Source organism: Triticum urartu, chromosome 6A (genome assembly GCF_056163025.1).
Source record: "Triticum urartu cultivar PI428250 chromosome 6A, HENAU_Tu73, whole genome shotgun sequence".
Lineage (NCBI taxonomy): Eukaryota > Viridiplantae > Streptophyta > Magnoliopsida > Poales > Poaceae > Triticum > Triticum urartu.
In genome coordinates, this window is record NC_141878.1 from 540,498,458 (window position 1) to 540,570,546 (window position 72,089).

At 43.4% G+C, this 72,089-nt stretch overlaps 1 protein-coding gene across 1 annotated transcript; it reads right to left on the reverse strand.

Moving 5' to 3' along the window:
• Nucleotides 1–44,093: 44,093 nt before the first annotated feature.
• LOC125512599 (uncharacterized) lies at nt 44,094–47,043 on the reverse strand. Its single transcript, XM_048677694.1, has 5 exons — nt 46,517–47,043; nt 46,271–46,417; nt 45,624–46,010; nt 45,430–45,543; nt 44,094–44,908 (listed from the first exon to the last, which is right to left on the reverse strand). Exons 1-5 carry the CDS (start codon nt 46,925–46,927, stop codon nt 44,288–44,290), a joined length of 1,680 nt encoding a protein of 559 aa, XP_048533651.1. The 5' UTR covers nt 46,928–47,043; the 3' UTR covers nt 44,094–44,287.
• Nucleotides 47,044–72,089: the final 25,046 nt, after the last annotated feature.

Here is a 72,089-nt window from a genome sequence, read left to right on the forward strand (position 1 = left end):
AAGGCTTTCCGTACAGGCTTTTATTGGCCGGCGGCCCGGGCAGACGCTCAGGACCTAGTCCAACGATGCGCTGGTTGCCAACTTTTTGCCAACCAAAGCCATATGCCACCCACAGCACTCCAAACTATACCCATCACCTGGCCTTTTGCGGTCTAGGGGCTTGACATGGTCGGACCCCTTAAAGGTGGGACCGATAGGAAAAAATACTTACCGGTCATGGTGGATAAATTCACCAAATGGATAGAAGCCAAGCCTGTTAAAACGGCCGAATCCGGACCTGTGATAGACTTCATATCCGGGGTTGTACACCGTTATGGCGTCCCCCACAGCATCATAACCGATAACAGTACAAACTTTACCGCCGACGAGGTAAAACTCTGGTGCAAAAACATGGGCATCAAGCTCGATTATGCTTCCGTCTATCACCCACAAACCAACGGCCAGGTCGAACGTGCAAATGGTCTTATCATGAGCAGCATTAAACCCAGACTGGTGCGGTCCCTCAAGGAATCTAACACGCACTGGGTAGAGGAGCTCGACTCCGTGCTATGGGGGCTGCGGACCATGCCAAATCGCACCACCGGATACACACCATTTTTTATGGTGTACGGCGCAGAGGCAGTTCTGCCCTGCGACATAATTCATGACTCACCTAGAGTGCGCATGTATGAAGAAAGAGAAGCCGAGCTCGATCGGCAGGACAACTTGGACGCCCTGGAGGAGGAGCGTGACGTGGCAAAAGCCCGTTCCGCATTTTATCAACAGCAGGCCCGAAGATATCAAAGCAGAGAAGTACGGGCCAAAAATTATAATGTTGGCGAACTAGTTCTACGCCTGCCGGATAAGAAAAAGGACAAACTCAAGCCCAAGTGGGAAGGTCCATTCATAATCGACCAAGTCCTGACTGGCGGGGCGTACCGCCTGCGAGATGCGTCGGATAACCGACTCGAGCCGAACCCGTGGAACGCCACCCGTCTCTGAAGATTCTATGCCTAGCGCCGGACTCTGTGTTCGTCTCCTTCCTATGTCCATTTTTTGCATTTTTCTGTCTTACATTTCTCTCCTTCCCCTCTTTTCTTTTATAGCCCTTAAAGGCTCATCTAGTGACGCGCCACTCGCGCTCATTAAACCTAGGGGCTTCTTTAACAGAAGCTTATTTATACGGGCTTCATGCCCAACACATGCGTCAAACTTCCGCATGTACCCTTTTTTTCACCATTATATGCATCGATATGACTTAAGTTTTGGCCAAGCTGGGTTGCCTGGCTCCTGTGCTTACCCCTACGTTCCCGATTGTTCGGCTAGGCGGTAAAGGGAGCACCTCTGCGATTGTTACTGCCGGGTCAGCCAGATGTGTACCTCAGACTGGGTGAAGCCGAAAGCTAGCGTTCTTAAGGGAATATTCGGTCGGTGAGATAAAAGATGATCTTTTTACTCATTCTATGCGCCCCCAGATGCTTTTTTCTGCGTCTTTTTACGCAGTCCGGACATGCACTTTAGGGCATGCCTCCCAGCGAAAGGAACCCCTAACGGAACTATTCTCTGGAAGATGTTTCTTACTAACCATCTAATATAACATAACTAGTTGGGCACTTGTCTGATAAAGCACTAATGACCCCTACGCCTGGTCTCCACGCATACCACGGTTCTTATATAACCGCTATGGTATTCGGACACACTCCGGACCGTCAGGTCCCGAGGTTGAAGCGAAAAGGTCGGCAACGACAAATGATATACAATCCGGCTAGAAGGCATTACACATGTCAATTCAAAATTACATAGTCATTCTAACTGATTGTATTCCTCTTCTATACCATCTAACAGGCTGTCTAATTTACAGTCCTGCTGGGAATACTTCACGGCCAACTCTACTTGGTCGTATACTAAGCTCACAGGGATCTCCTTCCCGTCAGGCCCCACTGGCCCGACCTCGGCCATGTGGTTTGGGTCAGACTTCGTAAAACGGGTTTTCACCATGGCCCAGGCTTCCCTTGCGCCTTGTCGGCAGGCCAATATCTTCCACAACCGGAAGCGCCGCCGAGCTCCCTTCAGCTTCTCCGTAAGCTCTCCAAGGCCCTCGAGCATGGAGTGGGCAGGCCATAAGGCTTGGGCAACACCTCGCATCGCCTGCCGAATTCGCTCGTGCAGTTGCATGAGTTCGGGAAGAAGGTCACCCGTAGAACCGGGCATCTCCTCTGCAGGACGACCTATGAGCATACCTACAGACATTACTCTGTTAGTCGACTTCCTCGCCGAACTCTTTTTTCAAAGTTCGTTCAAGCACTTACTAAGTATGCCGCGTCGAAGCCGCTGATTCTCCTTCGTGGAGTCCGACAGCTGGCCACGAACATCTTTAAGTTCGACGTCCAGCCTGGTGTTGGCATCCTGAAGATCATTCTTCCCTCGCCTCACCTTTGTCAACGTACTCTCACCGGCCTTTAGCCGGCGTAAGAGTTGTTGCTTTTCCAGATCGAGTCCGGCGCCATCTGCAACATGATTTGTCAGATTTGCACCCACACCGCACAATACTAATCTTTCGAAGTGTATCTTACCTGAGGGGGTCTCTTTGGACTCCCCTGCTGCGGCTAGTGCGGCCTCTAGTTGGGCCTTGCACTTTTCCAGCTCCTGGGATAGTACAATATTCTTCTCTGTAAGAACCTGAATATTAAATGATCCTTAAATCAGTTGCTCTAACTGTTTCAAGTCTCGGGGGCTACGGGTATATATATATATTGACCAAAATTTTCTTACCCGTATGTCTTTTACATACTGCTCCATGGCTCTGGCTAAACCATTTTGAGCGGCACGGAGGTACGCATCTCCCGAATTAAAGGCATCTAAAGCCTCTTGGGAGAAACAAGCGTCGCGTAGAACTGTCCGGCGACGCCTGTGGTTCATGGCACTCTCCACTTCAGAATTTGTGGCAGACAGCCTGTCCGCATCCTCTGTCGGAGGAGCATCCGGTGCGCGCCTTGTGCTCGCCTCCGCTTCCTGGCCAGACATTGGAGCCTGGCTGGTGGAGGCGCGATTGGCAACCTCTCCGGATATAGTCCGGCGAGGTCTCTTCGTTCTGAAGATAGCACGAACGTTAACATGCCCGGAGAGAATAACACCAGGGAAGCAGAGGGTGCGCTATACCTTTGCGCCGGCATCTCAGTCCGGACTACATTCCTTTTTGCCCCCCAGGGCCCTGCGGCCCCTCGTTGGCTAGCCGCCGCAGGTTCGGCCTCCTGCCTCGGAAATCTCCCCTGCAAAACACGGTTGTCGTCAGAAACACCGGAATACGTGAGAGTGGAATCTCTCTCAAGGGAATGAGACTCTGGTTTCTGTCACCTGGGAGGCCATGATTAACCCTGGGTAATCAGCCGTGATGGCTACCAAGGTATTGTCCTTGCTTAGCTGATAGAACACCCCGTCGATAAGCTCCACCGATATGTCCGGATCCTCTTCGGAGTCCGGATCGAGGGACTATTCTGGGTCCACGGGTTGTGGAGGGCGACTGTTTATATCCTTTACCACCTATCGCAGTTCCTGCATTCAAGTCGTTAGACTACATATCTAACTGTGGGAGTACAAAACAAACGGGCAAGCGCAGTTGTTCACTTACCCAACTTGGAGGATCGTACATAGTAAATCCGGCCTGCGGGTTGACGCAGAGGAATTCCTCCTTTTCTCCCTTGTACAAAGAGGATAAGATCTTTACTAGGGTGGTAGCTGAAGCCGGCCCCTTACGACCGTAACGGGTGGCGTCATCCTCCCCGTTGAAATCCCACATGGGGTGGCCTCTATATTGAAGTGGCTGCACCCCCCGCATAATGCATGCGGCCATGACTCCAATCATGGTTAGTCCGGAATGAGCCAACAGTCTTATCCGGCCCATCAGGTAAAGGACATCTCTGTCGCTTTCTCTCTGAGAGCTCCGCGGACGCCAGCTCAAGCGTTTCTTCAATGGAGCACCGTTGAACTCAGGGAGACCGACCCGGATAGGGTCCGGTAGCGGGACATCATCTATATAAAACCATTCCGAAGGCCAGTCCTCGGACGCCTTCTTCGGGGTTCCGGATAGGTATCCGGTCCCGGCGATGCGCCATACTTCGGCTCCGCCCACTTGGTATATAGACCCCTCTTTAGAACGGGGCACCAGGAAGAATAACCTCTTCCACAGCGCGAAATGAGCCTCAACGCCTAAAAATAGCTCACAAAGGGCGACGAAACCCACAATATGCAATACGGAGGCAGGCGTGAGGTTGTGCAGCTGGAGGCCGTAGAACTCCAGAAGCCCGCGGAGAAATGGGTGAATTGGAAATCCCAGTCCCCTTATTAGATAGGGGACGAGGCACACCCGCTCTCCTTTAGAAGGATTGGGGGTGCTCTCCGCTTGTTTTCCGCCATTATAGGTGGCGGGACCGGCTCGGACCGGGACCATGTATGCCTGAGGGAGAAATCCCTTGGCCTGAAGTGACGCTAACTCGCTATGCGGGATGGTGCAACTCTCCTAGTCCCCGGGTTTGGGACCGGAGGGGCGAGGGGAGGAGCTGCGACGGCTGGTCATGTTGGAATGGACCTTTGCTGGAAGCGCTCTGATGATAACTCGCGGAAAGGAGAAGATGTGGTTTTGACCTAAATCCCCATCCCGTTAAATAGGCGGCTCGTTTATACGGCTAGGGGTGTGGATGTAAAAACACCCCGGCTTTTCGCATTCATTTGAACACGTGGAAGACGGCCATTATTGGGCGTGGAAGCCGAGGAGCACTACATTACAAAAATCGGACATTATTCCTACAGGTACACAAGATTTGGAGAGGAACCCGCCTTGCAATGCCGAACAATCTGCACGCCGGACTCATCGTCATTGAAGCCTGGTTCAGGGGCTACTGAGGGAGTCCTGGATTAGGGGGTGTTCGGGTAGCCGGACTATACCTTCACCCGGACTCCTGGACTATGAAGATACAAGATTGAAGACTTCGTCCCGTGTCCGGATGGGACTTTCCTTGGCGTGGAAGGCAAGCTTGGCGATGCGGATATTCAAGATCTCCTACCATTGTAACCGACTCTATGTAACCCTAACCCTATCCGGTGTCTATATAAACCGGAGGGTTGTAGTCCGTAGGGAATCAACTCCATACACAACAATCATACCATAGGCTAGCTTCTAGGGTTTAGCCTCCTTGATCTCGTGGTAGATCTACTCCTGTACTACCCATATCATCAATATTAATCAAGCAGGAGTAGGGTATTACCTCCATCGAGAGGGCCCGAACCTGGGTAAAAAACATCGTGTCCCCTGTCTTCTGTTACCATCCGGCCTTGACGCACAGTTTGGGACCCCCTACCCGAGATCCGCCAGTTTTGACACCGACACTTGGGGATGCCCAAGTCATCCCAAGATAATATTTCAAGAAGTCTCAAGCGTCTAAGCTTGGGGATGCCCAAGTCATCCCAAGATAATATTTCAAGAAGTCTCAAGCGTCTAAGCTTGGGGATGCCCCGGTTGGCATCCCACCTTTCTTCTTCAACAACTATCGGTTAGTATCGGTTGATCCTAAGTTTTTGCTTCTTCACATGATGTTTGCTATTCTTAGATGTAATTTTATTTTGTTCTGCTTGCAGTTTGAATAAATTATCAAGATCTTAAATTATTAAATGGGAGAGTCTTCACATAGCTAAATAGTTATTTAACTACTCATTGATCTTCACTTATATCTTTCGGAGTAGTTTGTTATTCATTCACGTGCTTCACATATATCCTATGAGTAAATGGTTGAATGAATTGAATATAATAAATCTGAAATTATATATGTTTCATATGCTTATCCCATGGGGAGTAATGAATTCACATATAAGAAGTAGAGGTGGTAAATTTATTGAAGGTTAGAAAACATTGTATTGGTCACTTGAACAATTCATGAAACAATATTGAAGGAAGAGAGATTTCACATGTAAATATACTATCTTGGACATCTTTTGTAATTGTGAGCACTCATTAAAATATGACATGTTAAAAGGTTGACGTTGGACAAGCAAGACAACATAATGGGTTATGTTTTCTTATATCTGAAATAAAGTATATTGTCATGGATCATCCAACATGTTGAGCTTGCCTTTCCCCCTCATGCTAGCCAAATTCTTTGAACCAAGTAGAGATACTACTTGTGCTTCCAAACATCCCTTAAACCAGTATTGCCATGAGAGTCCACCATACCTACCTATGTATTGAGTAAGATCCTTCAAATAAGTTGTCATCGGTGCATGCAATAAAAAATGCTCTCTTAATATGTATGATCTATTAGTGTGGAGAAAATAAGCTTTATAGGATCTTGTGATGTGGAAGTAATAAAAGCGACAGACTGCATAATAAAGGTCCCTATCACAAGTGGCAATATAAATTGACATTCTTTCACATTAGGATTTTGTGCATCCAACTATAAAAGCGCATGACAACCTCTGCTTCCCTCTGCGAAGGGCCTATCTTTTATTCTCGTCTTATACCTTATGCAAGAGTCATGGTCATCTTCACCTTTCCTTTTTTACATTTTATCATTTGGAAAGCACATTGTGTTGGAAAAGATCCTGATTTATATATCCAATTGGATGTAAGGCATCATGAACTATTATTGTTGACATTACCCTTGAGGTAAAAGGTTGGGAGGCGAATCTATAAGCCCCTATATTTCTCTGTGTCTGATTAAAACTTTGAACCCATAAATATCATGTGAGTGTTAGCAATTGTGAAAGGCTAAATGATAGTTCAGTATGTGAAGTTTGCTGAATCAAAGCTCTGACATAGACCCTTCCTGAAAATAAGATGAATTGTAATTGTTTGATGACTAATAACACGGTTTGTTAGTTTTCAAGAAAGTTTATGATCTATACTTTAACATGTGAAAAGCTTGTTACTTGATCATGAGAAGTCCTATGAGTTGAGCTACTGTTATGATATATAATTATGCTAGAAAAGGTGATTGAAATTACCATTGATCAAACTTGTGCACCTGCTAGCATTCACACTTCATAAATTCTTTCTTTTATCATTTACCTACTCGAGGACGAGCAGGAATTAAGCTTGGGGATGCTGATACGTCTCCAACGTATCTATAATTTATGAAGTATTCATGCTATTATATTATCTGTTTTGTATGTTTATGGGCTTTACTAAACACTTTTATATTATTTTTGGGACTAACCTATTAACTGGAGGCCCAGCCCAAATTGTTGTTTTCTTGCCTATTTCAGTGTTTTGAAGAAAAGGAATATCAAACGGAGTCCAAATGGAATGAAACTTTCAGGAGAGTTATTTTTGGAATGGAAGCAATCCAGGAGATTTGGAGTAGACGTCAGGGAAGCTTCGAGGAAGCCATGAGGCAGGGAGGTGCGCCCTACCCCTGGGCACGCCCCCACCCTCGTGGGCCCTCGTGGCTCCCCTGACCGACTTCTTTCGCCTATATATATCAATATACCCTAAAAACATCGGGGATCACAATAGATCGGGAGTTCCGCCGCCGCAAGCCTCTGTAGCCACCAAAAACCCATCGGGACCCTGTTCCGGCACCCTGCCAGAGGGGGAATCCCCCACCAGTGGCCATCTTCATCATCCCGACGCTCTCCATGATGAGGAGGGAGTAGTTCACCCTCAGGGCTGAGGGTATGTACTAGTAGCTATGTGTTTGATCTCTCTCTCTCTCTCTCGTGTTCTTGAGTTGGCACGATCTTGATGTATCGTGAGCTTTGCTATTATAGTTGGATCTTATGATGTTTCTCCCCCTCTACTCTGTTGTGATGAATTGAGTTTTCCATTTGAAGTTATCTTATCGTATTGAGTCTTTAAGGATTTGAGAACACTTGATGTATGTCTTTCATGTGATTATATGTGGTGACAATGGGATATCACGTGATCCACTTGATGTATGTTTTGGTGATCAACTTGCGAGTTCCGTGACCTCATGAACTTATGCACAGGGGTTGGCACACGTTTTCGTCTTGACTCTCTGGTAGAAACTTCGGGGCACTCTTTGAAGTTCTTTGTGTTGGTTGAATAGATGAATCTGAGATTGTGTGATGCATATCGTATAATCATACCCACGGATACTTGAGGTGACATTGGAGTATCTAGGTGACATTAGGGTTTTGGTTTATTTGTATCTTAAGGTGTTATTCTAGTATGAACTCTATGATAGATCGAACGGAAAGAATAGCTTCATGTTATTTTACTACAGACTCTTGAATAGATCGATCAGAAAGGATAACTTTGAGGTGGTTTCGTACCCTACCATAATATCTTTGTTTGTTCTCCGCTATTATTGACTTTGGAGTGACTCTTTGTTGCATGTTGAGGGATAGTTATATGATCCAGTTATGTTATTATTATTGAGAGAACTTGCACTAGTGAAAGTGTGAACCCTAGGCCTTGTTTCCTAGCATTGCAATACCGTTTACGCTCACTTTTACCACTTGCTACCTTGCTGTTTTTATATTTTCAGATTACAAAAACCTATATCTATCATCCATATTGCACTTGTATCACCATCTCTTCGCTGAACTAGTGCACCTATACAATTTACCATTGTATTGGGTGTGTTGGGGACACAAGAGACTCTTTGTTATTTGGTTATAGGGTTGTTTGAGAGAGACCATCTTCAACCTACGCCTCCCACAGATTGATAAACCTTAGGTCATCCACTTGAGGGAAATTTGCTACTGTCCTACAAACCTCTGCACTTGGAGGCCCAACAACGCCTACAAGAAGAAGGTTGCGTAGTAGACATCACTGGATAGCGGTCGATGTGTGGATTAGTAGTAGTAGATGCAGGCAGGAGTCGGTCTACTAATCTTGGATGTGATGCCTATATAATGATCATTGCCTGGATATCGTCATGATTATTTGAAGTTCTATCAATTGCCCAACAGTAATTTGTTTACCCACCGTTTGCTATTTTTCTCGAGAGAAGCCACTAGTGAAACCTACGGCCCCCGGGTCTCTTTCTCATATTATTTGCCTTTGCTTTTATTTTCAGATCTGTTAAACCAAAAATACAAAAATACCTTGCTGCAATTTATTTTATTTGGAGTTCGATCTATCATTATTTACAACTCTCTCACGTCCGTTTGCCAATTTTTGGTGTCGTTACCCTAAAGGGATTGTCAACCCCTTTTACATGTCGAGTTGCGTGTATTTGTTACTTGTGTGCATGTGATACGTCTCCAACGTATCTATAATTTTTGATTGTTCCATGCTATTATATTATCTGTTTTGGATGTTTAATGGGCTTTAATATGCTCTTTTATATTATTTTTGGGACTAACCTATTAACCGGAGGCCCAATGTCGGTTTCTGCTTTCTGCCTATTTTAGTGTTTTGCGGAAAAGGAATATCAAACAGAATCCAAACGGAACAAAACCTTCGCGAGGATCTTTCTTGGAACAAACGCAATCCAGGAGACTTGGAGTGGAAATGTGGAAGTCCGTGAGGCGGCCACGAGGCAGGAGGGCGCGCCCAAGGAGGTAGGCGCACCCCCACCCTCATGGGCCCCACGGAGCTCCATCGACGTACTTCTTTCTCCTATATATATATATATACTTTTATACCCTAAAAACATCAGGGGGAGCCACGAAACCACTTTTCCACCGCCCCAACCTTCTGTACCTGTGAGATCCTATTCGGGGCCTTATCTGACGATCTGCCGGAGGGGGAATCGATCACGGAGGGCTTCTACATCAACACCATAGCCTCTCCAATGATGTGTGAGTAGTTTACCACAGACCTTTGGGTCCATAGTTATTAGCTAGATGGCTTCTTCTCTCTCTTTGGTTCTCAATACAAAGTTCTCCTCAATGTTCTTGGAGATCTATTCGATGTAATACTTTTTTCGGTGTGTTTGCTGAGATCCGATGAATTGTGGATTTATGATCAAGTTTATCTATGAATAATATTTGGTTCTTCTCTGAATTCTTATATGCATGATTTGATATCTTTGCAAGTGTCTTCGAATTATCGGTTTAATTTGGCCTACTAGATTGATCTTTCTTGCAATGGGAGAAGTGCTTAGCTTTGGGTTCAATCTTGCGGTGTCCTTTCCCAGTGACAGTAGGGGCAGCAAGGCACATATTGTATTGTTGCCATCGAGGATAAAAATATGGGGTTTATATCATATTGCTTGAGTTTATCCCTCTACATCATGTCATCTTGCTTAATGCATTACTCTGTTCTTATGAACTTAATACTCTAGATGCATGCTGGATAGCGGTCGATGTGTGGAGTAATAGTAGTAGATGCAGAATCGTTTCGGTCTACTTAACACGGACGTGATGCCTATATTCATGATCATTGCCTAGATATTCTCATAACTATGCGCTCTTCTATCAATTGCTCGGTAGTAATTTGTTCACCCACCGTAATACATGCTATCATGAGAGAAGCCACTAGTGAAACCTATGGCCCCCAGATCTCTTTCTTATTATATTGCATCTCTTTTTATTTACATCGCATCTCGTTTACTATTTTGCAATCTTTATTTTCCAATCTATACAACAAAAATACCAAAAATATTTATCTTACCATCTTTATCATATCTCACTTTTGCGAGTGACCGTGAAGGGATTTACAACCCCTTTATCGCGTTGGTTGCAAGGTTCTTGATTGTTTGTGCAGGTACTAGGTGACTTGCATGTTATATCCTACTAGATTGATACATTGGTTCTCAAAAACTAAGGGAAATACTTACACTACTTTGCTGCATCACCCTTTCCTCTTCAAGGGAAAACCAGCACATGCTCAAGAGGTAGCAAGATGGATTTCTGGCGCCGTTGCCAGGGAGATCTACGGTCAAGTCAAGACATACCAAGTACCCATCATAAACTCTTCTCCCTCGCATTACATTATTTGTCATTTGCCTCTCGTTTTCCTCTCCCCCACTTCACCTTTTCCTTTTCTTCGCCCTTGTTCCGTTCGTCCTTCTGTTTGCTCGTATTACCATGTGCCTTCTATTTGCTTGCATCCTCGCTTGCTAAAAATTTATTGATATGGATCCTCATCCTCTTGCTAATCTTTTTAAAAGATCCAATTATGATGAACCAATTGCTAGTGAGTTGAGTGCGCTAGATTATCTTTATGAGGTTTTGCTTGAAATTTGTGAATCTGAAAATTGTGATGAAGTGTTGAAAGAAGAAAATTATAAAGTGATTCACGATAGCTCCTTCAATGAAAAGCATGATTGCAATGATGTTATTATAAATTCTATTAATATAAATTGTGTTAATGATATGCAAAACCTCAAGCTTGGGGATGCTAGTTTTGCTATGACTACTATTTGTTGTAATGATCATGATTGGGGTGATTCTTCTTATGATCTTGAAAATTTATTTAAGCCCCATGATGAATATGAAATTGATAATAATGTTTGCAATAATATTGAAAGTGGGTTTGGAAGAGTTTCAACTTCAGATCCCGCATATTTGGAGAATGTTCAATCTTATGAAGTTTTTGATAAAAGTGGGTCCGGAGAGGTCATGACTTTAGTTAATGTTAATCCCACTATTTTGGAACAGTGTCAACTTTGCATACATGTGGATCGTGTTAAGAATATGTTTTGTGATAGCTATATTGTTGAATTTGCTTATGATCCTACATGTAATTATTATGAGAGAGGAAAATATGGTTGTAGAAATTTTCATGTTACTAAATTACCTCTCGTTATGTTGAGATTGCTTTTGTTTCTTTCCGCTTCCTTGCATATGCTAGTTTTTGCTTGGCTTGGTAATTTTTTTGCCTATAAGATGCCTATGCATAGGAAGTATGTTAGACTTAGATGTGTTTGTCACGTGTTTTATGATGCTCTCTTTGTGCTTCAATTCTTGTCTTTCATGTGAGCATCATTGAAATCTCTTTGCCTAGCTAGGGGCGTTAAACGATAGCACTTGTTGGGAGGCAACCCAATTTTTATTTTTGTTCTTGTTTAGTAATAAATAATTTATCTATCCTCTGTTATGATTGTGTTTTTTATGTTTTAATTATAGTTTGTGCCAAGTAAATCCTTTAGGATCTTCTTGGGTGATTGTTGTTTGATCTTGCTGATAAAAACAGAAAGTATGCGCTCACGAAAATAATTTTAATTTTTACCAGAGAGAGATAAAATAACAATTCCAACTGCAGTAGATCAATATACAAATTATTTAGGCTGTCCTATTTTTTCAGAATTTTTGGAGTGATAGAAGTATTCGAAACCTCCAGATTGCTACACACTGTTCTGTTTTGACAGATTCTGTTTTTCGTGTCTTGTTTACTTATTTTGATGAATCTATGGGTAGAATAGGGGGGGTGTGAACCATAGAGAAGTTGGAATACAGTAGGTTTACACCAATATAAATACAGAATAAGTTAATTATAGTACATTAATGTAACACCCCGGATGTAATTTACCTAATATGTAATCCAACTCTTGCCGTTTCCGGCGTTAAGTTATTTTATTTTCTCGGGTTCGGGTTTTTTTCTCCGTGTGTTGTTGTTTTTGTTGTCATGCATCTCATATCATGTCATCATGTGCATTGCATTTGCATACGTGTTCGTCTCATGCATCCGAGCATTTTCCCCGTTGTCCGTTTTGCATTCCGGTGCTTCGTTCTCCTCCGGTGGTCATTTCTACCTTTCTTTTGTGTGTGGGGTTTAAACATTTCCAGATTGGACCGAGACTGGCCAAGCGGCCTTGGTTTACTACCGGTAGACCGCCTGTCAAGTTTCGTACCATTTGGACTTCGTTTGATGCTCCAACGGTTAACCGAGGGACCGAAAAGGCCTCGTGTGTGTTGCAGACCAACACCCCTCCAATTTGGCCCAAAACCCACCAAAACCCTCTCCTTCATCTAGAGCGTTCGATCACGATCGCGTGGCCGAAAACCGCACCTCATTTGGACACTCCTAGCTCCCTCTATGCCTATAAATAGCCCCCCTCCGAAATCCATGGGTCCTTCTTCCCCAATCCCTAAAAAAAATCATCTCCGCCGCCACTGGACACGTCCTGACGACGCCGGACGTGTCCGCCACTGCCGCCAACCACTCCCGCGCCGCCACGTCACCGCCGCCGACCCGCGCGCCGCCGAGGCCCGACGGGCCCAGATCCGGCCCGCTTCCACGCGCCGCCGCCTACCGCGCCCCGCCGCCTTCTTCACGCCGCCCGGCGACCCCGCGCCGCCGCACGGAGCCGACGCCGGACGCCGCACCCTCGCCGGCGACCGCGCCGCCCCACCGGAACACCGCGCGCCGCCGCCAATCCGCGCCGGGGCCGCGCCCGACGGCCGCCGCTGCCGCCCCGTCCTTCCTCTCGCCGGCTCCGGCTTCCCCCGCGCTAGAGCGGCGTCTCTTCTTCGCCGGAGTAGGGATCCTCGCCGGCGACCTCGGTTTTCTTCGCGGGTGAACAGTGGATCTCGTCGGGTGTACAGTAAACCCTAGATCCGCGAGGTGATGAATTTCTCTAAGTCCCCGATTTCCAGATTCAAATGCCCTTGCTCATCATGCCGTAACTTTGCACCTGTAACTCCGTTTTGGGCGTATAGCATATCAAAATGTTCATCTCAGAGAGCATATCATTTCATCTCATTGCATCATTTTCATTTGAGTTCATCTTGATGCCTGAAATGCTGTTGGAAGAGTGCTATTTGAGTTAGTTGCCAGATCTGCTGCTCCAAATGACTTTTTGTCATTTTTGCCATGATTATTGTGTGCATGATATGCCCATGAGCTCTACATGTGTTTTGTCATATGCTTTGTCATCTATCGAGAGGTGCCATCCATGTATTTTTGTGATATGTGTGGTGACTAGCACAAGCTTGCAAAGTGGTGCACTCGTTAACGCTGATTTCAGGGACTTAGCAATTCCACAAAGTCCTTGGTTTGTTTATATCAATATGCCATATGTTCATGTTGTTTCCTAGTGATCCGTGCCTCTTTTGAGGATGATCAGTAAGGATGATTTGTTAATCTTGTAGTGCTCTATCCAACCATGTCTTTGTTTGCAATTATGGAGCAACCTAGCTTGAGTCAATCGAGCTCTACTTTTGCTATTTCGTGAATCTGAGAAGATTGTCTACTTGTTAGCGATTTTGCCGAGGATGTTGTAGTTGGTCCGTGCATGCTATGGTTTTGTTCTTGCCATTTCTAGCTTGTATAATGTGTATTCTTGATGGGTGTATGCTTAGATTGTCATGACTTGCTCTGTAGTGAGTGCGTCGAGCTCGTAAACATGCCTACTTGATATCTGATTTGCATGTTCCAGTTTTTCACTAAGTCTGTGATCTGTTTAAGTTTTTGCCATGTTCACATGCTTGCAATTGTATTTTCTGATCCCTTTTGGCTCAAGGTCACTCAGGGACTTTTGTTAATCTCTTTGAGTAGCTCCATGCCATGCCTTTATTTGCCATGTTAAGTTCCTGTAGCATATAGTTTTCTTGCTCCAAAGTGTGCTACCTGATCTGAGATTCCAGACAAGTGTTAATTTCACCAAGTCTGAAATCTGTTTACCAATTGCACTTTTGCCATGCTTGTTTGAACCTGTTAATGGATGAATTGGCCGTAGCTCAGTGTTCATCTTTTGTTAAGCATCATGAATGGATCCCTTCCATATATTTTGTTGCCATGTTTGAGTGATGTAGCATGTTTGTCTTGTTGCATTTAGATGGCTACTTGCGGTATATCGCAGACCGTTGTCATATTTGAATCGCTTGCCATTTCCAAACCGTGTCTCCGAATCCCGTGTTCTTTATATCGATTTGAACCAAAATCACCTCACCTTTCCAGTGGCACACTTGGATTTCCATGTTGAGGCCAGGTTCATTCATTCCTTGTCAAATCTTGCATATGCATCACATATCGCATCACGCATAGCATACCATGTTTGCATCATATTGTTTGAGCCTTGCACGTGGTTGATTGTGTTCCTCTTGCTTGTTTGTCTTGTTTGGGTAGAGCCGGGAGACGAGTTCACTATCGAGGAGCCCGTTGAGTTTGCTTTCGAGGATCCAGTTAACTCTGACAACTTTGCAGGCAAGATGATCATACCCTCGAAATCACTTCTATCTTTGCTTTGCTAGATGCTCGCTCTTTTGCTATGCCTATGCTACGATGCCTACCACTTGCTTATCATGCCTCCCAAATTTCCATGCCAAACCTCTAACCCACCATGTCCTAGCAAACCGTTGATTGGCTATGTTACTGCTTTGCTCAACCCCTCTTATAGCGTTGCTAGTTGCAGGTGAAGATTGGAGACCATTCCTTGTTGGAACATTATTTTCTTGTTGGGATATCACTATATTATCTTGTTATCTTAATGCATATATATACTTGGTAAAGGGTGGAAGGCTCGGCCCCTCGCCTAGTGTTTTGTTCCACTCTTGCCGCCCTAGTTTCCGTCATATCGGTGTTATATTCCCGGATTTTTGCGTTCCTTACGCGGTTGGGTGATAATGGGAACCCCTTGACAGTTCGCCTTGAATAAAGCTTTTCCAGCAAGGCCCAACCTTGGTTTTACCATTTGCCACCTAGCCTCTTTTTCCCTTGGGTTTCCGGAGCCCAAGGGTCATCTTATTTAAACCCCCCGGGCCAGTGCTCCTCTGAGTGTTGGTCCACCTCGTCAGCCGCCGGTGGCCACCAGGGGCAACTCTGAGCTGGCCTACCAGAAGTTTGGACAATCTGAGTGTGCCCTGAGAACGAGATATGTGCAGCTCCTATCGGGATTTGTCGGCACATTTGGGCGGTGTTGCTGGATTTGTTTTAACTTGTCGAAATGTCTTGTAACCGGGATTCCGAGTCTGATCGGGTCTTCCCGCTAGAAGGAATATCCTTCGTTGACCGTGAGAGCTTGTCATGGGCTAAGTTGGGACCCCCTGCAGGGATTTGAACTTTCGAAAGCCGTGCCCGTGGTTATGGGCAGATGGGAATTTGTTAATGTCCGGTTGTAGATAACTTGAACCTTAACTTAATTAAAATGAATCAACTGTGTGAGTTACCGTGATGGTCTCTTCTCGGCGGAGTCCGGGAATTGAACACGATGTTGGAGTAATGTTTGCGCAGGTTGTACTCTAGTATTCATTCGTGCATTGCCTTCTCTTCTCGCTCTCTTTTGCGAACAGGTTAGCCACCATATATGCTAGTCACTTGCTGCAGCTCCACATATTTACCTTGCCTTACCTATAAGCTTAAATAGTCTTGATCGCGAGGGTGCGAGATTGCTGAGTCCCTGTGGCTCACAGATTACTTCCAAACCAGATGCAGGGCCTGATGACTCCGTTCCAGATGACGCGCTTGAGCTCAAGTGGGAGTTCGACGAGGACTCACGCCGTTACTATGTGTCTTTCCCTGATGATCAGTAGTGGTGCCCAGTTGGGGCGATCGGGACCGTGTCGCATGTTGGGTTGGTCTTTTATTTTGGCACCATAGTCGGACCATGAGTGATTGGATGATGTAATGCTATTTATTTACTTTGTTTGACGTGGCGAGTGTAAGCCAACTATTTTACCTTTCCCCTTATTATGTATTACATGGGATGTTGTGAAGATTACCTTACTTGCGACATTGCTTTCAATGCGGTTATGCCTCTAAGTCGTGCTTCGACACGTAGGAGATATAGCCGCATCGAGGGCGTTACAAGTTGGTAATTAGAGCCTTCCCCGACCTTAGGAGCCCCCACTGATTGATCGTTTTTAGCAGCCGCCGTTGAGTTTAGAAAAAATGTTTTGAGTCATTTAGGAATTATATATCGGAGAGTTTAGGAATTCTTTTTACTCCCCAGTCCCTTCATCGCTCTGGTGAGGTTTCCTGACGTAGAGTTTTGTGTATTCTCTTCTCAAATTTCACTAAATTTTTTTTAGGATCATGCGGGTATCTTGGAATCGTTCCGATGGATTTGTGACGAGAACATTGTTCTTGGTGCCTCCTGTCATTTAGGGGTTGTGGCAGTGTCTCGGGGAGTTGAGCTCCGAGGTGTTGTCGTCACAAATTTATCATTGCAATTTTGGAATACCTAAGTTTAGTATGCCGACATCGAAAATCTCTTTTATGCAGTTGTTGGTGAGATAACCTCGACGCCACCCAGTACTGGGGCGGGAGTTCGGGAGTATTGCCATAACTTGTATAACAGATGCTTTTCGAAGGTTGAGGTAGACGATTTCCGAAGTTTTTCTCGGTTATGTGTTGAAGAATGGATACAGCTGGATGTAGGATTTGCTAGATTTGGGTGAGATATTATGCTTCCCCTGTATCCCCAACAGCTGATTGCATAACCGGAAAGGTTCGAGAGTTTCATAGGTGGGAATTCTTGTAGCTCTAGCTCTTCTTCCACGGATATTTGGTTTGAGATTGGGATTTCTTACCGAGTATTCGTTCTTGATCCGTACCTTGTTGATTTATTCCTCTACCTAAATTCTAAGTGGCTTCTCAATTTATGGATATGTGACCATTTCAAGTGGAATACATTCGTTCATTTTGTTCGGATGTGAAGACTATATGTTGCAATTTCATCCCGCTTGATTCAGCTTCATTTTATCTGTCAATGTGCTAACGGATGTCACCCTCTTCAGGATGGCTCCCGCTAAGAGCAGCAATCAGAATCAGAATCAGGATCCGCCACCACCTCCCCCTCCTCCGGAGGCATGGCAAGCTGTGATGGCCGCAACCAATGCAAACACGCAGTTGATCATGCATATTCTTCAAGAGCGCAACCAAGAGAACCAAGGCAACCAAGGCAACAATCAGAATCACTTTTCTACACTCAACCAGTTCCTTGCTAACGGGCCAAAGACCTTCAGCAATTGTGTTGAGGCAACTGATGTTGACGATTGGCTCGTGGACTTATGCAAGCATTTCGAGTGCAGTAACGTCAGGCCTGAGGACTTTGTCAAGTTCGCTTCCTTCCAACTCAAAGATCAAGCTGCAGAATGGTTACAGCAGTACAAGGATTCCAGAGGAGGCCGTGTGATTACCCGGGATGAATTCCGTCAAGACTTCAAAGCTCACCATATTCCTCAGAGCGTGGTTGAAAGCAAGCATGAGGAATTCCGCAACCTGAAGCAAGGCTCTTTGTCTGTCTATGACTACAACAAGTTGTTTCAGAAGCTCGCCCGCTTTGCTAAGCAGGACGTCTCTGACGAGAAGAGCATGATATACCAGTTCAGGGGTGGTCTCAGAGAAGAAATCCAGCTAGCTCTTGTTCTCTTTGAGCCCTTGAGGTACGATGAGTTCTACAACATGGCATTGAAGCAAGAGGCTGCTCAACTGAAGTGTGATGCTTCCAAGAAGCGAGTCAGAGATGTTACTCCTTCTTCCTCTACTCAAGTGGCCAAGCAGCAGAAGTATTGGCTTCCTCCTCCTCCGTTCCGTCAGCCGTATTAGAAGAGCAAAGGTGGCAGTGGATCTTCCCACCCACCCAACCCTGGCTTTCAGAACAAGACTTCGTCACAAGCTCCAAGATCGAGTGCTCCGTATCACCGTCCGCTTTCAGAGGTCACGTGCAACAAGTGCCAACAGAAGGGTCACTATGCCAACAAGTGCTTCAATCAGAGGCGTCTCCCTCCTCCTCCTCCTGTGAGATCGGCAAGTACAGCTGTGGTCAAGCATAACCCCAAGCATGCCAAGGTCAACTTGCTAAATGCAGCTCAGGCAGAGGACTCGCCAGATGTCATCATGGGTAACCTTCCTGTTAATGATGTTCCTGCAAAAGTACTTTTTGACACTAGTGCATCGCATTGTTTCATCTCGAAACCTTTTGCATCTAAGCATGAGTTGACTTCCCAAGTTATGCATAAACCGTTAGCAGTTGTCTCTCCGGGTAAATGTTTGCTTGCTAACCACGAGATTCCGGATATTTCTATCATGATGGGTGATTTCAAGTTTCTGGCTTCTCCAATGGTCCTTGGTAACTCGGATATTGATCTTATTCTCGGGATGGATTGGCTTTCTAAGCACAAGGCTCAGCTTGATTGTGCACCTAGGCAGATTCAATTGACTCATTCGTCTGAGGATGTAATTGTCTTTGCCGCTCGGGATAATACCATCCGTCTATTTTCTCTCAATGAGAAGGGTGAACTGGATGCCATCTCGCAAATTCCAGTCGTTTGCGAATATCAAGACGTCTTTCCAGAAGAGCTTCCAGGAATGCCTCCGCACCGGCCAGTTGAATTCGTCATCGATCTTGAGCCTGGCACGGAACCTGTTTGCAAATGTCCTTACAAGCTCGGACCTGAAGAGTTGAAGGAGCTGAAGAAGCAACTCGATATTCAAGAGCGAATGGGTCTCATCCGACCTAGTTCCTCTCCGTGGGGTTGTGGAGTTCTTTTTGTGAAGAAGAAGGATGGAACGGACCGACTTTGTGTTGACTACCGTCCATTGAACAAGAAGACTATCAAGAACAAATACCCACTTCCCAACATCAACGAGCTGTTCGAACAACTCAAAGGTGCCCAAGTATTCTCCAAGCTTGATCTCTGTATGGGTTATCATCAGATTCGAATCCGTGAGCAAGATATTCCCAAGACGGCTTTCAGGACAAGCTATGGTTCATATGAATACACTGTCATGTCTTTTGGCCTCGTCAACACTCCTCCGACTTTCTCTCGCATGATGAACTTCATCTTCAATGCCTACACCAATGACTTCGTTTTGGTCTATCTCAATGACATTCTGGTCTTTTCGAAGAACAAGGCAGATCATGCCAAGCACTTGCGTTTGGTACTCGATAAGCTCAGGGAACACCAGTTCTACGCCAAGTTCTCAAAGTGCGAATTTTGGCTTGATGAGGTTCTTCATCTTGGGCATATCATCTCTGCCAAGGGCATTGCGGTGAATCCTGAGAAGGTGTCTGCAATTGTGAATTGAGAACCACCTCAGAACGTGAAGCAACTCCGTAGCTTCCTCGGTCTCGCAAGCTACTGTCGAAGGTTCGTTGAGAACTTTTCAAAGATCGCGAAGCCTCTCTCAAATCTTCTCCAGAAGCACGTCAAGTACATTTGGTCTCCGGAATGTGACATCGCTTTCAACACTTTGAAAGAGAAATTGGTCACTGCTCCAGTTCTGACTCCTCCTGATGAATCCAAACCGTTCGAGGTCTTCTGCGATGCCTCTCTCCAAGGTCTCGGTGCAGTGTTGATGCAAGAGAAGAAAGTTGTGGCTTATACCTCTCGCCAGTTGAAGCCCAACGAGAAGAACTACCCCACTCATGACCTCGAGTTGGCGGCAGTTGTGCATGCACTTTTGACTTGGAGACATCTCTTATTGGGAAGAAAAGTGGACATCTTCACTGACCACAAGAGTCTCAAGTACATCTTCACTCAGCCTAATCTCAACCTCAGGCAGACTTGCTGGGTCGAAATGATTCAAGAGTATAATCCAAGTATCGAGTATACTCCAGGCAAGGCCAATGTGATTGCTGACGCATTGAGCAGGAAGGCGTACTGCAACAGTCTGATTCTCAAGCCTTATCAACCCAAGCTTTGTGAAGCTTTCCGCAAACTTAATCTGCAAGTTGTTCCTCAAGGTTTCCTCGCCAACCTTCAAGTCTCTCCTACCTTGGAAGAGCAGATTCGCGAGGCTCAACTTCTTGATGCTATGGTGAAGAAGGTGAAGATTGGGATTGCCAAGAGTCAACCCAAGTACAAGTGCTACCGCCTTGATGACAAGGATACTCTTTTCTTCGAGGATCATATTGTTGTGCCCAAAGGTGATCTTCGCAAAGTTATCATGAATGAGGCTCACAATTCACTACTCTCCATCCACCCTGGGAGCACGGAGATGTATCAGGACCTCAAGCAGGCTTATTGGTGGACTCGAATGAAGCGCGAGATTGCTCAATTCGTGAATGAGTGTGATGTCTGCAGAAGGGTGAAGGAAGAACACCAAAGGCCAGCTGGTCTCCTCCAACCTCTTGCCATTCCAGAATGGAAGTTTGACCACATTGATATGGACTTCGTGACTGGGTTTCCAAAGTCCAAGCGTGGCAATGATGCTATATTCTTTGTCATCGACAAACTCACTAAAGTGGCTCACTTTCTGCCTATCAAAGAGTCAATCACTGCAGCTCAATTGGCGGAGCTGTACACCTCTCGGATTGTCTCTCTGCAAGGTATTCCACAGGTGATCTCGTCAGACCGTGGCAGCATCTTTACTTCCAAGTTTTGGGATTCTTTTCAGAAGGCCATGGGCACCAACATCTGCTTCAGCACAGCTTTCCATCCTCAAACTAGCGGTCAAGTCGAGCGTGTCAATCAGATTCTTGAAGATATGCTCAGGGCTTGTGTGATCTCCTTCGGCATGAAGTGGGAGGATTGTCTTCCATATGCTGAATTCTCCTACAACAACAGTTTTCAAGCAAGTTCGGGCAAGGCCCCATTTGAAATTCTGTATGGCAGGAAGTGTCGTACCCCTCTCAACTGGTCTGAAATCAGTGAACGTCAACTTCTTGGAAATGACTTAATCACAGAGGCAGAGGAAATGTGTAAAGTCATTCGAGATAACCTCAAAGCAGCACAATCGCGCCAGAAGAGCTACTATGATAGTAAGCACCATGATTTGGCTTTCGAGATCGGAGATCATGTTTACCTCCGCGTCTCTCCAATGAAAGGTACTCGTTGCTTCGGTATCAAAGGGAAGCTTGCCCCTAGATACGTGGGACCTTTCAAGATCATCAGCAAGAGAGGCGATCTCGCTTATCAACTCGAGCTTCCTTCAAACTTTGCAAATGTGCACGACGTGTTCCATGTCTCTCAGCTCCGCAAGTGCTTCAAGACTCCTGACCGCACCATCAACTTCGAAGACATTGAGCTCCAAGAAGATCTCTCTTATCGTGAGCACCCCGTTGCTATTCTTGAAGAGACTGAACGCAAGACTCGCAATAAGTCAATCAAATTCCTCAAAGTCAAGCGGTCACACCATTCCGACCATGAAGCCACCTGGGAACGCGAGGATCACCTCCGTTCTGAGTACCCGGCGTTCTTTCAGTCCTAGATCTCGGGACGAGATCCTTTCGTAGTGGTGGAGTGTTGTAACACCCCGGATGTAATTTACCTAATATGTAATCCAACTCTTGCCGTTTCCGGCGTTAAGTTATTTTATTTTCTCGGGTTCGGGTTTTTGTCTCCGTGTGTTGTTGTTTTTGTTGTCATGCATCTCATATCATGTCATCATGTGCATTGCATTTGCATACGTGTTCGTCTCATGCATCCGAGCATTTTCCCCGTTGTCCGTTTTGCATTCCGGTGCTTCGTTCTCCTCCGGTGGTCATTTCTACCTTTCTTTTGTGTGTGGGGTTTAAACATTTCCGGATTGGACCGAGACTGGCCAAGCGGCCTTGGTTTACTACCGGTAGACCGCCTGTCAAGTTTCGTACCATTTGGACTTCGTTTGATGCTCCAACGGTTAACCGAGGGACCGAAAAGGCCTCGTGTGTGTTGCAGACCAACACCCCTCCAATTTGGCCCAAAACCCACCAAAACCCTCTCCTTCATCTAGAGCGTTCGATCACGATCGCGTGGCCGAAAACCGCACCTCATTTGGACACTCCTAGCTCCCTCTATGCCTATAAATAGCCCCCCTCCGAAATCCATGGGTCCTTCTTCCCCAATCCCTAAAAAAAATCATCTCCGCCGCCACTGGACACGTCCTGACGACGCCGGACGTGTCCGCCACTGCCGCCAACCACTCCCGCGCCGCCACGTCACCGCCGCCGACCCGCGCGCCGCCGAGGCCCGACGGGCCCAGATCCGGCCCGCTTCCACGCGCCGCCGCCTACCGCGCCCCGCCGCCTTCTTCACGCCGCCCGGCGACCCCGCGCCGCCGCACGGAGCCGACGCCGGCCGCCGCACCCTCGCCGGTGACCGCGCCGCCCCACCGGAACACCGCCCGCCGCCGCCAATCCGCGCCGGGGCCGCGCCCGACGGCCGCCGCTGCCGCCCCGTCCTTCCTCTCGCCGGCTCCGGCTTCCCCCGCGCCAGAGCGGCGTCTCTTCTTCGCCGGAGTAGGGATCCTCGCCGGCGACCTCGATTTCTTCGCGGGTGAACAGTGGATCTCGTCGGGTGTACAGTAAACCCTAGATCCGCGAGGTGATGAATTTCTCTAAGTCCCCGATTTCCAGATTCAAATGCCCTTGCTCATCATGCCGTAACTTTGCACCCGTAACTCCGTTTTGGGCGTATAGCATATCAAAATGTTCATCTCAGAGATCATATCATTTCATCTCATTGCATCATTTTCATTTGAGTTCATCTTGATGCCTGAAATGCTGTTGGAAGAGTGCTATTTGAGTTAGTTGCCAGATCTGCTGCTCCAAATGACTTTTTGTCATTTTTGCCATGATTATTGTGTGCATGATATGCCCATGAGCTCTACATGTGTTTTGTCATATGCTTTGTCATCTATCGAGAGGTGCCATCCATGTATTTTTGTGATATGTGTGGTGACTAGCACAAGCTTGCAAAGTGGTGCACTCGTTAACGCTGATTTCAGGGACTTAGCAATTCCACAAAGTCCTTGGTTTGTTTATATCAATATGCCATATGTTCATGTTGTTTCCTAGTGATCCGTGCCTCTTTTGAGGATGATCAGTAAGGATGATTTGTTAATCTTGTAGTGCTCTATCCAACCATGTCTTTGTTTGCAATTATGGAGCAACCTAGCTTGAGTCAATCGAGCTCTACTTTTGCTATTTCGTGAATCTGAGAAGATTGTCTACTTGTTAGCGATTTTGCCGAGGATGTTGTAGTTGGTCCGTGCATGCTATGGTTTTGTTCTTGCCATTTCTAGCTTGTATAATGTGTATTCTTGATGGGTGTATGCTTAGATTGTCATGACTTGCTCTGTAGTGAGTGCGTCGAGCTCGTAAACATGCCTACTTGATATCTGATTTGCATGTTCCAGTTTTTCACTAAGTCTGTGATCTGTTTAAGTTTTTGCCATGTTCACATGCTTGCAATTGTATTTTCTGATCCCTTTTGGCTCAAGGTCACTCAGGGACTTTTGTTAATCTCTTTGAGTAGCTCCATGCCATGCCTTTATTTGCCATGTTAAGTTCCTGTAGCATATAGTTTTCTTGCTCCAAAGTGTGCTACCTGATCTGAGATTCCAGACAAGTGTTAATTTCACCAAGTCTGAAATCTGTTTACCAATTGCACTTTTGCCATGCTTGTTTGAACCTGTTAATGGATGAATTGGCCGTAGCTCAGTGTTCATCTTTTGTAAAGCATCATGAATGGATCCCTGCCATGTATTTTGTTGCCATGTTTGAGTGATGTAGCATGTTTGTCTTGTTGCATTTAGATGGCTACTTGCGGTATATCGCAGACCGTTGTCATATTTGAATCGCTTGCCATTTCCAAACCGTGTCTCCGAATCCCGTGTTCTTTATATCGATTTCAACCGAAATCACCTCACCTTTCCAGTGGCACACTTGGATTTCCATGTTGAGGCCAGGTTCATTCATTCCTTGTCAAATCTTGCATATGCAACACATATCGCATCACGCATAACATACCATGTTTGCATCATATTGTTTGAGCCTTGCACGTGGTTGATTGTGTTCCTCTTGCTTGTTTGTCTTGTTTGGGTAGAGCCGGGAGACGAGTTCACTATCGAGGAGCCCGTTGAGTTTGCTTTCGAGGATCCAGTTAACTCTTACAACTTTGCAGGCAAGATGATCATACCCTCGAAATCACTTCTATCTTTGCTTTGCTAGATGCTCGCTCTTTTGCTATGCCTATGCTACGATGCCTACCACTTGCTTATCATGCCTCCCAAATTTCCATGCCAAACCTCTAACCCACCATGTCCTAGCAAACCGTTGATTGGCTATGTTACTGCTTTGCTCAACCCCTCTTATAGCGTTGCTAGTTGCAGGTGAAGATTGGAGACCATTCCTTGTTGGAACATTATTTTCTTGTTGGGATATCACTATATTATCTTGTTATCTTAATGCATCTATATACTTGGTAAAGGGTGGAAGGCTCGGCCCCTCGCCTAGTGTTTTGTTCCACTCTTGCCGCCCTAGTTTCTGTCATATCGGTGTTATATTCCCGGATTTTTGCGTTCCTTACGCGGTTGGGTGATAATGGGAACCCCTTGACAGTTCGCCTTGAATAAAGCTTTTCCAGCAAGGCCCAACCTTGGTTTTACCATTTGCCACCTAGCCTCTTTTTCCCTTGGGTTTCCGGAGCCCAAGGGTCATCTTATTTAAACCCCCCGGGCCAGTGCTCCTCTGAGTGTTGGTCCACCTCGTCAGCCGCCGGTGGCCACCAGGGGCAACTCTGAGCTGGCCTACCGGAAGTTTGGACAATCTGAGTGTGCCCTGAGAACGAGATATGTGCAGCTCCTATCGGGATTTGTCGGCACATTCGGGCGGTGTTGCTGGATTTGTTTTAACTTGTCGAAATGTCTTGTAACCGGGATTCCGAGTCTGATCGGGTCTTCCCGCTAGAAGGAATATCCTTCGTTGACCGTGAGAGCTTGTCATGGGCTAAGTTGGGACCCCCTGCAGGGATTTGAACTTTCGAAAGCCGTTCCCGTGGTTATGGGCAGATGGGAATTTGTTAATGTCCGGTTGTAGATAACTTGAACCTTAACTTAATTAAAATGAATCAACTGTGTGAGTTACTGTGATGGTCTCTTCTCGGCGGAGAATTGAACACGATGTTGGAGTAATGTTTGCGCAGGTTGTACTCTAGTATTCGTTCATGCATTGCCTTCTCTTCTCGCTCTCTTTTGCGAACAGGTTAGCCACTATATATGCTAGTCACTTGCTGCAGCTCCACATATTTACCTTGCCTTACCTATAAGCTTAAATAGTCTTGATCGTGAGGGTGCGAGATTGCTGAGTCCCTGTGGCTCACAGATTACTTCCAAACCAGATGCAGGGCCTGATGACTCCGTTCCAGATGACGCACTTGAGCTCAAGTGGGAGTTTGACGAGGACTCACGCCGTTACTATGTGTCTTTCCCTAATGATCAGTAGTGGTGCCCAGTTGGGGCGATCGGGACCGTGTCGCATGTTGGGTTGGTCTTTTATTTTGGCACCATAGTCGGGCCATGAGTGATTGGATGATGTAATGCTATTTATGTACTTTGTTTGACGTGGCGAGTGTAAGCCAACTATTTTACCTTTCCCCTTATTATGTATTACATGGGATGTTGTGAAGATTACCTTACTTGCGACATTGCTTTCAATGCGGTTATGCCTCTAAGTCGTGCTTCGACACGTAGGAGATATAGCCGCATTGAGGGCGTTACAATTAAAGTGTTGGATTGTTTTCTTATACTAACGGAGCTCATGAGATTTTCTGTTAAGTTTTGTGTTGTGAAGTTTTCAAGTTTTTGGGTAAAGATTTGATGGATTTTGGAATAAGGAGTGGAAAGAACCTAAGCTTGGGGATGCCCAAGGAACCCCAAGGTAAAATTCAAGGACAACCAAAAGCCTAAGCTTGGGGATGCCCCGGAAGGCATCCCCTCTTTCGTCTTCGTCTATCAGTAACTTTACTTGAGGCTATGTTTTCATTCACCACATGATATGTGTTTTGCTTGGAGCATCTTGTATGATTTGATTATTTTCTTTTTTAGTTTACCACTATCATCCTTGCTGTACACACCTTTTGGGAGAGACACACATGAATCGGAATTTATTAGGATACTCTATGTGCTTCACTTATATCTTTTGAGATAGATAATTTTGCTCTAGTGCTTCACTTATATCTTTTTAGAGCACGGTGGTGGTTTTATTTTATAGAAATTATTGATGTCTCATGCTTCACTTATATTATTTTGAGAGTCTTTTAGAACAACATGGTAATTTGCTTTGGTTATAAAATTAGTCCTAATATGATGGGGATTCAAGATGGGTATAATAAAAACTTTCATTTAGAGTGCATTGAATACTATGAGAAGTTTGATACATGATGATTGTTTTGAGATATGAAGATGGTGATATTAGAGTTGTGCTAGTTGAATAATTTTGAAATTGATAAATACTTGTGTTGAGGTTTGCAAGTCCCGTAGCATGCACATATGGTAACTGTTGTGTGACAAATTTGAAGCATGAGGTGTTTCTTTGATTGCCTTCCTTATGAGTGGCGGTCGGGGACGAGCGATGGTCTTTTCCTACCAATCTATCCCCCTAGGAGCATGCGCATAGTGCTTGGTTTTGATGACTTGTAGATTTTTGCAATAAGTATGTGAGTTCTTTATGACTAATGTTGAGTCCATTGACTATACGCACTCTCACCCTTCCACCATTGCTAGCCTCTCTCGTGATGCGCAACTTTCGCCGGTACCATAAACCCATCATTTACCTTCCTCACAACAGCCACCATACCTACCTATTATGGCATTTCCATAGCCATTCCGACATATATTGCCATGCAACTTTACACCATTCCGTTTATTATGACACGCTTCATCATAGTCATATTGCTTTGCATGTTCATGTAGTTGACATCGTATTTGTGGCATGGCCACCATTCATAATTTTTCATACATGTCACTCTTGATTCATTGCACATCCCGGTACACCGCCGGAGGCATTTACATAGAGTCATATTTTGTTCTAAGTATCAAGTTGTAATTCTTGAGTTCTAAGTAAATAAAAGTATGATGATCTTCATTATTAGAGCATTGTTGAAGGAAATATGCCCTAGAGGCAACAATAAAGTTCTCATTTATATTTCCTTATATCATGATAAATGTTTATTATTCATGCTAGAATTGTATTAACCGGGAACTTAGTACATGTGTGAATACATAGACAAATAGAGTGTCACTAGTATGCCTCTACTTGACTAGCTCGTTAATCAAAGATGGTTAAGTTTCCTAGCCATGGACAAAAGTTGTCATTTGATGAATGGAATCACATCATTAGAGAATGATGTGATTGACTTGACCCATCCGTTAGCTTAGCACTATGATCGTTTAGTTTATTGCTATTGCTTTCTCCATAACTTATACATGTTCCTATGACTATGAGATTATGCAACTCCCGAATACCGGAGGAACACTTAGTGTGCTATCAAACATCACAACATAATTGGATGATTATAAAGATGCTCTACAGGTGTCTCCGATGGTGTTTGTCGAGTTGGCATAGATCGAGATTAGGATTTGTCACTCCGATTGTCGAAGAGGTATCTCTGGGCCCTCTTGAGAATGCACATCACTATAAGCCTTGCAAGCAATGTGATTAATGAGTTGGTTACGAGATGATGCATTATGGAATGAGTAAAGAGACTTGCCGGTAACGATATTGAACTAGGTATGATGATACCAACGATCAAATCTCGGGCAAGTAACATACCGATGACAAAAGGAACAACATATGTTATTATGCGGTTTGACTGATAAAGATCTTCATAGAATATGTAGGAACCGGAGATGACCAGAGATGAGCCTCGGTATGTCTACATAGTTCTCGAACCCGTAGGGTCCGCATGCTTAACGTCCAGTGACAATCAGTATTATGAGTTTATGTGTTTTGATGTACCGAAGGTTGTTTGGAGTCCCAGATATGATCACGGACATGACGAGGATTCTCGAAATGGTCGAGACATAAAGATCGATATATTGGAAGGCTATGTTTGGACATCAGAATGGTTCCGGGTGAGTTCGGGCATTTATCGGAGTACCAGGGGGTTACCGGAACCCCCCGGGGAGTGTATGTGCCTTGTTGGGCCTTAGTGGGAGAGAGGAGGAGGCGGCCAAGGTGGAGGGCATGCCCCCCAAGCCCAATCCTAATTGGGTGGGGGGCCGGCCCCCCTTTCCTTCCCTCTCTCTCCCCCTTCCTTCCTCTCCTACTCCAACTAGGGAAGGGGGAATCCTACTCCCACCGGGAGTAGGACTCCCCCTTGGGCGCGCCATGTAAGGGCCGGCCCTCCCCCTGCTCCACTCCTTTATATACGGGAGAGGGGGCACCCCATAGACACACAAGTTGATTGTTTAGCCGTGTGCGGTGCCCCCTCCACAGATTTCCACCTCGGTCATATCATTGTAGTGCTTAGGCAAAGCCCTGCGTCGGTAACTTCATCATCACCGTCATCACGTCGTCGTGCTGACGAAAGTCTCCCTCGACCTCAGCTGGATCTAGAGCTCGTGGGACGTCACCGAGTTGAACATGTGCAGATCGCAGAGGTGTCGTACCTTCGGTGCTAGGATCGGTCGGATCGTGAAGACGTACGACTACATCAACCGCGTTGTCATAATGCTTCCGCTTACAGTCTACGAGGGTATGTGCACAACACTCTCCCCTCTTGTTGCTATGCATCACCTTGATGGATCTCACGTGTGCGTAGGAATCTTTTTGAAATTACTACGTTCCCCAAAAGTGGCATCCGAGCCAGGTCTATGCGTAGATGTTATATGCATGAGTAGAACACAAAGGAGTTGTGGGCGTGGGTATATACATATTGCTTGCCGTCACTAGTTGATTCTTGATTTAGCGGTATTGTTGGATGAAGAGGCTCAGACCGACATTACGCGTACGCTTACGTGAGACTGGTTCTACCGACGTGCTTCACACACAGGTGGCTAGTGGGTGTCTGTTTCTCCAACTTTAGATGAATCGGATTCAATGAACAGGGTTCTTTCTGAAGATCCAAAAACAATCACTATACTGCGTTGTGGTTTTTGATGCATAGGTAAGAAGGGTTCTTGCTAAGCCCGTAGCAGCCATGTAAAACTTGCAACAACAAAGTAGAGGACGTCTAACTTGTTTTTGCAGGGCATGTTGTGATGTGATATGGTCAAGACATGATGCTAAATTTTATTGTATGAGATGATCATGTTTTGTAACAGAGTTATCGGCAACTGGCAGGAGCCATATTGTTGTCGCTTTATTGTATGAAATGCAATCGCCATGTAATTGCTTTACTTTATCACTAAGCGGTAGCGATAGTCGTAGAAGCAATAGTGGCGAGACAACAACGATGCTTCGATGGAGATCAAGGTGTCAAGCCGGTGATGATGGTGATCATGACGGTGCTTTGGAGATGGAGATCATAGGCACAAGATGATGATGGCCATATCATATCACTTATATTGATTGCATGTGATGTTTATCCTTTATGCATCTTATTTTGCTTAGTATGGCGGTAGCATTATAAGAATCTCTCACTAAATTTCAAGGTATAAGTGTTCTCCCTGAGTATGCACCGTTGCTATAGTTCGTCGTGCCGAGACACCATGTGATGATCGGGTGTGATAAGCTCTACGTTCACATACAATGGGTGCAAGCCAGTTTTGCACAAGTAGAATACTCGGGTTAAACTTGACGAGCCTAGCATATGCAGATATGGCCTCGGAACACTGAGACTGAAAGGTCGAGCGTGAATCATATAGTAGATATGATCAACAAAGTGATGTTCACCATTGAAAACTACTCCATCTCACGTGATGATCGGACATTGTTTAGTTGATATGGATCACGTGATCACTTAGATGATTAAGAGGGATGTCTATCTAAGTGGGAGTTCTTAAGTAATATGATTAATTGAACTATAATTTATCATGAACTTAGTACCTGATAGTATTTTGCATACCTATGTTGTAGTAGATAGATGGCCCGTGTTGTTGTTCCGTTGAATTTTAATGCATTCCTTGAGAAAGCTAAGTTGAAAGATGATGGTAGCAATTACACGGACTGGGTCCGTAACTTGAGGATTATCCTCATTGCTGCACAGAAGAATTACGTCCTGGAAGCACCGCTAGGTGCCAAACCCGCTGCAGGAGCAACGTCGGATGTTTTGAACGTCTGACAGAGCAAAGCTGATGACTACTCGATAGTTCAGTGTGCCATGCTTTACGGCTTAGAACCAGGACTTCAACGACGTTTTGAACGTCATGGAGCATATGAGATGTTCTAGGAGTTGAAGTTAATATTTCAAGCAAATGCCCGGATTGAGAGATATGAAGTCCCCAATAAGTTCTACAGCTACAAAATGGAGGAGAATAGTTCTGTCAGTGAACACAGACTCGGAATGTCTGGGTACCACAATCACTTGACTCAGCTGGGAGTTAATCTTCCGGTTGATAGTGTCATTGACAGAGTTCTTCAATCACTGCCACCAAGCTACAAAAGCTTCATGATGAACTATAATATGCAAGGGATGGATAAGACAATTCCCGAGCTCTTCGCAATGCTAAAGGCTGCAGAGGTAGAAATCAAGAAGGAGCATCAAGTGTTGATGGTCAACAAGACCACTGGTTTCAAGAAAAAAGGTAAATGGAAGAAAGGGAACTTCAAGAAGAACGGAAAACAAGTTGTTGCTCAAGTGAAGAAGTCCAAGTCTGGACCTAAGCCTGAGACTGAGTGCTTCTATTGCAAAGGGACTGGTCACTGGAAGCGGGACTGCCCCAAGTATTTGGCGGATAAGAAGGATGGCAAATTGAAAGGTATATTTGATATACATGTTATTGATGTGTACCTTAATAATGCTCGCAGTAGTGCCTGGGTATTTGGTACTGGTTCTGTTGCTCATATTTGCAACTCGAAACAGGGGCTACGGATTAAGCGGAGATTGGCTAAGGACGAGGTGACGATGCGCGTGGGAAATGGTTCCAAATTCGATGTGATCGCCGTCGGCACGCTACCTCTACATCTACCTTCAAGATTAGTTTTAGACCTAAATAATTGTTATTTGGTGTCAGCGTTGAGCATGAACATTATATCTGGATCTTGTTTGATGCGAGACGGTTATTCATCTAAATCAGATAATAATGGTTGTTCTATTTATATGAGTAATATCTTCTATGGTCATGCACCCTTGATGAGTGGTCTATTTTTACTAAATCTTGATAGTAGTGATACACATGTTCATAGTATTGAAGCCAAAAGATATAAGTTTAAAAATGATAGTGCAACTTATTTGTGGCACTGCCGTTTAGGTCATATTGGTGTAAAGCGCATGAAGAAACTCCATGCTGATGGGCTTTTGGAATCACTTGATTATGAATCACTTGATGCTTGCGGACCATGCCTCATGGGCAAGATGACTAAGACTCCGTCCTCTGGAAGAATGGAGCGAGCAACCATGTTGTTGGAAATAATACATACTGATGTATGCGGTCCAATGAGTATTGATGATCGCGGCGGGTATCATTATTTTCTTACCTTCACAGATGATTTGAGCAGATATGGATATATCTACTTGATGAAACATAAGTCTGAAACATTTGAAAAGTTCAAAGAATTTCAGAGTGAAGTGGAAAATCATCGTAACAAGAAAATTAAGTTTCTACGATCTGATCGTGGAGGTGAATATTTGAGTTATAAGTTTGGTCTTCATTTGAAACAATGCGCAATAGTTTCACAACTCACGCCACCTGGAACACCACATCGTAATGGTGTGTCTGAACATCGTAACCGCACTTTATTAGATATGGTGCGATCTATGATGTCTCTTACTGATTTACCGCTATCGTTTTGGGGTTATGCTTTAGAGACAGCTGCATTCACGTTAAATAGGGCACCATCGAAATCCTTTGAGATGACACCTTATGAACTGTGGTTTGGCAAGAAACCCAAGTTGTCGTTTCTTAAAGTTTGGGGCTGCGATGCTTATGTGAAAAAGCTTCAACCTGATAAGCTCGAACCCAAATTGAGAAATGTGTCTTCATAGGATACCCAAAGGAGACTGTTGGGTACACCTTCTATCACAGATCCGAAGGCAAGATATTCGTTGCTAAGAATGGATCCTTTCTAGAGAAGGAGTTTCTCTCGAAAGAAGTGAGTGGGAGGAAAGTAGAACTTGATGATGTAACTGTACCTGCTCCCTTATTGGAAAGTAGTTCATCACAGAAATCAGTTCCAGTGATTCCTACACCAGTAAGTGAGGAAGCTAATGATAATGATCATGAAACTTCTGATCAAGTTACTACCGCACCTCATAGGTCAACCAGAGTAAGATCCGCACCAAAGTGGTATGGTAATCCTGTTCTGGAGGTCTTGTTACTTGACCATGACGAACCTATGAACTATGAGGAAGCGATGATGAGCCCAGATTCCGCAAAATGGCTTGAGGCCATGAAATCTGAGATGGGATCCACGTATGAGAACAAAGTGTGGACTTTGGTTGACTTGCCCGATGATCAGCAAGCCATAGAGAATAAATGGATCTTCAAGAAGAAGACTGACGCTGATGGTAATGTTACTGTCTACAAAGCTCAACTTGTTGCAAAAGGTTTTCGACAAGTTCAAAGAGTTGACTACGATGAGACCTTCTCACCCGTAGCGATGCTTAAATCCGTCCGAATCATGTTAGCAATTGCCGCATTTTATGATTATGAATTTTGGCAAATGGATGTCAAAACTGCATTCCTTAATGGATATCTTAAAGGAGAGTTGTATATGATGCAACCAGAAGGTTTTGTCGATCCAAAAGGTGCTAACAAAGTGTGCAAGCTCTAGCGATCCATTTTATGGACTGGTGCAAGCCTCTCGGAGTTGCAATATACGCTTTGATAGTGTGATCAAAGCATGGTTTTATACAGACTTTTGGAGAAGCCTGTATTTACAAGAAAGTGAGTGAGAGCTCTGTAGCATTTCTGATATTATATGTGGATGACATATTGCTAATCGGAAATGATACTGAATTTCTGAATAGCATAAAAGGATACTTGAATAAGAATTTTTTCAATGAAAGACCTCGGTGAAGCTGCTTATATATTGGGCAGCAAGATCTATAGAGATAGATCAAGACGCTTAATTGGAATTTCATAAAGCACATACCTTGATAAAGTTTTGAAGAAGTTCAAAATGGATCAAGCAAAGAAAGGGTTCTTGCCTGTGTTACAAGGTGTAAAGTTGAGTCAGACTCAATGCCCGACCACTGCAGAAGATAGAGAGAAAATGAAAGTCATTCCCTATGCTTCAGCCATAGGTTCTATCATGTATGCAATGCTGTGTACCATACCTGATGTGTGCCTGGCTATTAGTTTAGCAGGGAGGTACCAAAGTAATCCAGGAGTGGATCACTGGACAGTGGTCAAGAACATCCTGAAATACCTGAAAAGGACTAAGGATATGTTTCTCGTTTATGGAGGTGATAAAGAGCTCGTCGTAAATGGTTACGCCGATGCAAGCTTTGACACTGATCCGGATGACTCTAAGTCACAAACCGGATACGTATTTTTATTGAATGGTGGAGCTGTCAGTTGGTGCAGTTCAAAGCAGAGCGTCGTGGCAGGATCTACGTGTGAAGCGGAGTACATAGCTTCTTCGGAAGCAGCAAATGAAGGAGTCTAGATGAAGGAGTTCATAACCGATCTAGGTGTCATACCTAGTGCATCGGGTCCAATGAAAATCTTTTGTGACAACACTGGTGCAATTGCCTTGGCAAAGGAATCCAGATTTCACAAGAGAACCGAGCACATCAAAAGACGCTTCAATTCCATCCGCGATCAAGTCAATAAGGGAGACATAGAAATTTGCAAGATACACACGGATCTGAATGTTGCAGACCCGCTGACTAAGCCTCTCTCACGAGCAAAACATGATCAGCACCAAGACTCAATGGGTGTTAGAATCATTATAATGTAATCTAGATTATTGACTCTAGTGCAAGTGGGAGACTGAAGGAAATATGCCCTAGAGGCAATAATAAAGTTGCTATTTATATTTCCTTATATCATGATAAATGTTTATTATTCATGCTAGAATTGTATTAACCAGAAACTTAGTACATGTGTGAATACATAGACAAACAGAGTGTCACTAGTATGCCTCTACTTGGCTAGCTCGTTAATCAAAGATGGTTAAGTTTCCTAGCCATGGACAAAAGTTGTCATTTGATGAACGGGATCACATCATTAGAGAATGATGTGATTGACTTGACCCATCCATTAGCTTAGCACTATGATCGTTTAGTTTATCGCTATTGCTTTCTCCATAACTTATACATGTTCCTATGACTATGAGATTATGCAACTCTCGAATACCGGAGGAACACTTAGTGTGCTATCAAACATCACAACGTAACTGGGTGATTATAAAGATGTTCTACAGGTGCCTCTGATGGTGTTTGTTGAGTTGGCATAGATCGACATTAGGATTTGTCACTCCGATTGTCGGAGAGGTATCTCTGGGCCCTCTCGGTAATGCACATCACTATAAGCCTTGAAAGCAATGTGAGTAATGAGTTGGTTACGGGATGATGCATTACGGAACGAGTAAAGAGACTTGCCGGTAACGAGAATGAACTAGGTATGATGATACCAACGATCGAATCTCGGGCAAGTAACATACCGATGACAAAGGGAACAACATATGTTGTTATGTGGTTTGACCGATAAAGATCTTCGTAGAGTATGTAGGAACCAATATGAGCATCCAGGTTCCGCTATTGGTTATTGACCGGAGATGAGTCTCGGTCATGTCTACATAGTTCTCGAACCCGTAGGGTTCGCACGCTTAATGTTCGGTGACGATCGGTATTATGAGTTTATGTGTTTTGATGTACCAAAGGTTGTTCGGAGTCCCGGATATGGTCACGGATATGATGGGGAGTGTCGAAATGGTCGAGACATAAATATCGATATATTGGAAGGCTATGTTCGGACATCGGAATGGTTCCGGGTGAGTTCGGGCATTTACCGGAGTACCAAGGGGTTACCGGAACTCCCCGGGGAGTGTATGGGCCTTATTGGGCCTTAGTGGGAGAGAGGAAGAGGCGGCCAAGGTGGAGGGCGTGCCCCCCAAGCCCAATCTGAATTGGGTGGGGGCCGCCCCCCTTTCCTTCCCTCTCTCTCCCCCTTCCTTCCTCTCCTACTCCAACTAAGGAAGGGGGATTCCTGCTCCCACCGGGAGTAGGACTCCCCCCTTGGGCGCACCATGTAAGGGTCGGCCCTCCCCCTCCTCCACTCCTTTATATACGGGGGAGGGAGGCACCCCATAGACACACAAGTTGATTGTTTAGCCGTGTGCGGTGCCCCCTCCACAGATTTCCACCTCGGTCATATCGTTGTAGTGCTTAGGCGAAGCCCTGTGCCGGTAACTTCATCATCACCGTCATCACGCCGTCGTGCTGACGAAACTCTCCCTCGACCTCAGCTGGATATAGAGTTCGTGGGACGTCACCAAGCTGAACGTGTGCAGATGGCGGAGGTGCCATACCTTCGGTGCTAGGATCGGTCGAATCATGAAGACGTGCGACTACATCTACCGCGTTGTCATAACGCTTCCGCTTACGGTCTACAAGGGTACGTGGACAACACTCTCCCCTCTCATTGCTATGCACCACCTAGATGGATCTTGCGTGTGCGTAGGAATTTTTTTGAAATTACCGCATTCCCCAACAATTGTCCCATGTGAGGAAATGATGATGGAGACTATGAGACTCCGGACGAAAAAAGAGGCCAAAAAAATGAAAGGAGAAGGCCCAAACAAAAAAAATGAGAGAAAAAGAGAGAAGGGGCAATGTTACTATCCTTTTTCCACACTTGTGCTTCAAAGTAGCACCATGATCTTCATGATAGAGAGTCTCTTATGTTGTCACTTTCATATACTAGTGGGAATTTTTTATTATAGAACTTGGCTTGTATATTCCAATGATGGGCTTCCTCAAATTACCCTAGGTCTTCGTGAGCAAACAAGTTGGATGCACACCCACTTAGTTACTTTTGTTAAGCTTTCATACACTTATAGCTCTAGTGCATCCGTTGCATGGCAATCCCTACTCACTCACATTGATATCTATTGATGGGCATCTCCATAGCCCATTGATACACCTAGTTGATGTGAGACTATCTTCCTCTTTTTTGTCTTCTCCACAACCACCGTTCTATTCCACCTATAGTGCTATGTCCATGGCTCGCGCTCATATATTGCGTGAAAGTTGAAAAAGTTTGAGAATACTAAAGTATGGAACAATTGCTTGGCGTGTCATCGGGGTTGTGCATGATTGGAACATTTTGTGTGACGAAAATGAAGCATAGCCAAACTATATGATTTTGTAGGGATGAGCTTTCTTTGGCTATGTTATTTTGAGAAGGCATAATTGCTTGGTTAGTATGCTTGAAGTATTATTATTTTTATGTCAATATTAAAATTTTGTCTTGAATCTTTCGGATCTGAACATTCATGCCACAATAAGGAAAATTACATTGAAAATTATGTTAGGTAGCATTCCACATGAAAAATTCTGTTTTTATCATTTACCTACTCGAGGACGAGAGGAATTAAGCTTAAGGATGCTTGATATGTCTCCAACATATCTATAATTTTGTATTGTTCCATGCTATTATAGTATTATTTTGGATGTTTAATGGGCTTTAATATGCTCTTTCATAGTATTATTTTTGGGACTAACCTATTAACCGGAGGCCCAGTGCCAGTTTCTATTTTTTTTGCCTATTTTAGTGTTTCACAGAAAAAAATCAAACGGAATCCAAATGGAACAAAACCTTCGTGAGGATATTTCTTGGAACAAACGCAATCCAGGAGACTTGGAGTGGAAGTCTGGAAGTCCGCGAGGCAGCCACGAGGCAGGAGGGCGCGCCTAGGGGGTAGGCGCACCCCCCACCCTCATGGGCCCCACGGAGCTCCACCGACGTACTTCTTTCGCCCGGATATACTCTTATACCCTAAAAACATCAGGGGAGCCATGAAACCACTTTTCCACCGCGACAACCTTCTATACCCGTGAGATCCCATCTCGGGCCTTTTTCGGCGATCTGCCGGAGGGGGAATCGATCACGGAGGGCTTGTAGATCAACACCATAGCCTCTCCGATGATGTGTGAGTAGTTTACCACAGACCTTTGGGTCCATAGTTATTAGCTAGATGGCTTCTTCTCTCTCTTTGGTTCTCAATACAAAGTTCTCCTCGATGTTCTTAGAGATCTATTCGATGTAATACTTTTTGCGGTGTGTTTGCCAAGATCCGATGAATTGTGGATTTATGATCAAGTTTATCTATGAATAATATTTGGTTCTTCTCTGAATTCTTATATGCATGATTTGATATCTTTGCAAGTCTCTTTGAATTATCGGTTTAGTTTGGCCTACTAGATTGATCTTTCTTGCAATGGGAGAAGTGCCTAGCTTTGGGTTCAATCTTGCGGTGTCCTTTCCCAGTGACAGTAGGGGCAGCAAGGCACGTATTGTATCGTTGCCATCGAGGATAAAAAGATGGGGTTTATATCATATTACTTGAGTTTATCCCTCTACATCATGTCATCTTGCTTAATGCATTATTCTGTTCTTATGAACTTAATACTCTAGATGCATGCTGGATATCATTCGATGTGTGGAGTAATAGTAGTAGATGCAGAATCATTTCAGTCTACTTAACACGGACGTGATGCCTATATTCATGATCATTGCCTAGATATTCTCATAACTATGCGCTCTTCTACCAATTGCTCGGCAGTAATTTGTTCACCCACCGTAATACATGCTATCATGAGAGAAGCCACTAGTGAAACCTATGGCCCCCGGGTCTCTTTCTTATTATATTGCATCTCTTTTTATTTACATCTCATCTCGTTTACTATTTTGCAATCTTTACTTTCCAATCTATACAACACAAATACCAAAAATATTTATCTTACTATCTTTATCAGATCTCACTTTTGCGAGTGACCGTGAAGAGATTGACAACCCCTTTATCGCGTTGGTTGCAAGGTTCTTGATTGTTTGTGCAGGTACTAGGTGACTTCCGTGTTATCTCCTACTGGATTGATACCTTGGTTCTCAAAAACTGAGGGACATACTTACGCTACTTTGCTGCATCACCCTTTCCTCTTCGAGGGAAAACCAACGCATACTCAAGAGGTAGCAGCATGTGCTGTTTATGTTGTGTTGCTTGGTTCTCCTACTGGTTCGATAACCTTGGTTTCACACCCGAGGCAAATACCTACCGCTGCTGTGCTGCATCATCCCTTCCTCTTTCGGGAAATTCTGACGTAGCTTCAAGCGACATCAAGGGGTGTTATCATAATAGACCCACCCTATATATAATATATGTATGTTCTAAACATTTTCAGAGCGTTATATATATAATTTAACATCCCCAAAAACATTTTTCACACACACACACACATATATATATATATATATGTATATGTATATATGTTAATCTGTAATACCTGGTATTACCCGATATTCGCCGAAACCCTTCTGGTGACCCCGAAATGCTTCCAGAACTATTCCGGATATTAATGAAAAAATTCCACAAATATATTCTCATCACTCTCGTCACACTAACACTCAGCAGATCATGATGACCTTAAGTTTGTGACCCTGTCGGTTCGGTAAATCATAGACATGAACGAAAACCCCTTCGTTCAATGATCGATAGCGGAACCATGGACATCAATATCGGTCCCTATGATTACACAAATGATATTTGAGTGAACGTTTGGTTATCATGTGATGTCCCCTTTGCTTTGCGATACTTTACAAAACCCGGTGTGCATCAATATCCTCCTGAGTCATCACCATGCTCACTATACCGCTGCTCCTGTTATCGGTTTTGTTCTTCTTTCTTGTTGATGTGTTTCGGCATCCCCGTGACATAGTCACCTGTGTCTGGCCAGACGATGATGGATGTCGTCATACCGAGAGGTCCCTAAGAATATCTCTCCATCATTGGAGGAGCAAATCCCACTCTCGAGCTATCCGGTCACTTGTCAAACTTTCCGGTGAGCTGAAAGTTGTCGTTATGATCACCTTGCTACAGATGACGTTTGAGCAACCCCAAAGTACACCGTATGGTGGGAAGTGACCGAGACACTCTCATGTTCTGAGGAACTAAAACACATGCTAACACTCCGTGTTATAACAAATGATTTCAGACGATATAGTCACAAAGTATAATTAACATACAAGTTTGGGTCGATTCAATATGATCGTTTTTTAACGTCATACCCTCAATGTTGTTTTAGGACTGTCGTTACACTTAACGTTATCCTAAGATCCGGAAAACGTGATCACCAACAACACTTGAGCCAGTCCTAGAGGCGAGCCCGGCAACCAATTGTTTACCGTTTATCATTCCACACATGCATATGAGTTTTCCACTGAATCGCATATTCCCTGATCATAGCAGTCAATATTGGGGATATCGCTTATCGGGAACTTATCGCTCGACCCATGATAAGAGGTAAATCGGCCAATTCATCGGCATATCGGCCAATTTATCGCCATATCGGTTGATTTATCGACCGATTTATCTTATCGGTCAGACAACGGTAAGCGATAAATCGGCCGATTTATCGGAATATCGAAAGATATCTTGAACAGTGATAGCAATTATAGAATGAAATATAAAAACTTTAATTATGAATAATGGAAATATAATAATACAATATTATTGCCTCTAAGGCATATTTCCAGTAGGTAGTGGGGGCGGTACAATCGCCAGGTCAGGTCTCCGCACTGGCTAAGTCCGAAGCAGTACAACCGCTCCGAGACAACCACAGTAGCTAGATATCTCTCTATCTCTCTCTCTCTCTCTCTCTCTCTCTTTATATTCAATACAATGAGCTTCTCTAAGATTAATCCGATGTAACCTTTTGCGGTGTGTTTTTTGGGATCCGGTGAATTTTGGGTTTATGATCAGATTATTTATTAAACTATTTTGAATCTCTTGAATCCTTTCTTATGTGTAATTTATAGCTATGTATGCTTTATGATCTATAAGTCTTCTTTGCCCAATTGGATGAGTAGATCTTCAGAGGGAATGGTGCATAGTAGTGGGTTCAACACTGCGGGGATCTTGCGCAGTGACAAAAAGGGAAAGGCGCGTATTATGTTCTTGCCACTAAGGATAAAACGACGGGGTTCGGTCATATTAGTTGATCCTGTTATCTACATTATCTCATCATGCTTATTACATTACTCTATTTGTTTGAACTTAGTACTTTGAGATGCATGCTGGATAGCGGTCTTGGGTGGAGTAATAGTAGTAGACGTCAGTAAGTTTAACAGTCTACTTATCATGGACGTAATGCCTATGTAATGATTATGTCATGAATGATCACAATTATAACTATGCAAAATTCTATCAATTGCCCAACAATACTTTGTTTACCCACCGTTGCTATGCTTTTGAGAGAGATGCAACTAGTGAACCTATAGTCCCTGGGTATATTTTCCATCAATATAAAATTCTCCATAACTGCTCTTTTTATTTGTCCTTTACTTTCCACAGCTTTGCATATCACTATTTGCTTTTAAACTTGTAACTGGCAAGAACAAGGGGAGTGACGACCCCATTCCCTTCATTGGGGTGCAAGCAATTGTTTTGTTTGTGTGCAGGTGTTGCTAAAGTTGTTCATGTGCTGCCTCCTACTAGTTCGATAAACCTTGGTTCTTAACTAAGGGAAATACTTCCTGCTGTTGTGCTACATCACCCTACCTCTTCAGGGAATCCAACTATTCTATCGTGAGTAGCATGCACCAAGGAGAAGATAAGCGGTATTTATCCGTTCCTTTGCCATCACAAGAACCTGCACATGAGCAGCGGGAAGGAGTTTGGGCAACTCATCTTACTGGTTCACTTTGGTGCACCTCAACATTTGTTCGTCTACCGTGAGAACTTTGTTTTATATTTTTGATATTCCAAATGACCCTGTTAAAGGATGAATTATTTATGGAAAATACCTTTTTGGAAGGAAAGTGAAGGAGTTAAAAAAATGTATTACATACTTAAATGTGAAACAATTTGTTAGCTGTGGGACCCGGGGGCTAGGGGTGACTAACTTGCCTGCTATGAAAATATTTTTTTTGTTATAAGCAAGTGGTTATAGAAACTTGAATACTTTGACGGACTTATGGAAAAGTTTATCTAGAGCTAAAAACTTAAGGAAGTGTAGTTTGGCTTAGTGCTTAGTCAAACCACAAAGTTCTTATTTTTGGCAAGGGGTGATGAAAGCTTTAGGTGTTTTCTATAGATGTTGTAGGCTTGTAGAAAATAGTTGGAGATGGTAAAGACATTATGTTTTGGGTGGATGTGCAACACCTCTTCGGGAATGTTTTGGTATGCTTTATCTACTTACTTTTTCTGTGAATATCATGGTTGTCAATGATGTTTTGCTATGCTTAATCTACTTATTCTTAGCGTGAATATTATGGCTGCCTAAGTCTTTGAAAGAAGGCTGGGTGTACTCTCTTTACATTGTGTGTGTGTGTTGGGGGGAGGGGGGTGGGTTGGGCAGAGAACCTCATAGGTGTTGATGCCTTTTGGAAGAAAAAAGAGAGATGTTTTTGGTAAAATCCTTGTATATTGTGCTTAAAGCTAATCGGCACAGACTATGTTTATACCTTATTTTTTTCACTAGGATTCCTTTAAGAGTTAAACTATTTCTCTGGCTAACCTTCCAAGGTAGCATTTGACTAAGGACAACATGTTGAAACATGTCAGACAGGAGACAAAAATTGTCGTTTCTATAGCAAAAACGAAAACGTATATCATCCCCCCAAATTACTCTACACACGACAATTTGGAAGACGATCTGCGGACGACCTTGTGATCGATGGCTATAGCCCACGTGAACTGAGGTGATCGATGGCTGTTGTATCTTGTCGTCCAGAGATCGGGCGCATGCCATCGTCTGTGTAGCAGGGTTCATCATCCCCCCCCCCCTCCCCCCTAGATGTGCAATTGCCTGATACGTTTGGAATGTGGCAGCGAGTGCTCCGAGTGTGAGGCTGCTGCCTAGAACAATCCAAGAATTGTGTGGCTGGGTGCTTACTTCTAAAGGGGCGGACAAATGAACTTGCTTCTGTGAGTGGCTGTTCTATGGGAAACTTGGTAGATTAGGAATAATGTGTGCTATCAGAATATACCCTGCTGATCCTAAAGTTGTTGTCTCTAAGATTTCACATTTGCTTTCTTCTTGGCAAGTACTACAGAAGAGAAAGCTTGAAAACATGCAGGGGCACGGAGTCTTCCCTAAAAGAAAAGGCTGGGGGCCATTACCCAAAAAGGATGGGTCCATTGACCAAGTGGCCGTAGTAATCTGGATTGTCTTAAGTGCTAGTGTTGAGTTTTTGGAATTTTTTTATGTTGTAGTTTTTCCTATGTTGAGTTATTTAGACTCCGTGCTGTTTTATAGTGTCAGCAAGGGAGTTTGAACTAGCTGCATTGGTGGTTTCAGAGAGGTGATAGCATTTGTATCCCGTGCTGTTGTAGTTCTTGAGCTTTCAACTTCTATAAAAAGGTTAGGAGCATGGCACTCTTTTACTTGAAAAAAGAACACACGCTCGCACGCAAAATGTAAGCAAGGAAGAAACAACTTCCCATGCATACTACATAAAATTAAATTAATCAGAAGGTTACAATACACTTCCGGGAAAATGTAAGCCGGTGTCGTGTGATACACGCGCCACACTTTTAAACCATTCTTATACTTAATAGGCTACAAATATATATCCTTCAAAAAGGGATTAGGGGATTTGAGCAACCCAAGACCTAAAGTTTTTTGCCTACAAAAACCCACATGATGTTCATCCATATCACAAATATTAGCTTTGGATACTGAGAAGATTTACCTTTGACCAAAAACTTGTACTATAGTGTACACAACGCAATTTTATAAATATAATTCCGAGACAAAGCTAAATATATAATTTACAAGTCTCAGTTGAAATATTTAAAACATTGCTAGTGGTCAAAGGTTTGAAAGTTTGGAATGCTAAAAATCTGCTGCCAAATTTTTAGGCATGGCAAATGCTAAAAAGCTGAACATAGCAAGGATTTGCCATGCTTGCTAAAGGAAATTGCCACCCTCGCAACAACATAATTTGCTATAAAAACCGTTCAATTTGCCATGCTAAAAAAATCAGACGTTCGATTTGTAGCAAAATCCAATAAATTTGGCTTAAGACAGGTCCAAAACGACATGCTATTTATGATATGGAGAGAGTACCCGTATATATCCATGTAATGCAAAATAAATGTACTAACTATTTTTCGTAAACTTTCCCAGGTAGTGTTGCACCTTTTATTTTCATGGATTTCTCCTTTAGAAAATTCTAAGCCATTTCTCACAAAGGACTTGGATTTACGTTACAAATATATATAGTAACCCAGATTACCCACCTTGGTATTATTTTGCAAGCTTTGATTGGTTGAGATAATGATGAGACAGTGAATCAATGTTGTAATTTACCGTTAATAATCAACAATTGCAATATTCCTCCAAAACAACCTAAAAATCAGGACCAAATTTAGGCCCAAAAAATTTCTCCAATGTGTGTTCCCCTCCTAGCTTGATCTGTTTGCACACAACAACTCTAATCAAACCCCCTCTGTAATCCTGCCCCAATTACCTATAGTGTCACTCACATATCCTACTCATGAGGTGGAAGTGATTCAACCACCCCCCACTTGTTGCTACTCTCCCCCTCCTTGCTCCTGGTGGCCTGCCCATCCTTCCCTATGACGTTGCTGATCGCGGTGGCGATGGCCGCAGAGAACTGATTTGGGTCCGACACCATAGTGCCGGCATTGTCAGGCAATGCCGTTGTGACGTCGTCGACGCCTCCGGTGCCCCAGAACGGCCTCTTGCCCCCTCCTAGCCCAGCCGCGCCGCCGTGCGAAGGGTTCGGAGGCCACGGGTACTTGAGGTGCGTCGCCGGCTGAGCGGACAGCCCAGAGGAATGCCCGAACATGCTGAGGTGCTGAGCACCACCGCCGCCCATGCTGCCGGACATTAGTGGCGAGGCGGATGAGTGGTATTTGGAGCTAGAGTTGAGCTGTAGGTAGGGGCTGAGGTAGGAGGAGGACGCCGGCGGCGGGCCACCCGAGACAGCCGCGTCGGAGGTGGTGCTAGAGAGCAGCATGAAGGTGGCAGCACCGGCGCCCGCGGTGGCGGTTGACGCCATGGCTGTAGCGCCGACGGGCAGCGGGTGGTTGTGCGTGCCCTCGTACGTGGTGATCAGGATCGACATGTCCTCCTGACATCTCTGCACCTGCACCATCTCAAAGCAGTTAAGATCCATGCACGGTACACACGTGACGATCAGACAGGTAGACTAGAGTGCTGGTGCAACAAAAGAGAAGAGACTGGACTTTCAGCTCCTGGGTGCAGGGGCACCCTCATGAACAGTAAATGCAAAACAATATGAAAAACAAATCAAAAAAATCTGAAACTTTGGGGGATCAAATATGATCAAACATTCAACGTTCATGCAAAGTTTTAGCATCAAAAAACATTCGTGGAGCCCTCACAAAAAAAAAAACAAAATCAGTGTTCAAAGTTATGTGTAGTTTTGAGCAGTAGTTTTGTTTTTTTGGTGAGGGCTCCTCGAGTGTTATTTCTGGCTGAAAATTTGCAAGAACATCAAAAGTTTTATCATATTTGATCCCCAAAATTTCAGATTTTTTTTATTTTCTTTTCATATTGTTTGAAGTTACTGTTCATGAGGGTGCCCCTGCACCCGGGAGCTGTCACACCTTTCCCTGCAACAAAATGGGGCAAATTTGGTCTCACCTGCTTCCGCACCGGGCAGGCCGGGGCGACGGTGCACCGGTAGTAAGCTCTGGGGCACGGGTTCCCCTTGGCGACCTTCTGGCCGTACTTCCGCCATTGGCACCCGTCGTTCATCTGCAAGCATCGAATTGTAACTTGTTAGTACTCCAACAAGAGTGTAACGTGGGGATCGAGAATGATGCGCCGTGTCTTACGGTGGGGCCTTGGCATCGGACGCGCACGGAAACCCTAGTCTTGCGGTTGGCCGCGTTGACGCCCTGCTGGCTCCCGATCCCGCCGCCTGCGGCGAGATCGCCGGACGCAGGCGGGGACATCCTGCTGCTCTCAAGCAGCGCGTAGCCCCTCACCTTGCCGACGTCGGTGACGATGTCCGGCGCACCGCCGTCGACGACGTCGCGCCTCGCTTCATCCTCGTACGACGACGTGCGCAGGCTGAGCGACAGCCCTAGACCCTCCCTGCCGTCGTCCGTGTCGTCGCTTCCCACGGACGGCCGCAGAGCCGCCTGCTCCTCCTTGCTCTTCGCCTCCGCCACCGCAGCCGCAGGCGCCGTGCCGCCGAGAGAGAGGAACACCTCGGTCTCCTGTGCAAGCACACAAATCAAATCACACTCGAATTCGATCACACGTATCTAGAATCCAGATGGTAATTATGGTGTGTCACGTGGAAGAATAATTAACGGCGCCATGCACGAGATGAGCCCCAGCTTAGCTACGCCTAGAACATGCGTAGACTAATTGGATAATGGCCTAGCTTAGCTAGCTAATGTTGAAGCTTAATTAGCGCTCTTACTAATACTCTACTACTCCTATACTAGCTAGGAGTAGTTAATTAGGTTATTACCTTAGGCTCCTGATCTGCCGGTTGCTTCTGGTAAGCGGCCAGCTTGGTCTGCAGCTCGTAGTAGTCGCGCACCGTCCGGTCCACTACTCGCCGGAGCATCTTGTTCTCCTCCTTCATCTTCTCCATCTCCTCCTGCATCGTGCTCAACTGGAGATAGAAAGACCGATACATGTAAATTAATTAATCAGATAGAAGATATGTAAAAATTTGCTACTTGTTGCACCACATATAGTCATATGCATATACCTCGTCTTGCGCCATGGCGGTATGCTCATGGTCGCCGTCGCCGTCGCCGTCGCCAGGGGCCGCCTCTACCATGTGCTTGTCTTCTGCGCCAGTTCCCCCACCGTCGCCCTCCTCATCGTCGATGCCGTCGCCGGCATCGTTATCAGCAGCAGCAGCTGCAGATTTCTTGTCCTCCTCAATCACACCTCCTTGTTGAGTACCATACTTGATCTCCTCCTTGGAGCCGTCTCCTCCTCGGTCCACAACCACTTCAACAACCTCTTTGGCTGGCGCCTCTCCTTCCTTGATTTGTCCCTCCTTCTGCACCCGCGGTGCGGCCTCTCCGGGATGGTGATCGCCGCTGCCGTCGTCGACTTCGTCGTCCCTCCTCTCGAGATCTATGTCCGCCCTCTTCCTCTTTGATGATGACATGATCGACCCTTGACCAGTTTCTTGTGTGTACCTTTGTCTCTCTGCTAGACTGCTACAGCTGAAAGGAGGAACGGTCTTAAATCCCAATGCCGCTTCTCCCGAGGCAGCTAAGTCAATGTCTGGATGTCTAATGCGTATTAAAAGGGTTAATGAGGAGGGGAGACTCCTCTCTTAATCCTGTTATCACATGTCACTAGCTATTTTTCTATTCTACCAAGTTGGCTCTAGGAACATGTACACGCCAACTTAGTGTGCCAGGCACACATGTCAGTGACACATCGTGGAATACGGGTCTTAATTACAGGTCAAGCTAATCGATGAATTAATGGTGAAGGGTTAATTTGAGGGTGTGTGCAGTGCAGCAGTGCAGGGTGTTGTGATCCAAATGATAAGGATACCAAGGTCAAGTTGGGGCCCGATCATGTGATGCGTGGAGCGCTTCTGGCGCTAGGGATTAGTATTTTATGGAGCCCAGGTCAACTCTTTGGAGTTTCTTTTCCGGGCTGCTACCATCACCCACCTTAATCTCCCCATCACCAAAATATGACACAATACTATGTTGAGACTCGGTTTCCTTTCATACATCTACAGTGACAACTTTATACTGTAAGCTAAATGCAGGCCGGCCATTCAAGTTCGTACGGGTATACATATTGAGTTATATATTGACTTATGGTATGAGACTAGAATTTAGTACCCCTGGTGGTTCACATAGTTAATTCTAATGAAGAAGATAGCTGTCGACAGACTGATCATCACAAAATTAAGAGCAAATATAACAACATGCAATAGTTATTTGATGAATTACGTTACGTACTAGGGAACTTTTCAAATAAGAAGGCATGTGAACATTTGAGTTGCTTGAGCGGCGGGCTCAAGTAATTAATGTCTTGTCCAAGCATATACTCCCTCGATCAGGGTTTTGCAAGGCTTATTTGGTTTTAAGTCAAATTCATTTACGTTTGACCAAGTTAATCAAGAAAAGTACCAGTATTTACAACTTCATATAGTATGAAATAAACTTGGTGATAGATCTAGTGATATTGATTTGGTACCATAGATGATGTTGATATTATTCTCCATAAAATCGGTCAAACATAAAAAGATTTGGCTTTAGACAAACTAAATGAGCCTTGTAGGCCTGGACGGAGTGAGTACTGTATCAACCTAGTCATTTTTGTGGATTATTCCATTGCTACTTTTTCTATTTTAAGAGTACATTTCACTTGTTACAGCTGAACTGTGACTATGTAATAATTTTGCCCCATTAAAAAAATATTGCTGCAATTACCTTTAACTAGTTATAGCTTTATGATGGTTTTAACCTAATTTATAATTCTTTCAAACTTGCAAGCTAAATCCATTTGTTAGTATAACGTGACAGCTGGCTTGATGGACAACTAAAAAGTCATATCGGTACGCGGTGCACAATTGTGCGGTCTGGCACATTTGGACACAATTCATAGAAAAATTTGGCATCATTCTATACACTCCCAACAAATAAGCGTCCAACTAAGTTGTTCGCATGTTAGTTGCCAGGCCATCCTAACAAAGTATGGGGTCTAGATTATAAGTTCAGAGAAAATAATAGAACCGGGTAACATATGTTTTTTTTGCGGGTTGGGTAACATATGTTACAAGGTCAAAAATAGTGGGTAAACGTGACATAACCCAAAGTTTATTCGGTTCATATAAGAGCAAAGGCTTACTTGTTTTTTCAACTTGATCAATGTATGGTTTTTGGGTTCCATGCATATAACCCTACCAAAAAGCCTAAAGTAGGAAAACTAAGGCATAACAATTTTATTTTCAGGGCATTGCGATTCACACAGGACATATTATAATTGCTTCGATGTCTCAACTTGGACCTCTGCAATGGCTTATGCCACATGCATGTCATGCCATCGCCTGCATCATGGAAAGCCGTAGCCATCTGAGTGCCTAATTACATATAGCTTCCCCATCTATCTCCGACTGCTAAGGCTAATATTTATGGAAACAAATTGAGAGGCCATCATATGCCACATGATGCATATAAAATCACGAGTCAACTTACTTGGGCCCACACAGAATTTCACTAACCATGTTTCATACTATTGTATGATCAACTGTGCTCACTTGCACAATAACCTACACTTTCGATCTTGATCTAGAAGAAATCTGCTGCCTCATGATGATTGAGGTCAACTGGTTGTTGGAACCAAAAAAATGGCTTATACAAGCTTCTCCTTGTTGACGTTGGACTTGGAATAGATCTCAAGATTCCTGTGCATTATTAACACCAGCAACAACGTGATTAACATATTACATTTTTCTTAGAAAAGAAGGATGCACCCCCGGTCTCTGCATCTGAACGATGCATACGGCCATTTTATTAATTATTAAGCAGAAAAGACCTTACAAAGTAGTACATCAGTAAGCCTGAAGCCATCGTCTAGGCAACATCTGTCGCTACTCCTACCCCCTTAATGCAGTGGTGCCGAATGTCCGAGCCTAATACCAAACCGACATCGCACCAAATCCTAACATCTAATGCCGGATGCTCCATTCTAGCCACATACCTTACATTGGTTACATTTATCTCACAGCTAATTTATTTGGACGGAAGCCAACTTAGTCTGCCTACTGCGTCACCGAGTTCTGACTTGTGCTGTCGTGTAATAAGTAACCTTTTTCTTGCCAGAAAAAACAGCAGCTCCTGCTCCTCTCAGTCTATGAGAGGAGGGGGAGGAGGAGCCCCGTACGAAATCCAAAGTTGTGCACGTATGGGTATGCATAAATATTAGCACTAGACCTGATCAACATTTCAACAGCAAAGCGTGCGCACACATAGTGCTACTTCTACAAGGTAGAGTCGTGAGGCATGAAACATTTCTCCAGTTTTTTATGGTCTCCGTTGTAACGCCGACGACCTAGGTAGCTATGTATAGCTCGCCGGCCGGCGTCGTCTATTTCGGCGCGCACGGCCGCCGGCGGCGACCACGACCGGTGTTCTCGTTGGACTAGCTTGCGAGCTAGCGAGCGTACTGCGTACGTGTGTGCGTGGCATCTTTCAGTTTTCCACGGGTCGTTTCACGTGGATGCATATGCATGTATGTGTGTGGTCGATCGCAGCGGTTAGCGCGGTGTAATTTGGATTGTTTCTCGTGTCACTTCCGTGGCCAGAGGTGCGTGTGTACTTACCAGCTATTGCCGGCCGGATAGTGTTTTTGACGGCGAACAGTGTGTGAAGTTTCCTAGTCAGAGCTGGAATCTTTTCGCATCTGGTCGACATGTATGTTTTCACCACTAATTGGCCCATCGAACGGAAGGCTTGACCTGATCCTTCGAGATAAGGATCAGGGGATCAGCCGATCGATCGGCCAGTGAATAACCTTGATCAGCGATTCACCATGTGGCCGTGCCCTTTACAAAGAAAAAATACGTGGCCGTGTGGATTTTTTTGGGGGGGGAAGATCGGCTCTGTGGATGTGAACGTAGCGTCCGCGGATCGTTATTTTTTCTGAACAAGGTTTCTATGAGAATTCGGGTGAGATGCTATCTCAAAGATCAGTTCAGAACTTGAAGACATTAGTGATCTCTCCTCTTGGATGGGACAGAAGAAACAAGAAATATTGGCTACATAGAAGTGTGGGTGTCACTAAAAGTTAAGATATCCGTGTGATACCTTTGTCGAGGTGTTATGCTGACAAAGGACAGCCCTGGCCTGTCGCAACTAAGAAAGGAGTAAGAAATGTAGGTTTTTTTGGGGCTCATGACAAGACAATTAAACATCTCTTCTTTCAGTGTCAGTTTGTGCATTTTACATGGTCAGTCATCCAAATAACATACAATCTATATCTGTCAAGCAGTATTATTGTCACTGGATTGATGATATACCTAACAAATTGGCTACGTAGAAATGGTATGGTCTTTAATGGTAAAACTTCTACCCCCTTGCATGTTATCTATTGGTTTACTCAGTGGGGCTTCATATATGGTCTATGTTACACTAAATACAGTACCGAGACCACTGCTCATAGTGGTGTACGCGGTTGAAGTAGGTGTCCAGGCATTTTTACCACACATGGGTGGTAGCATAGTCTTGAAAGGACCTCCACCCTCTCTGGCATAGACATAGTTTTTGTTTTATACGATTTTACACATGAAGTGGACAGGTGTCCACTCATTATGCTATGTATTCTCTTGATGCTACATTATGAGTAAATAATTAAAACTAAAAGAACCATTTATATATAAAAATAAGAAGCCCTGCTTAGGGCACTCAACTAAAGGAGATGAGAACTCTACCTTTTTTATTCATTTCCTAGCCACTATTCAACATAGGAGAGACTGTATTGTTGTTTAACAATTCTTTAGGCTCCCGGTGTCTTATTGAAGTTTTATACATCTATAGACTAATTGTATGGAATTACACTCACATCATGAGATGGCAATATCTTGTGGGAAAATGGAGTAGGAGTGGGACCTAAAAAATTCAAGGGGAAATTAGTTGAAGGTTAGTGGAAATCAAGCCCGTAAGTTTTCATCCGTAGCTTAAGCACCTTTGTTGAATCATGATAGAAAGGTTGCGTAATAGTAACAAGTACACACACCAGAGCCACAACTTCCTCTCATTTTTCTACCCTAACCCTAGGTGGCTAGGGAAAACCCTTTCCTCTAGACCTCACCAGCGAGCCCATGGATTCTCCTCCTCTCTGCCCGCTGCTCTGACGGCCAGTGGTGGGGAGGGGAATCCCGGTTCCTTCTCTTCGGCTAGTAGTTTAGGTTAGGGTTGTTTAGTCCTCGTAGGTGTGTTTGGGCAGATGGTGGTGCTTCTTCTTCTTCGAGTTTGTCTTCCGGGCTTCGATCCTTCTCAAGTTCGTTTGTTTGGACGTACTCGACGGAGCTCGGGCGTACATTCCTGAAGTTAGAGTTTCTCATCATGTGGTGAGATTTGGTGTCAGGTGCTTCAGCTCTATGCAGGGTTCAACGGCGATGATTGTGGCTCTAGGGGTTGGTCCTCAGGGGCACATGCACGAAGAATTCTCGCTTGTCATCGACAAGGTCAAGTCGGCTCCGATAGGGGAGCAATGACATCGGTGCGTCGGTGGCTCGTTCTGACGGCAGTAGTGGTTATTCGGTGGTCTCAAAATCTTGATTAATTTTTATTATGTTTGAGATGCTTTGTATATCCGGTGAACTTTTATAATAGAGCTTATCCTTTTTGCAAAAATAATAATAGAAAGGTTCCACCTCTTTTAGGCAAACTTACAAGTAACGACTAGAGAAATCTAAAAGATATAATATGAAATTTGATCTCAATGATCTTATCCAAGCTAGGGTGAACTTAGCTTTCCTTGAGGCCCCTTTTACACTAAGATTGATGAAGCATTGTTGACTTACATTCGATGGTTTTAACACGGACTTTCCTTAAAAGAATTTTGACACATGATAAAGTAATACTTCTATGTATCATGTGATTAATTCTACCATGCATGATAATCTAACCCTCAATTTATTAGGTCTTATATCATTATGATTCCTAAAATTGAAGATCCAGCTGGTGTTAATAACTTATAAACCATTTCCCTTCTCACGGTTTTATATCACTAAGCTTTTAGCAAATAGACTCCAAAAATTATTTGCAAGCAGTGCATATATATCAATCATCATTGTTTTATCAAAACTATGACAATGCAAGATTGTCTTCTTTAGGCCTCGAGTATGTTCATGGCTGTCTAATTTCAAATAGGTAGTGGTCATTCTTAAACTAAATTTTGGTGGGACTTTTCTCAAAATGGAACACCTGGTTCTCTTGGATATTCTAAAGCATAGGCGCTTTGGTGAAAGTGGTGCAGAACCGCGGATGGATCAAAATGATTCTCTCACATGTTACTTCTTTTGTGTTGATCAATGCTATGACGAGAAAAGTTTGTCACTACTCGAGAAGGGTGAGGTGGGGAGGCCCCTTATCCAATCTCCTTTTTTTGCCTTGGCTACTAATTTACTACAAACTTTACTCAATAGGGCTGATGACCCACAAGTATAGAGGATCAATCATAGTACTTTCGATAAGTAAGAGTGTCAAACCCAACGAGGAGCAGAATGAAATGACAAGTGGTTTTCAGCAAGGTAATTTTCTACAAGCACTGAAATTGTTGGTAACAGATAGTTTGATAGCAAGATATTTTATAACGAGCAAGTAATGGTAACGGTAAATAAAGTGCAACAAGGTCGCCCAATCCTTTTGTGGCAAAGTACAGGCCGAAACGGTCTCTTATAATAAGCAAAGCGTTCTTGAGGGTACACGGGTATCTCATCTAGTCACTTTCATCATGTCGATTCGACTTGTGTTCTCTACTTCGATAATTTTTTGACAGAAAGACTGTAAGGGAACCCCCTAAAGTATAATGGTGCAACAAACCTAAATTGCAAATACCGTGCCTTGAACCTGGGTGGGTGGGAAGGCATCAGCCCCTTCCCACCACTAGGCTATGCCTTAGTCTGCCTATTTCGATAATTTGATATGTGGGTGGATCGGTGCTTAGGTGTTGTTCTTACTTGAACAAGACTCCTACTTCTGATTAACCCCCTCGCAAGCATCTGCAACTACTTGAAAAGTATTAGATAAAATCTAATCATAGCATTAAACTTTTGGATCCAAATCGATCCCTTACGGAATAGCGCATAAACAAGGGTTGAACTTCTGTCACTCTAGCAACCCATCATCTAATAACTACTCCACCATGCATTCCCTTAGGCCCAAATATGGTGAAGTATCATGTAGTCGACGTTCACATGACACCACTAAGGGAATCACTATTGGGGAACGTAGTAATTTCAAAAAAATTCCTACGCACACGTAAGATCATGGTGATGCATAGCAACGAGAGGGGAGAGTGTTGTCTACGTACCCTCGTAGACCGGAAGCGGAAGCGTTAGCACAACGCGGTTGATGTAGTCGTATGTCTTCACGGCCCGACGGATCAAGCACCGAAACTACGGCACCTCCCAGTTCTAGCACACGTTCAGCTCGATGGCGTCCCTTGAACTCCGATCCAGCCGAATGTTGAGGGAGAGTTTCGTCAGCACGACGGCGTGGTGACGATGATGATGTTCTACCGACGCAGGGCTTCGCCTAAGCACCGCTACGATATGATCAAGGTGGATTATGGTGGAGGGGGGCACCGCACACGGCTAAGAGATCAAGAGATCAATTGTTGTGTCTATGGGGTGCCCCATGGTCACGTATATAAAGGAGTGGAGGAGGGGGGAGAGGGCCGGCCCCTATGGCGCGCCCTGGAGGAGTCCTACTCCTACTGGGAGTAGGATTCCCCCCTTCCAAGTAGTAGGAGTAGGAGTCAAGGAAAGGGAAGGGAGAAGAGAAGGAAGGAAGGGCCCCCCCCCTTCCCTAGTCCAATTCGGACCAGACCAAGGGGAGGGGTGCGGCCACCCTTGAGGCCCTTTTCCTTCTTTCCCGTATGGCCCAATAAGGCCCAATACGTATTCCCGTAACTCTCCGGTACTCCGAAAAATACCCGAATCACTCGGAACCTTTCCGATGTCCAAATATAGTCGTCCAATATATCGATCTTTATGTCTCGACCATTTCGAGACTCCTCGTCATGTCCCCGATCTCATCCGGGACTCCGAACTCCTTCGGTGCATCAAAACTCATAAACTCATAATATAACTGTCATCGAAACCTTAAGCGTGCGGACCCTACGGGTTCGAGAACAATGTAGACATGACCGAGACACGTCTCCGGTCAATAACCAATAGCGGAACCTGGATGCTCATATTGGCTCCCACATATTCTACGAAGATCTTTATCGGTCAGACCGCATAACAACATACGTTGTTCCCTTTGTCATCGATATGTTACTTGCCTGAGATTTGATCATCGGTATCTCAATACCTAGTTCAATCTCGTTACCGGAAAGTCTCTTTACTCATTCCGTAATACATCATCCCGCAACTAACTTATTAGTTGCAATGCTTGCAAGGCTTATGTGATGTGCATTACCGAGAGGGCCCAGAGATACCACTCCGACAATCGGAGTGACAAATCCTAATCTCGAAATACGCCAACCCAACAAGTACCTTTGGAGACACCTGTAGAGCACCTTTATAATCATCCAGTTACGTTGTGACGTTTGGTAGCACACAAAGTGTTCCTCCGGTAAACGGGAGTTGCATAATCTCATAGTCATAGGAACATGTATAAGTCATGAAGAAAGCAATAGCAACAAACTAAACGATCAAGTGCTAAGCTAACGAAATGGGTCAAGTCAATCACATCATTCTCTTAATGATGTGATCCCGTTAATTAAATGACAACTCATGTCTATGGTTAGGAAACATAACCATCTTTGATCAACGAGCTAGTCAAGTAGATGCATACTAGTGACACTCTGTTTGTCTATGTATTCACACATGTATTATGTTTCCGGTTAATACAATTCTAGCATGAATAATAAACATTTATCATGATATAAGGAAATAAATAATAGCTTTATTATTGCCTCTAGGGCATATTTCCTTCAGTCCCCCACTTGCACTAGAGTCAATAATCTAGTTCACATCGCCATGTGATTTAACATCAATAGTTCACATGACCATGTGATTAACACCCATAGTTCACATCGTCATGTAACCAACACCCAAAGGGTTTACTAGAGTCAATAATCTAGTTCACATCGCTATGTGATTAATACCCAAAGAGTACTAAGGTGTGATCATGTTTTGCTTGTGAGGGAAGTTTAGTCAAGGGGTCTACCACATTCAGATCCGTACGTATTTTGCAAATTTCTATGTCATCAATGCTCTGCACGGAGCTACTATAGCTAATTGCTCCCACTTTCAATATGTATCCAGACTGAGACTTAGAGTCATCTGGATCAGTGTCAAAACTTGCATCGACGTAACCCTTTACGACGAACCTTTTGTCACCTCCATAATCGAGAAACATATACTTATTCCACTAAGGATATTTTTTTGACCAATGTCCAGTGATCTACTCCTAGATCACTATTGTACTCCCTTGCCAAACTCAGGGCAGGGTGTACAATAGGTCTGGTACACAGCATGGCATACTTTGTAGAACCTATGGCTAAGGCATAGGGAATGACTTTCATTCTCTCTCTATCTTCTGCCGTGGTTGGGTTTTGAGTCTTACTCAACTTCACACCTTGTAACACAGGCAAGAACTTCTTCTTTGACTATTCCATTTTGAACTACTTCAAAATCTTGTCAAGGTATGTACTTATTGAAAAACTTATCAAGCATCTTGATCTATCTCTATAGATCTTGATGCTCAATATGTAAGCAGCTTCACCGAGGTCTTTCTTTGAAAAACTCCTTTCAAATATTCCTTTATGCTTTGCAGAATAATTCTACATTATCTCTGATCAACAATATGTCTTTCACATATACTTATCAGAAATGTTGTAGTGCTGCCACTCACTTTCTTGTAAATACAGGCTTCACCACAAGTCTGTATAAAACTATATGCTTTGATCAACTTATCAAAGCGTATATTCCAACTCCGAGATGTTTGCATCAATCCATAGATGGATCGCTGGAGCTTGCATATTTTGTTAGTACCTTTAGGATTGACAAAACCTTCTGGTTGCATCATATACAACTCTTCTTTAATAGATCCATTAAGGAATGCAGTTTTGTTTATCCATTTGCCAGATTTCATAAAATGCGGCAATTGCTAACATGATTCGGACAGACTTAAGCATAAATACGAGTGAGAAACTCTCATCGTAGTCAACACCTTGAACTTGTCGAAAAACTTTTTGCGACAATTCTAGCTATGTAGATAGTAACACTACTATCAGCGTCCGTCTTCCTCTTGAAGATCCATTTAATCTTAATGGCTCGCCGATCAATGGGCAAGTCAATCAAAGTCCATACTTTGTTCTCATACATGGATCTCATCTCGGATTTCATGGCCTCAGGCCATTTTGCGGAATCTGGGCTCAACATCGCTTCCTCATAGTTCGTAGGCTCGTCATGGTCAAGTAACATGACCTCTAGAACAGGATTACCGTACCACTCTAGTGCGGATATCACTCTGTTTACCTACGAGGTTCGGTAGTAACTTGATCTGAAGTTACATGATCATCATCATTAGCTTCCTCACTAATTGGTGTAGTAGTCACAGGAACAGATTTCTGTGATAAACTACTTTCCAAGAAGGGAGCAAGTACAGTTACCTCATCAAGTTCTACTTTCCTCCCACTCACTTCTTTCGAGAGAAACTCCTTCTCTAGAAAGGATCCACTCTCAGCAACGAATATCTTGCCTTCGGATCTGTGGTAGAAGGTGTACCCAACATTTTCTTTTGGGTATCCTATGAAGACGCACTTCTCCGATTTAGGTTTGAGCTTATCAGGTTGAAACTTTATCACATAAGCATTGCAACCTCAAACTTTAAGAAACGACAGCTTAGGTTTCTTGCCAAACCATAGTTCATACGGTGTCGTCTCAACGGATTTAGATGGTGCCCTATTTAACGTGAATGTAGCTGTCTCTAATGCATAACCCCAAAACGATAGCGGTAAATCAGTAAGACACGTCATAGATCGCACCATATCTAATAAAGCACGGTTACGACGTTCGGACACACCATTACACTGTGGTGTTCCAGGTGGCGTGAGTAGTGAAACTATTTCACATTGTTTTAACTGAAGGCCAAACTTGTAACTCAAATATTTTACTTCTGTGATCATATCATAGAAACTTTTATTTTGTTACGATGATTCTCCACTTCACTCTGAAATTCTTTAAACTTTTCAAAGACTTGTGTTTCATCAAGTAGATATACTCATATCTGCTCAAATCATTTGTGAAGATCAGAAAATAATGATACCTGCCGCGAGCTTCAATATTCATCGGATCACATACATCAGTATGCATGATTTCCAACAATTTTGTTGCTTGCTGCATTGTTCCGGAGAACGGAGTCTTAGTCATCTTGCCCATGAGGCATGGTTCGCAAGCATCAACTGATTCATAATCAAGTGGTTCCAAAAGTCCATCAGCATGGAGTTTCTTCATGCGCTTTACACCAATATGACCTAAACGGCAGTGCCACAAATAAGTTGCACTATCATTATTAACTTTGCATCTTTTGGTTTCAATATTATGAATATGTGTATCACTACGATCGAGATCCAACGAACCATTTTCATTGGGTGTGTAACCATATAAGGTTTTATTCATGTAAACAGAACAACAATATATTCTATTACTTAAATGAATAACTGTATTGCAATAAACATGATCAAATCATATTCATGCTCAATGCAAACACCGAATAACACTTATTTAGGTTCAACACTAATCCCGAAAGTATAGGGAGTGTGCGATGATGATCATATCAATCTTGGAACCATTTTCAATACACATCGTCACTTCACCCTTAACTAGTCTCTGTTCATTCTGCAACTCCTGTTTCGAGTTACTATTCTTAGCAACTGAACTAGTATCAAATACTGAGGGGTTGCTATAAACACTAGTAAAGTACACATCAATAACATGTATATCAAATATACCTATGTTCACTTTGCCATCCTTCTTATCCGCCAATTACTTGGGGTAGTTCTGCTTCTAGTGACCAGTCCCTTTGCAGTGGAAGCACTTAGTCTTAGGCTTAGGTACAGACTTGGGCTTCTTCACTTGAGCAGCAACTTGCTTGCCATTCTTCTTGAAGTTCCCTTTCTTTCCCTTTGCCATTTTCTTGAAACTAGTGGTCTTGTTAACCATCAACACTTGATGTTTTTCTTGATTTCTACCTTCGTCGATTTCAGCATCACGAAGAGCTTGGGAATTACTTTCGTCATCCCTTGCATATTATAGTTCATCACAAAGTTCTACTAACTTGGTGATGGTGACTAGAGAATTCTGTCAATCACTATTTTATCTGGAAAATTAACTCCCACTTGATTCAAGCGATTGTAGTACCCAGGCAATCTGAGCACATGCTCACTGCTTGAGCTATTCTCCTCCATCTTTTAGCTATAGAACTTGTTGGAGACTTCATATCTCTCAACTCGGGTATTTTACTTGAAATATTAACTTCAACTCCTGGAACATCTCATATGGTCCATGACGTTCAAAACGTCTTTGAAGTCCTGATTCTAAGCTATTAAGCATGGTGCACTAAACTATCAAGTAGTCATCATATTGAGCTAGCCAAACGTTCATAACATCTGTATCTGCTCCTGCAATAGGTCTGTCACCTAGCGGTGCATCAAGGACATAATTCTTCTGTGCAGCAATGAGGATAAACCTCAGATCACGGATCCAATCTGTATCATTGCTACTAACATCTTTCAACTTAGTTTTCTCTAGGAACATATCAAAAAATGGGGAGCAACATCGCGATCTATTGATCTACAACATAGATATGCTAATACTACCAGGACTAAGTTCATGATAAATTAAAGTTCAATTAATCATATTACTTAAGAACTCCCACTTAGACAGACATCCCTCTAATCTTCTAAGTGATCACGTGATCCATATCAACTAAACCATGTCCGATCATCACGTGAGATGGAGTAGTTTCAATGGTGAACATCACTATGTTGATCATATCTACTATATGATTCACGCTCGACCTTTCGGTCTCCGTGTTCCGAGGCCATATCTGTTATATGCTAGGCTCGTCAAGTTTAACCTGAGTATTCCGCGTGTGCAACTGTTTTGCACCCGTTGTATTTGAACGTAGAGCCTATCACACCCGATCATCACGTGGTGTCTCAGCACGAAGAACTTTCGCAACGGTGCATACTCACGGAGAACACTTGTACCTTGATAATTAGTGAGAGATCATCTTATAAAGCTACCGTCGAACTAAGCAAAATAAGATGTATAAAAGATAAACATCACATGCAATCAAAATATGTGACATGACATGGCCATCATCATCTTGTGCCTTTGATCTCCATCTCCAAAGTATCGTCATGATCTCCATCGTCACCGGCATGACACCATGATCTCCATCATCTTAATCTATATCAATGTGTCGTCACATGGTTGTCTCGCCAACAATTGCTCTTGCAACTATTGGTATCGTATAACGATAAAGTAAAGCAATTATTTGGTGCTTGCATCTTATGCAATAGAGAGATAACCATAAGGCTTTTGCCTGTTGCCGATAACTTCAACAAAACATGATCATCTCATACAACAACTTATATCTCGTCACGTCTTGACCATATCACATCACAACATGCCCTGCAAAAACAAGTTAGACGTCCTCTACTTTGTAGTTGCAAGTTTTACGTGGCTGCTACGGGATGAGCAAGAACCGTTCTTACCTACGCATCAAAACCACAACGATAGTTTGTCAAATTGGTGTTGTTTTAACCTTCGCAAGGACCGGGCGTAGCCACACTCGGTTCAACTAAAGTTGGAGAAACTGACACCCGCCATCCACCTGTGTGCAAAGCACGTCGGTAGAACCAGTCTCGCGTAAGCGTACGCGTAATGTCGGTCCGGGCCGCTTCATCCAACAATACCACCGAACCAAAGTATGACATGCTGGTAAGCAGTATGACTTATATCACCCACAACTCACTTGTGTTCTACTCGTGCATATTACATCAACGCATAAAACCTGGCTCGGATGCCACTATTGGGGAACGTAGTAATTTCAAAAAAATTCCTACGCACACGTAAGATCATGGTGATGCATAGCAACGAGAGGGGAGAGTGTTGTCTACGTACCCTCGTAGACTGGAAGCGGAAGCATTAGCACAACGCGATTGATGTAGTCGTACGTCTTCATGGCCTGACGGATCAAGCACCGAAACTACGGCACCTCCGAGTTCTAGCACACGTTCAGCTTGATGACGTCCCTCGAACTCCGATCCAGCCGAGAGTTGAGGGAGAGTTTCGCCAGCACGACGGCGTGGTGACGATGATGATGTTCTACCAACGCATCGCTTCGCCTAAGCACCGCTACGATATGATCGAGGTGGATTATGGTGGAGGGGGGCACCGCACACGGCTAAGAGATCAAGAGATCAATTGTTGTGTCTATGGGGTGCCCCCTGGTCACGTATATAAAGGAGTGGAGGAGGGGGTGAGGGCCGGCCCCTATGGCGCGCCCTGGAGGAGTCCTACTCCTACCGGGAGTAGGATTCCCCCCTTCCAAGTAGTAGGAGTAGGAGTCAAGGCAAGGGAAGGGAGAAGAGAAGGAAGGAAGGGGGCGCCCCCTTCTCTAGTCCAATTCGGACCAGACCAAGGGGAGGGGTGCGGCCACCCTTGAGGCCTTTCCTTCTTTCCCGTATGGCCCAATAAGGCCCAATATGTATTCCCATAACTCTCCAGTACTTCGAAAAATACCCGAATCACTCGGAACCTTTCCGATGTCCGAATATAGTCGTCCAATATATCGATCTTTACGTATCGACCATTTCGAGACTCCACGTCATGTCCCCGATCTCATCCGGGACTCCGAACTCCTTCGGTACATCAAAACTCATAAACTCATAATATAACTGTCATCGAAACCTTAAGCGTGCGGACCCTACGGGTTCGAGAACAATGTAGACATGACCGAGACACGTCTCCGGTCAATAACCAATAGCGGAACCTAGATGCTCATATTGGCTCCCACATATTCTATGAAGATCTTTATCGGTCAGACCGCATAACAACATACGTTGTTCCCTTTGTCATCGGTATGTTACTTGCCCGAGATTTGATCGTTGGTATCTCAATACCTAGTTCAATCTCGTTACCGGCAAGTCTCTTTACTCGTTCCGTAATACATCATCCCACAACTAACTTATTAGTTGCAATGCTTGCAAGGCTTACGTGATGTGCATTACCGAGAGGGCCCAGAGATACCTCTCCGACAATCGGAGTGACAAATCCTAATCTCGAAATACGCCAACCCAACAAGTACCTTTGGAGACACCTGTAGAGCACCTTTATAATCACCCACTTACGTTGTGACGTTTGGTAGCACACAAAGTGTTCCTCCGGTAAACGGGAGTTGCATAATCTCATAGTCATAGGAACATGTATAAGTCATGAAGAAAGCAATAGCAACAAACTAAACGATCAAGTGCTAAGCTAACGAAATGGGTCAAGTCAATCACATCATTCTCTTAATGATGTGATCCCGTTAATCAAATGACAACTCATGTCTATGGTTAGGAAACATAACCATCTTTGATCAATGAGCTAGTCAAGTAGAGGCATACTAGTGACACTCTGTTTGTCTATGTATTCACACATGTATTATGTTTCCAGTTAATACAATTCTAGCATGAATAATAAACATTTATCATGATATAAGGAAATAAATAATAGCTTTATTATTGCCTCTAGGGCATATTTCCTTCAATCACAACATACCTACCATCAAAATATCGAACACATATCAAGTTCACATGATTACTTACAACAAGATTTCTCCGGTGACCTCAAGAACAAAAGTAACTACTCACAAATTATAATCATGCTCAAGATAAGAGGGGTATTAAATAGCATAATGGATCTGAACATATAATCTTCCACCGAATAAACCATATAGTAATCAACTACAAGATGTAATCAACACTACTAGTCACCCACAAGTACCAATCCATAGTTCCGGTACAAAGATTGAACACAAGAGATGAACTAGGGTTTGAGAGGAGTTGGTGTTGTTGAAGATGTTGATGGAGATTGCCCTCCCCAATATGGGAGAGTTGTTGGTGATGATGATGATGATGATGATGATGACGATGATTTCCCCCTCTGGGAGGGAAGTTCCCCCGGCGGAATCGCTCCGCCGGAGGGTAAAAGTGCTCCTGCCCAAGTTCCGTCTCGAGACGGCGGCGCTTCATCCTGAAGTCCCCCCCTTATTTTTTTTCTAGGTCAAAATGACTTATATACCAGAAGAGGGGCACCGGAGGTTGGCCGAGGAGGGCACAACCCACCAGGTCGTGCCTGGGCTTCCTGGCGCACCCAGGTGGGTCGTGCCCACTTGGTGGGCCCCCTCTGGTGGTTATTTGCTCCAATATTCCTTGTATATTTCAAAATAATTCTCTGTAAATTTTCAGCTCATTTGGAAATGTGCAGAATAGGTAACTGTGACGTAGCTTTTCTAGGTCCAGAATTCCAGCTGCTGGCATTTGATGACCCACAAGTATAGGGGATCTATCATAGTCCTTTCGATAAGTAAGAGTGTCGAACCCAATGAGGAGCAGAAGGAAATGATAAGCGGTTTTCAGCAAGGTATTCTCTGCAAGCACTGAAATTATCGGTAATAGATAGTTTTGTCATAAGATAATTTGTAACGGGTAACAAGTAATGAAAGTAAATAAGGTGCAGCAAGATGGACCAATCCTTTTTGTAGCAAATGACAAGCTTGGACAAACTCTTATATAGAGAAAAGCGCTCCGGAGGACACATGGGAATTATCGTCAAGCTAGTTTTCATCACGCTCATATGATTCGCGTTCGGTACTTTGATAATTTGATATGTGGGTGGACCAGTGCTTGGGTACTGTCCTTACTTGGACAAGCATCCCACTTATGATTAACCCCTCTTGCAACCATCCGCAACTACAACAGAAGTATTAAGGTAAACCTAACCATAGCATGAAACATATGGATCCAAATCAGCCCCTTACGAAGCAACGCATAAACTATGGTTTAAGCTTCTGTCACTCTAGCAACCCATCATCTACTTATTACTTCCCAATGCCCTCCTCTAGGCCCAAACAATGGTGAAGTGTCATGTAGTCGACGTTCACATGACACCACTAGAGGAAAGACAACATACATCTCATCAAAATATCGAACGAATACCAAATTCACATGACTACTTATAGAAAGACTTCTCCCATGTCCCCAGGAACAAACATAACTACTCACAAAGCATATTCATGTTCATAATTAGAGGGGTATTAATATGCATAATGGATATGAACATATGATCTTCCACCAAGTAAACCAACTAGCATCAACTAAAAGGAGTCATCAACACTACTAGCAACCCACATCTACCAATCTGAGGTTTGGATACAAAGATTGGGTACAAGAGATGAATTAGGGTTTGAGATGAGATGGTGCCGGTGAAGATGTTGATGGAGATTGACCCCCTCCCAATGAGAGGATCGATGGTGATGATTTCCCCCTCCCGGAGGGAAGTTTCCCCGACAGAACAGCTCTAATGGAACCCTAGATTGGTTCCGCCAAGGTTCCGCCTCGTGGCGGCAGAGTTTCGTCCCGTAAGCTTGCTTCTGATTTTTTCTCGGACGAAAGACTTCATATAGCAGAAGATGGGCACCGAAGGCCTGCTAGGGGGCCCACGAGGTAGGGGTGGCGCCCCCCACCCTCGTGGCCAGGGTGTGGGGCCCCTCTGGTATTTTCTTCGCTCAGTATTTTTTATAAATTCCAAAAATGACTTTCATGAAGTTTCAGGACTTTTGGAGTTGTGCAGAATAGGTCTCTAATATTTGCTCCTTTTCCAACCAAGAATTCCAGCTGCCGGCATTCTCCCTCTTCATGTAAACCTTGTAAAATAAGAGAGAATAGGCATAAGTATTGTGACATAACGTGTAATAACAGCCCATAATGCGATAAATATCGATATAAAAGCATGATGCAAAATGGACATATCAACTCCCCAAGCTTAGACCTCGCTTGTCCTCAAGTGGAAGCCGATAACGATAAATATGTCCACATGTTTAGAGATAGAGGTGTCGATAAAATAAAATACGGACATGAGGGCATCATGGTCATTCTTATAACAATAACATATATATATTGTCATATGATCTCTTATGATAAAGTAACAATTCAATCAAAATTTCAAGTAGGAATCATAAACTTCATTGAAAACTAACAAACTACAATCTCAGTCATTGAAGCAATTGCAATTTATCATAACATCGGAAAGAGTCAATAAGATATTTTCAGCAAGTCTACGTGCTCAACTATCATTTAGTCTTCCATAATTGCTAACACTCATGCGATATGTATGGTTATGAAGCTTTAGCCGGACACAGAGAAAGATAGGGGCTTATAGTTTGCCTCCCAAATTTTTACCTCAAGGGTAATGTCAACAATAATAGTCCATGAAAACTCACATCAAATTAGCTATATATATCTGGATCTTTCCAACACATTGTGCTTGCCAAAGGATCAAATGTAAAAAGGAAAGGTGAAGATCACCCTGACTCTTATATAAAGTAGAAGATAAGAGTAAAAGATAGGCCCTTCGCAGAGGGAAGCAGAGGTTGGCATGCGCTTTTATGGTTGGATGCACAAAATCTTAATGCAAAAGAACGTCACTTTATATTGCCACTTGTGATATGGACCTTTATTATGCAGTCCGTCGCTTTTATTTCTTCCACATCACAAGATCGTATAAAGCTTATTTTCTCCACATTAATAAATCATACATATTTAGAAGGCAATTTTTATTGCATGCACCGATGAAAACTTACTCGAAGGATCTTTCTCAATCCATAGGTAGGTATGGTGGACTCTCGTGGCAAAACTGGTTTTAAGGATATTTGGAAGCACAAGTAGTATTTCTACTTGGTGCAAAGAACTTGGCTAGCATGAGAGGGAAAGGCAAGCTCAACATGTTGGATGATCCATGACAATATAATTTATCTCAGGTGTAAGAAAACATAACCCATTATGTTGTCTTCCTTGTCCAACGTCAACTCTTTAGCATGTCATATTTTAATGAGTGCTCACAATCATAAAAGATGCCCAAGATAGTATATTTATATGTGAAAACCTCTCTTTCTTTATTACTTCCTATTAATTGCAACGATGACCAAAACTATGTTTGTCAACTTTCAACAAATTTTATTTATCATACTCTTTATATGTGAAGTCATTACTCTCCATAAGATCCATATGATCTCTTTAATTTCTTTTTATTCTTTCTCTTTTATTTTATTTCCTCAAGATCATAGCAAGATACTCAAGCCCTTGACTCAACACTAATCTTTATTATAAATAGCTCACAGACTCGATTACATAGAAGGATCATAAAGCAAAACTCACAACTAGATCATACTAAAACTTTATTCTACTAGATCAAGATATTACCAAAAGGATCGAACTAAGGAAAACTATAAAGATAAAAGGTGTGATGGTGATACGATACCGGGGCACTCCCCCAAGCTTGGCGGTTGCCAAGGGGAGTGCCCATACCCATGTGTTTATGTCTCCTTCCTCGGTGGTGGTGATGATAGAGTTGTTGATGGCGTAGGCTTCTTCCTTAATTTGCGCTTGAGGACAGAATTTTGATCCCTTAGGTCATCGATCTCCTGCTCAAGGCTTAGTATCTTGTTTTGTAATTCATGTTTGTTTTCCTGCAAGAGGCGAAAAGGGATAAACTCGATCTTAGGTTTCTTTGCTCTATCAGGGAGGCTTGACTTTATGAACTCCACATGCATGTCCCCAGGTTGAGGTAATGGGACTTCATCTTCATCTGACCTCGTCTCCTCCTTTCCCTTGGGTTCATAGTCCTCTTCTTCTTCCGTAGTCCAACCACAATGCTCCACGTCCCCATAGACCTTAGGATCTGCAAGGAAATCAGCCACATAGCTTCCTCCTTCTGAATCCTGGGACGACATATTGCTCTAACCTGCAGCAGGAACAGCTTGAAACAAAAACAGGAGATATTTGCGTGATACGGTGGTCAAAACCTTCGGGAGATTATATAATGAATTTTTACCGACCAAAAGAAGTATCGTGCAAGAAAACGGAGTCCGAAGGGCACACGAGGTGCCCATGAGGCAGGGGCGCCCAGGGGGGTAGGGCGCGCCCTCCACCCTCGTGTCCTTTCCGGACTGCTTCTTATTTTCCTAATTTTTTATATATTCCAAAACAGAGAAAAATTGCCATTAGAACTGTTTTGGAGTCGGTTTACTTACCGTTCCACGTACCTATTCCCTTTCGGAGTCTGAAACGTTCCGGAAAGTATCCCTTATGTATTCCTTCAGGGTTACGGTTTCAATAACACTAGTTTCAACATTTATAGGATTACCTGAGATATAATGTTTGATTCTTTGACCGTTCACCACCCTCGGATTTGTGCCTTCAAAGTTGTTGATTTTTATGGCACTGGAACGATAGACCTCCTCGATGACGTAAGGACCTTCCCATTTAGAGAGGAGTTTGCCTGCAAAAAATCTTAAACGAGAGTTTTATAGCAATACATAACCACCTACGTTAAACTCGCGCTTTTGTATCCTTTTATCATGCCATCTTTTAACTTTTTCTTTAAACAGCTTGGCATTTTCATAGGCCTGGGTTCTCCATTCATCAAGTGAGCTAATGTCAAAAAGTCTCTTCTCACCGGCAAGTTTGAAGTCATAGTTGAGCTCTTTAATAGCCCAATATGCCTTACGTTCTAGTTCGAGAGGTAAGTGACATGCTTTTCCATAAACCATTTTATACGGAGACATGCCAATAGGATTTTTGTATGCAGTTCTATAGGCCCATAATGCATCATCAAGTTTCTTGTACCAACTCTTTCTAGATCTATTAACAGTCTTTTGCAAAATTAATTTGAGCTCTCTATTACTTAATTCTACTTGACCACTAGATTGTGGGTGATAAGGAGATGCAATTCTATGATTAACATCATACTTAGCAAGCATTTTACGAAAAGCACCATGAATAAAATGTGAACCACCATCAGTCATTAAATATCTAGGACTCCAAACCTCGGAAAAATAACTTCTTTAAGCATCTTAATAGAGGTGTTATGATCAGCACTACTAGTTGGAATAGCTTCTACCCACTTAGTAACATAATCAACAGCAACTAAAATATGTGTATACCCATTAGAGGAAGGAAATGGTCCCATGTAATCAAAGCCCCAAACATCAAATGGTTCAATAACAAGTGAATAATTCATAGGCATTTCTTGACGTCTACTAATATTACCAATTCTTTGACATTCATCACAAGACAAGACAAACTTACGGGCATCCTTGAAGAGAGTAGGCCAATAAAAACCGGATTGCAATACCTTATGTGTAGTTCTATCTCCAACGTGGTGCCCTCCATAAGCCTCAGAGTGACACTTGCGTAGGATCTGTTCCGGTTCATGCTCAGGTACACAGTGTCTAGTAACACCATCTACTCCTTCTTTATAAAGATGTGGGTCATCCCAAAAGTAATGTCTCAAATCATAGAAAAACTTTTTCTTTTGCTGGTATGTGAAACGAGGTGGTATAAATTTAGCAACAATGTAATTTAGCATAATCAGCATACCATGGAGCAGTTCAAGAAGCATTTATGACAACCAATTGTTCATCAGGAAAGCTATCATCAATAGGTAGTGGGTCATCAAGAACATTCTCTAACCTAGACAAGTTGTCTGCAACGGGGTTCTCAGCTCCCTTTCTATCAATAATATGTTAATCAAATTCTTGTAGCAAGAGAACCCATCTAATAAGTCTAGGTTTAGCATCTTTCTTTTCCATAAGGTATTTAATAGCATCATGATCAGTGTGAATAGTTACTTTAGAATCAACAATATAAGGTCTGAACTTATCACAAGCAAAAACAACTGCTAAAAATTCTTTTTCAGTAGTAGCATAATTTCTCTGGGCATTGTCTAGAGTTTTACTAGCATATTGAGTAACATTTAATTTCTTGTCAACTCTTTGCCCTAGAACAGCACCTACAGCATAATCACTAGCATCACACATAATTTCAAAAGGTAAATTCCAATCAGGTGGCTGAACAATAGGTGCAGAAATCAAAGCTTTCTTAAGTATTTCAAATGACTCTACACAATCATCATCAAAGACAAAAGGAATATCTTTTTGTAATAGATTAGTCAGAGGCCGAGAAATTTTTGAGAAGTCCTTAATGAAACTCCTATAAAAACCGGCATGGCCCAGAAAACTTCTTATACCTTTGATGTCCTTAGGACACGGCATCTTTTCAATAGCATCAACTTTAGCTTTATCAACTTCAATGCCTCTTTCAGAAATTTTATGTCCCAAGACAATGCCTTCATTAACCATAAAGTGGCATTTCTCCCAATTCAAGACAAGATTAGTTTCTTCACATCTCTGCAAAACTCAATCAAGGTTGCTCAAGAAATCATCAAAAGAGGATCCATAAACGGAGAAATCATCCATGAAAACCTCACAAATCTTTTCACAAAAGTCAGAAAATATAGCCAGCATGCATCTTTGAAAGGTAGCAGGTGCATTACATAAACCAAAAGGCATATGTCTATAAGCATAAGTACCGAAAGGGCAAGTAAAAGTGGTCTTTTCTTGATCCTTAGCTGACACAGGTATTTGAGAGAAACTAGAGTAACCGTCTAGAAAGCAAAAATGTGTATGTTTGGATAATCTTTCTAGCATTTGATCAATAAAAGGCAAAGGGTAATGATCTTTTTTAGTAGATTTATTTAATTTGCGGAAATCAATTACCATCCTATAATCTGTAATAATTCTTTGTGGGATCAATTCATCTTTATCATTAGGAACGACAGTAATACCTCCCTTCTTCGGGACACAATGGACAGGACTTACCCACTGACTATCAGCAACGGGATAAATTATACCTGCCTCAAGGAGCTTTAATATTTCCTTTCTTACCACTTCTTTCATCTTAGGATTTAACCGTCGTTGGTGATCAATAACTAGTTTGGCGTCTTTCTCCAAATTTATTATGTGTTGACATAGAGTGGGACTAACGCCCTTAATATCATCAAGAGTATATCCAATAGCAGCACGGTGCTTCTTCAGAGTTTTTAATAATTTCTCTTCCTCCTTCTCTGAAAGGTTAGCACTAGTAATAACAGGATATATCTTCTTTTCATCAAGATAAGCATATTTAAAGTATCAGGTAACGGTTTAAGCTGAAACACGGAATCACCCTTGGGTGGAGGAGGATCCCCTAGAATTTCAACAGGCAAGTTGTGTTTCAAAATAGGTCCCTGTTTAAAGAATACTTCATCTATTTCCCTTCTTTCATTCATAAACATATCATTTTCATGGTCTAACAAATATTGTTCTAAAGGATCACTAGGAGGCACGGCAATAGAAGCAAGACCAATTATTTCATCTTTACTAGGAAATTCCTCATCATGGGGTTGTCTACTAAATTTATCAAAATTAAACTCATGAGACATATCCCCTAAACCAACAGAAACAATATCCTTATTGCAGTCCATCTTAGCATTAACAGTATTCAAGAAGGGTCTACCAAATATAATGGGACAAAAGCTATCTTGTGGGGAACCATCAGCAGGATATTTAACCTTCCCACACAAGACTTCAAGATCTCTAACAATCCCAATCGGTGAAATAGTATCTCTATTGGCAAGCTTAATTGTCACATCTATCTCTTCTATCTCAGCAGGTGCAATATCATGCATAATTTCTTTGTATAAGGAATGAGGTATTGCACTTGCACTATCACCCATATCACATAAACCATGATAGCAATGATCTTCTATTTTAACAGAAATAACAGGCATGCCTACAACAGGTCTATGTTTATTTTTAGCATCAGGTCGCAATTCTAGCAGCTTCATTGCAGAAGTAAATAACATGCCCATCAATATTATCGGCCAAGAGATCTTTAACCATAGCAATTTTAGGTTCAACTTTAACTTGCTCAAAGGGTTTGTGTGTCCTAATATTACTTTTTTTGACTACAGTTGAAGCTTTAGCATGATCCTTAATTCTAACAGGGAAAGGTGGTTTCTCAACATAAGCAGTAGGAACAATAGGATCATTATAAGTGATAGTTTTTTTCTTCAACTTTAATAGGTGCAACTACTTTTACTTCAATGGGAGGATTATATTTAAACCACTTCTCCTTAGGGAGATCAACATGAGTAGCAAATGATTCACAGAAAGAAGCTACTATCTCAGAGTCAAGTCCATATTTAGTGCTAAATTCACGGAAAGCATCGGTATCCATAAAAGATTTAACACAATCAAACTTAGGTGTTATACCTGACTCCTTATCTTCGTCGAGGTCCCAATCTTCAGAGTTGCGTTTAATTCTCTCCAATAAACCCCATTTGAATTCAATAGTCTTCATCATAAAAGAGCCAGTACAAGAAGTATCGAGCATGGAGCAATTACTGAGAGAAAGTCGAGCATAAAAAATTTGAATAATCATTTCTTTTCAGAGCTCATGGTTGGGGAATGAATATAACATTAACTTAAGCCTCCCCCAACCTTGAGCAATGCTTTATCCTCCGCGAGGCCAAAAATTATATATATAATTACGATCACGATGAGCAAGATGCATAGGATAAAACTTCCGATGAAATTCCAATTTCAATCGTTTGTAGTCCCATGATCCCATATCATCACATAGCCTAAACCATGTCAATGCATCTCCCTTCAAAGATAAAGGGAAGACCTTATTCTTGATAACATCCTCGGGCATACCTGCAAGCTTAAATAATCCATAAACTTCGTTCACATAGATTAAGTGTAAATCGGGATGTAATGTTCCATCTCCTGCAAAAGGATTAGCTAGCAGTTTCTCTATCATACCCGAAGGAATTTCAAATTAAACATTTTCAGTAGGTTCAGTAGGTTCAGGGGTAGCTAATTGTGGTTCCGGACGAGGTGAAGATACCCCGAGCAAACCCCTCAAAGGATTATGTTCCATAGTAACAAGTGACAGTAAATTTCAGCACACTATATAAATTTTTCCTTACCAAATCCCACCTACCAAAGGCGCTTCACTCCCCGGAAACGGCGCCAGAAAAGAGTCTTGATGACCCACAAGTATAGGGGATCTATCGTAGTCCTTTCGATAAGTAAGAGTGTCAAACCCAACGAGGAGCAGAAGGAAATGATAAGCAGTTTTCAGCAAGGTATTCTCTGCAAGCACTAAAATTATCGGTAACAGATAGTTTTGTGATAAGATAATTTGTAATGGGTAACAAGTAATGAAAGTAAATAAGGTGCAGCAAGATGGCCCAATCCTTTTTGTAGCAAAGGACAAGCCTGGACAAACTCTTATATAGAGAAAAGCGCTCCTGAGGACACATGAGGATTATCGTCAAGCTAGTTTTCATCACGCTCATATGATTCACATTCGGTACTTTGATAATTTGATATGTGGGTGGACCGGTGCTTGGGTACTGTACTTGCTTGGACAAGCATCCCACTTATGATTAACCCTTATTGCAAGCA

Bases quoted from the DNA above. Each gene is read 5' to 3' on its own strand.
- LOC125512599 (XM_048677694.1), bottom strand. From the start codon at position 46,927: ATGTCATCATCAAAGAGGAAGAGGGCGGACATAGATCTCGAGAGGAGG. The intron at 46,011-46,270 runs GTAATAACCTAA...GTGCTTGCACAG, and splicing joins CGGCAGATCAGGAGCCTAAG to GAGACCGAGGTGTTCCTCTC. The intron at 44,909-45,429 runs GTGAGACCAAAT...GAGATGGTGCAG, and splicing joins CCTGCCCGGTGCGGAAGCAG to GTGCAGAGATGTCAGGAGGA.